This window comes from Lynx rufus, unplaced genomic scaffold, assembly GCF_022079265.1.
Source record: "Lynx rufus isolate CCGP_SWC_20201006 ecotype Redwood Valley unplaced genomic scaffold, mLynRuf1.p SCAF_9, whole genome shotgun sequence".
NCBI lineage: Eukaryota > Metazoa > Chordata > Mammalia > Carnivora > Felidae > Lynx > Lynx rufus.
Window position 1 is genome coordinate 106,191,820 of NW_025814897.1, and position 70,424 is coordinate 106,262,243.

Genomic DNA, 70,424 nt, shown 5'->3' on the forward strand with positions numbered 1-70,424 from the left:
AAGTGGAAAGGCCCTGGGGTCACTGATCAGTAAACATTATTTGAGCATCTCTACCAGCCAGACTCTGTTCTGGGCAGTGGGGACAGGGAAGTGGACAAGACCGACGAGGCCCCTCACCAGTCTTGGTCCAAAGTGGTTGAGGGTGCTTGGGGAGATAGTGAACAAGATGGGCTCGGGGGACCAAGCCCAATGTGTGGACTTGGCTATTGCTGTTGTCGTTACCTCTGTCAGACAACTTAAGGGCACAGACCTATCTGTGTCTTCTCTGCCAAGGCTGTGGGCAGCTCTGGGCTCACTTCCCTGGCTTCCCATGTCCCACAGTCAAGAAGAACCAAAAGGGCCTTTGAGGCCACCTCATCCCCCTCCCAGTGTCCAGACAGGAAAGCTGAGGCCCAGAGCAGGGAGGAGTCCTGGCTAAGATCACTCATGACGCCCAGACAGGCTCTGACCAAGACCCCTGCTCCTGCCAGGCCCTCATCGGTGTCCCTCCCCTGTCTGTCTACTAGCGTGCCCCCCCGTGCTCAGTCATGACCGTCACCTACTCAAGCCAAGTGGCTAATGCCCGCTTAGGCTCCTTCTCCCGCCTGCTCCTGTGCTGGCGCGGCAGCATCTACAAGCTGATCTATGGCGAGTTCCTCATCTTCTTGCTCAGCTACTACATCATCCGTTTCATTTACAGGTGCAGGGGGACAGGCTGGGGTGGGGCCTGGGAGGGGCGCAGCTGGCGCTTGGAACAACTAGGGGGACGCTCTTACAGGACCAGAGTCCTATAAGGCTGACCTGAGCTCCTAGCCAAGCCCTGGGGGCTGGGGGCTGGGGGCTGGGGGCTGGGGGTTGGGAGGACATAAAAGGAGTCAGAGTGGGAGGGCAGCTCACGGCAGGCCAGGAGTATCTTTCTCCCAACTCAGGGACAGGCCCGGGAACCCAGGCCTTACCTGGTCCCACTCAGCCAGCCTGTTATTCCTGAGTCCCACACAAGCTCAATCCCAGACCATACTTTTTCCCCCCTCCAATAAACATGTTTATTTAAACAATAAAATATAGGACAGATACGATCACAGAATATACGAAAGCATTTTGAGTGGAAAAAAGCACTTATGACCGAAATGGGTTGAAGGGCTCTTACGTAGGGAAAGTTCTTGGATTCGTAATTACAATGCCAATAACAAAGCACATTGATTTTCTTTGGTTGTTACTAGGCCATCAAGATCCTTTTTTAAGAAAAATTAGAGTTCATTTCTGAGAGTTTTAAGTTGATAGCAAAATTGAACGGAAGGTAGAGAGTTTCCATATTCTCCCTCCAACACACACAGCCTCCCCCGCTATCAACGTCCCACGGCAAAGTGGCCTATGTGTTGTAATGGATGAACCCACACGGTCACATCATTGTCACCCAAAGTTCATAGTTTACACCAAGGTCCACGCTCGGTGTTGTGCATTCTGTGGGTTTGGACAGATGCGCAATGATATGTATTCACCATTTTAGTATCATACACAGTAGTTTCACTGCCCTAAAAGTCCTCCAGGCTTCACCTATTCAACCCTCCCCCCCATACATATTTTTATCAAAAATATTTTTTTAATGTTTGTTTATTTTTGCGAGAGCACGCACACGCACACAAGAGGGGGAGGGGCAGAGAGAGAGAGGGAGACACAGAACCCGAAGCAGGCTCCAGGCTCTGAGCTGTCAGCACCGAGCCTGATGTGGGGCTGGAACCCACGGACTGTGAGATCATGACGCGAACGGAAGTCAGCCGCCCAACCGACTGAGCCACCCAGGCACCTCATACGCTTTTTAAACACCAAATGCTATTTGAACCTGCTTGGGACCCTTTAAAAGGGGGTCAGGGGTGCCTGAAACTAACTCCTGGCGAGACCTTCCTATAGCTCACAGAAAACCTCCTGAGGGGGCCTCTTCCAGCCATGGAGCAGAGGCCCCCTTGGGGTTTGGGGTTGCCAGAGAAGGACGGGTTGGGCCAGTGAAAGGGGCAGGGAAGTGGTGGGGGAGCAAAGCGGCAGTCACATTCCTACCCTAGGCCTGGCTGGACGTGGTACCTGTCTCAGCCATGTCTACACATCCCCCTCCCCCCCAGGATGGCCCTCACGGAGGAACAGCAGGTGATGTTTGAGAAACTGACTCTGTATTGCGACAGCTACATCCAGCTCATCCCCATTTCCTTCGTGCTGGGTGAGCTCCCCCTTCTGAACGTCGGGGTCCCAGGGGCTGCTCCAGGCTCCAGACGGGGGCACTACGAGGAACTAGCTGGTGAAGGCCACTGGAATGTCAGTGCCTCTTGGCAGTTCACAGAAATGGGGGGACTGCCCCCAGACGGAATGAAGTTAGACATTAGGAAGGACGTCCTGCTGTTGGCACTCAAGACCCCAGTTTCTGAGGGCAGCCCTGACAGGGTCCCTGGAGCCTCTGTGCAGGAGGGGGGGGGGGGTCTGGCAGATTTCTGGGTTAAGCGGGGGGCCTCTGGGAGCGAGAGCTTGGGGCTCTTGCGCCTTTCTGCGGCGATGGTCTTCCCCTGCTGAGTGCCTTCCAGGAGGGTTGGGGCTGGGCCCCGCTCCCATCACAAAGATGGAGAAACCAGGCGTCGCCCTTGTTTGGCTCTGGCCGCAGCCTGGGCCCTCGCCTCGCCCCCCTCCCCCTTCTCCTGCCCAGGCTTCTACGTGACGCTGGTCGTGACCCGCTGGTGGAACCAGTACGAGAACCTGCCATGGCCCGATCGCCTTATGAACCTGGTGTCGGGCTTGGTGGAGGGCAAGGACGAGCAAGGCCGGCTGCTGCGGCGCACGCTCATCCGCTACGCCAACCTGGGCAACGTACTGATCCTGCGCAGCGTCAGCGCCGCAGTCTACAAGCGCTTTCCCAGTTCCCAGCATCTGGTGAAAGCAGGTGGGCGGGGCCGGCGGGGCTGGCGGGGCGGGGGCAGGGACGGTGGGTGGAGCCAGAGGCCTGCCTGCTGATGATTCGGTGGGGATGGGGTCGACACCTGGGTCGAATTGGGCGGGGCGGAGTCAGGTGCGCGAAGGTGGGTGGGGCGAGGCCCGGGGAACCACGCGAGGAGAGGGTTTTGAGATATGGCTAAGGGACCCTTGAGGGATGAGAGAAGAGTGGGGACTGAGGGCCCGGAGTGGGGCTTTGGGAATCGGCAAGAAAGTACCGGACTGCCTGCCTCTGTCCTTCCCCGTCCAGCTCTGCGGGTTTTCAGTCTCTGGCCTTCCCTGGCCCTTACCTGAGCTGGTCCTCATTAAGAAGACAGACACTTCTCGCGTGCTCAGGCCAGAACAGCACATAGTAGGCACTCAGTAATTATTTGTTGAAAGAGGATGGCAAAGAAGCTCAAAGGTCCCAATGAACTTGGCCCTAAATCCTGGGCTTCGGCAAGGCCTGGCCTGGCCACCCCTGCCAGCCCGTCCCTTCTGCAGGTTCCCCCACCCGCTGCCTTCTTAACTCCACCCCGCAGGCTTTATGACCCCCGCGGAACGCAAGCACTTAGAAAAGCTGAGCTTGCCGCACAACACGTTCTGGGTGCCCTGGGTGTGGTTTGCCAACCTGTCAATGAAGGCGTGGATCGGAGGTCGAATCCGGGACCCTGTCCTGCTCCAGAGCCTGTTGAACGTGAGCTTCCCGACACAGATGGGGCTGTTGCAGAGTGGGGACGGCTGTGCCCGAGGTTGCACAAAGTTTCCTACAAAGAGGAGGCTTGAGGGTCTTCCCAGAACCTGCCTTGAGATCGTAGGATTTTGTCCAACAGCATTCCACAACCCACCGTGGCCCCTTGCCCCCGGTTCCCTTCCCACTTCCTCTCTAGAGTGAGCCTCGGAGATCCTGGTTCCTTTTTGATAGATGAGGAGGCTGAGGCACAGAGAGGTTAAGGGAGCCGCCCATGACCACACAGCCAGGGCTGGACCATGAGGGTTTGAGCTTGGGAGAGCACACTGTGGTCAGAACCCCAACCCTCCCTCCTGCTCCCCAGGAGATGAACGTCTTGCGTACTCAGTGTGGACTCCTGTTTGCCTATGACTGGATCAGTATCCCACTGGTGTACACACAGGTGAGGACTAGGCCAGTGAAGCTGCCCATTTGGAAAACGAGGTGGGGGGTGCTGGTAGGACTTGGGGAAACAGCCTGTCATAGGAAGGGCTCACTTAGGGGCCAAGAGGCTCCCCCTGGGAGTTAGATCTGGACTTTGCGGGTCCTCTCCAGTGCCAAGTTGGAAGAGTCCGGGCTCCTGCCTGGTTCAGCCCAGCAGAGGCAGTGTGATCATCCCTATTTTATTTTATTTTATTTTATTTTAAATTTTTTTTATTTATCTATTTTTTTAATACGAAATTTATGGTCAGATTGGTTTCCATACAACGCCCAGTGCTCATCCCAACAGGTGCCCTCCTCAGTACCCATCACCCACCCTCCCCTCCCTCCCACCCCGCCATGGACCCTCAGTTTGTCATCCCCGTTTTAGAGATCACAGAGACCCAGAGTCACTGGACTGCACAAGTCAGAGCAAGGTCTCGTTCTCCCAGCCTAGGGAGCTTCCTGACTTCAGGGCCTCCCCCAGCTCATTTCTGCTGCCACCTCCCTTTCCTCCCAGGTGGTGACCGTGGCGGTTTACAGCTTCTTCCTGGCTTGCTTGATCGGGCGGCAGTTTCTGAACCCGGCCAAGGCCTATCCTGGCCACGAGCTGGACCTCGTTGTGCCCGTTTTCACGTTCCTGCAGTTCTTTTTCTATGCTGGCTGGCTGAAGGTGAGATTCTCTGCCTCACAAGACCGGGTGAGGTCCCGGCCAGGAGGTCCATGCTCAGCCAGGAAAGGAGAGTCTCAAATGTGGAAAGTGGGCTGCTGGGCCCCGCCCACCACCCTCTGGTCTCCTCCTTCTCCGTGTCTTAACATAGGAAGAAACTGAGACCCAGAGAAGAGCAGGACCCGCCAGAGGCCTGTGTCTGATCCCAGCGCTTCACCCGAGGCCTAGGGCATAGCCGGCAGGAAAGAGACAGGGAAAGCTCAGTTGTCAAACCATTAGATGTCCCCTCAAGAGAACGTTCTCCAAACATCTGTCCGGAACAAGGGAAATGTATGGACTAAGATGGCAGTAGCTGACCCCACTGGCGAGGCAACTCCTCACCGTCCCCAGTGATGAGGCTCTGGTCCCAAATTTGTCCCCTCTGCTTCGTAAAGCAAAAGCCCTGATGTTAACTACCCTAGCCCCCATCCTTTCAAGGCAGATTAGCACCACCTCTCCTTACTCAAGAAATCTATCCAGGGCGGGATGGGGGAAGGTGTCTCATCCCCACCCCAAGTGGCTTTTCCAGGTTTTCCTCCCACTACATCCGGAGCTGTCCCTAACAGGAGTTCTGAACAGCACCATTTCCTCTCCATCTCTTTCCTCCGTTTCTTTTTTTTTTTTTTTTAATTTTTTAACATTTATTTTTGAGAGACAGAGCAAGACAGAGCATGAGTGGGGGAGGGGCAGAGAGAGGCAGGGGCACAGAATGCAAAGCAGGCTCCAGACTCCGAGCTGTCAGCACAGAGCCCAACGCGGGGCTCCAACCCACGGACCGCAAGATCATGACCTGAGTCAGACACTCAACCGACTGAGCCACCCAGGCGCCCCAGATCTTTCCTCCATTTCTCACCCACCCTCTGTCTCTTCCTTTTTTCCTTTATTTTTTGGTAGCGGTGGTGATGGCACGTTGCCTCCTCCCTCCCTCCTGTGCATGGTTTGCGCGCGCGCGCACGCACACACACACACACACACACACACACAGCTATTCCATCCCCATCCACACCCTCAGCCCCTCAGTCATCTTCGCTTCAAACCAGATCACACCCATTTTTCTGGCTGAAATTCCCCAGCGGCTTACGGGATGTCCCTTGAACCCTTAGTGCAGCTCACCCCTACTGCGGGGCTTTGTCAGGGGACTTCACAGGTTAGCGCCAGGATTCATCCTGCCTGGGCCACCCTTTATTTGATCACAGCCTCAACGTCTCTGTTGCATTGAAAATAATGAATAAATGAGTGTTTGAAGACTGGAATGAGTAAATGAACGAACGCACAGAATTCTGGAACTCCGGGGAGCATATAGGTTTGGGAGGTACCAGTGATGACTGGTACTGAGTGACACAATGAAGGACAGCTCTTCCCTGAAGAGCTTCCCTAAAGGGAAGGACATACTGGCTCTGGAGAAGGTGGTTAGGGAGGCCAGGCATCGAGGGGGGCGTGGAACTAGAAGGAACTGAAAGTTTAAGGCCAGGAAGCAGGCTGCAGGGAATCTACCTGAGGATTTCCAGAGCCTCACCTCTCCCCAAGGTGGCAGAGCAGCTCATCAACCCATTTGGAGAGGATGATGATGACTTTGAGACCAACTGGATTGTCGACAGGAGCCTGCAGGTATTTGGGGAGAGGGGGCGCCTATCCTGTGGTCCTTCCCTGAAAGGGCCAGGGAGGGGACCCCACGGGTCTGCAGGAAGGCCTCACCGTGAACTGCCCCCTCCCAGCCAACCATTCATTCACAGGATTCTCACCCCAACTTCCGAGGCTGAAGATGGGCATCAGTCTCTCCATTTCACAAGTAGGGAAACTGAGGCCCAGAGAGAGGGAAGTGACCTCTCCAAGTCATCTAGCAAATTCAAGGTCCTGCTTGGGCTGACCTTTCTGCTGGGTTTTCCTTCTGTGCCTGGCAACCAGGTGTCCCTGTTGGCTGTGGACGAGATGCACCAGGACCTGCCCCCAATGGAGCGGGATATGTACTGGAATGATCCAGAACCACAACCCCCCTATACAGCTGCTTCCGCCCAGTATCGTCGACCCTCCTTTTTAGGCTCTACCTTCAACATCAGGTGAGCAGTGCCCGGGACCACTTTGGTGAGTCGAAAAGCCCAAGTGCAAGGGCCTGCCTGAAAACTTAGAATAGCGCTGGTTAATACTACCGGATGTGTGCTAAGTGCTGGGAATTCTGCTAAGCTCTTTGTATAAACTCTCTTTTTCCTCCCAATGGTTTTTGGTACCTCCAGTTTTCAGGTGATTAAGTCCAAGTTCAGAGAGGTTAAGTGGGTTGTCCAGCCCAAGGTCACATAGTTAGCAAGTGGTACACGTGGACCAGGTGTGTCTGCTTCTATCTCCACATCCTTACCTTGTACTGTTTAGTAATTCCTAAAGCTGTAAGGGATTGTAGGTACAGCCAGTCTAAGCCCCCCACGTCCAGAGCTGGAAACAGGTCCTGAGAAAAGAAGGCACTTACTCAAGGGCAGTCAGTGGTCAGTGATGCAGTTGGGATGTCAGAGCCTGGTTCCCAGCTCTGGTCCGGAACTACGTTTCCTGATAAGCCAGGGTGTTTGGACGGGGAGTGAAAGCGGGGAGGGGGAGGAAGTGAGGGGAAGGACGGCAAGCATGTCCCCAGCAAGACGCTGGGTCATCACAGGTAACTTCTGGGTAGGCTCCGTGCTACAGAGCACAGGCCTCAGGTCACCCACCGCAGCCAGCCAGACTTCCCTGCACATGGGTCCTGTTTCCCTGATTCCGTCCGAATCCCTTCTAAGCTGCAGCAGGGTCACCGTGGGCTGAAGGGCCATCCCAGACAGCCCTCTCTCCCCAGTATGAGAGTGGGGAGGACTTTATAGAGTCATCTACATGTCAGGAACCATACCATCACGATTTTCTTCCACAGTATTAAGCATTGTTGTCTTTTTTTTTCCTTCGAGAGGCTTTTTAAAGTTTATTTTTGAGAGAGAGAGAAAGAGTAAGCACAAGCGAGACAGGGGCAGAGAGAGAGAGAGAGAGAGAGAGAGAGAATCCCGAGCAGGCTCTGCACAGATGGTGGGCCCCCGATGCGGGGCTCAAACTCACAAACCATGAGATCATGACCTGAGATGAAGTCGGGTGCTTAACCAGCTGAGCCACCCAGGTGCCCCAGCACTATTGTCTTTTAAAAACCATATATCTGGGGCGTCTGGGTGGCTCAGTCAGTTAAGCATCTGACTTCAGTTCAGGTCATGATCTCACGGTTTGCGAGTTTGAGCCCCGTGTCGGGCTCTGTGCTGACAGCTCAGAGCCTTGGAGCCTGCTTCGGATTCTGTGTCTCCCTCTCTCTCTCTGCCCCTCCCCTGCTCGTGCTCTCTCAAAAATAAATGTTAATAATTAATTAATTAATAACATAAAAATAAAAACCAAATATCCTCTTAAGCCATAATAAGAATTAGCGAGAGTCTCTAGTAGGTGTGAGGAAGGTTTGAAAAAGTGATCACATGAAGGCTGGAGGCTTGCTCGGGTCAGAAACATTTCTGGAAGTTGCTTTTGAATTCCATGTGGTCTGTACTCTGGCAGCTGAAGGTTGGGTGGAGGACAGAGAATAATAATACATAGACCTTGTCTGCAAGGAACACACAATTCAGTGAGGGGACTCAAACCCAAGGCCCCAACTCTGGATACAAGGTACAAAGTACCAGGTGCCTGGGGGAGACGGAACATAGAACAAGAGACTGCCTTTGGCCTGAGAGGTGGCCTCCAGCTGGACCCGGAGCTGGGCCTTGAAGCGTGGGGAGAATGTAGACACGAGTGAGGGCAGGCCACACTCTGGGATAGGCGGGCTCTTTCCTGCAGAGCAAAGGCCTTGGGCTTCCAGAAAGCCAGACTTCTTTGTGGATATGCTGCTCCGTAGTTACAACCGCAAACCCCCAGCCTGCCCAGAGTCACTCCTGGGCCTCATGTGACTGACCAGACCTGGGGAGCAGTATTCTGCTCGCCTGGAGTGAGGGATGCTCACGAGAAGACGGAGATGAAGACAGAGCCCTTAAGTGCCAGGCTGGGGGGGCAAGGAGGGGTTAGTCAACACGGGCAAGAGGGAGGCACACAACAGTGAGGGGAGCCGGGCCTGGAAGGATTCACAGGGCAGTAGAGGATGGGTCGGGAGAGAGGTGAGTCCAGGCATAGTGAGAAACACTGTGTCTTTGGCTTTGGGCCATAGAGAGGGAAAAGAGGGGGTGAAGGAGAAGTCAAGTCAGGCTTTGGTCCTTGTCCGCTGCTCAACCGAGTCTCCTTTACAGTCTGCATAAGGAAGACATGGGGTTTCAGGCAAATCCAGAAGAGGAGGACGACCCTCAAACTGGCATCATTGGCCGCTTCCTAGGGCTACAGTCCCATGACCACCATCCCCCCAGGACAAACTCAAAGACCAAACTACTGCGACCCAAGAAAGAAGGCCTTCTCCAAGAGGGCCAGCCCAAGAAACTCGGGAGTGCCAGACAGCACTCTAGGAACCAGGAAGGCGGCAAGCCTTGGAAGATTGAGGAGGAGGATGATGCTTTCGAGACTGCTGCACTATACGGGAGGTCAGGCTACCACAGTGCCCCCCAGACGCCCCTCAGCCACACCCCTATGGTCTTCCCACCTGGAAAGTCAGCACCCTCAGGCCTTCGCAGAGTCTCAGGCACAGACAGCGCTGTCAAAGACCAAAGCCTACAGCCTGTGACTCCTGACAGAGATAACAGTTTTGAACTGCTCTCAGATGGCGTCGGGTCCTCAACGGAGAACCCACAATTGGGTCACATGAAGAAGAAAACCGTTGAGTTTAACCTGACCGACATGTCGGAGACCTCGGAACATCTCAGAGAATCACATTTGGACCAGTCAAGCAACATAGAGATAATACTCAGAAGTCACGGAGATCCCTACTGGGCCTTGGAAGACAGGTCTGTTCTCTACCTTAACCAGGTCACTTCACCTCCTCCCCTCCCCACACTCCCACCCACATGGGGGGAAGCCCCACCAGCTTCCCTTGCTGTGAGCCTACCCTTCCTTCCGCCATTTTTCCTACGGTTCCCTCACTGCCAGAGCATGCTGGACTCACACCTTGCATTGCCTTGGGGCACACACCTGGCCACCTCAGCAAGGGCCCTAGTTAAGTGCTGGGGGCTTTTGCTCATTTCACCCAAGAGGCCGATACCACCAGGAAGAGTCCCACCAGGCCAGGCTTAGGTGGGCATGTTATCCCTGGAGCTCACTTTTGGAGGAGCAGACCCAAAACCATGAGGCAGAGCTAGGGACTCTAGGCGGTAACCTAAGAACTCCACTCACTACCTAGCCTCAGCTGGGTGACCGCATATGAACACTCCCCCACAACCCTCCAGTGATCCTGGAAAGTATTACACCCCTGGGAACTGGTAGATGGTCAAGGTGAGGGTGGCCAGGTCCCTTGGGGTATCTTACTGCTTTGGGGAACTCATCAGGACTTCTGAACTTCTATGTGCTCTTCATGCTGCCTCGGGGGTCCATCCAAAGCTGTCAAAACCCCAGCAGGTGTTTCCCTACATTCAGGATTTCACCCATTAGACCCACCCTACCCCACCCCCAATCATGATGTGGGAAGCGTAACTTCCTATTTCTAGATTCTCAAGCAGTTAACTTCCGGGTCAGAATGCACACTTTGTGATTAAAAGCCTGAAAAGGGCTATCATCGGTTTTGTTTCTAGCCAGACAGAAACTTACGAATCACCGTGGCTTGTCTGGGAAAGGACATTAATGTAGTTGTTAGCAAGGAGATGGTTCTGTGGTCTCCTGACCCTACTCACTGATGTTGTGTAGTTCAGATGTCCCAACCTTTGCCACACTACGCAACTAGTTTTAACACTGAAGTGGAGACCTTCCGTACTCACGTAAACTTTCTCCAATTTTCTCTAGGGATGAAGCACACTCTTAAGCCTGTTTCCCCGAAAGGGACACTTCACCGGCCTGGTCCTACCTGCATGTACACCAGCGGGACACTGATCCAGTCATAGCCATATAGCTGTCCACACTGAAGCATACGTTCGTATGACAGACCGAATTAAATGGTTAGCTTAATGGGTAACAGAATCAGTAGTTTCAGGACTACTACTTAAGCCTTTAAGTGCCTTTTGTACATACAAATTGTGAAAGCTAGACCGAATCACTGGAAACATGTAATTCAAAACATCAAATTCAGCATCCGGAGTCCTTACGTCCTGTCTGAATTCCACGCCCCCAACCTTGACATCTTTCCCAAACTAAAGAGTTTAGTAAATACAAATCCTCCTAGGCATTTCATTTGGTTACCGTGGTTGAACTGCAGCACTCACAGATTTTGCACAGAGGACCTAGATCCAATTCTAGCCCATCTCAACTACTCAAAAGACAACAGCTGGGTACCAAATTACTTTATTTGAAGGAATGGTACAAATGAAAGAAGTTAAGTAGATGTTTTGGTACAACTTCTAGAAAAGGGAAAGGTAACCCCAACACGCATGCACTGCCTCGGTGACCAGGGAAGTCACCCGTGTGGCGATGGGAAGACAGCCTAAGGCTTAGCTCTCATTATCACTGTTTCCCAAGGTGTGCTTGTCAAAGAGATACTCTGCCATGCCAGATTCGGGAGCCCCCATCTTGCGCAGGTTGGTTACGTGGTCACCCAGTTCTTTGATGGACTTCACCTGCTCATTCAGATAATGCGTCTCAATGAAGTCACACAACTAGAAAACAGAAATGGGGAAGAACGTTATTGGTAAGCTTTCCCAGGAGAGGCAAACGGTTCCCACCATGGGCTCCCCGGTTGTCAATACTCACATGGGGGTCGTTTTTGTCAGTGGCCAGTTTGTGCAGTTCCAGTAGTGACTGATTCACACTCTTTTCCAAGTGTAACGCACACTCCATCGCATTCAGCCCGTTCTCCCAATCGTCACGGTCTGGTTTCTGAACGAGAGGAGGTCAGGTCAACGCACCTGCAGCCTCTACCAGCCCACAAGTCAGCAAGCACCTCAAACGTGCGCTTCACAAGGGACATCCAAGTTTCTCCTGCAACAGCTTCCAACTTAACACCCTCGCCCACTACTCTTTGCCGCCTTTAGCTTAGATGGTTAAGCCTAAAAAAAGCACAAAATCCCGAAGTCGCCTCGTTTTACCAGGGCAACTGCTAGCTTCCGAGTGATTCCTGACACCTGAGGACTGCTAGGTAGCTTACTTAGGAGGCACGGCACCTCTAGGATCGTTCGTTCACCTTGATATCCTGAAGGAAGATTCGGCCACCTCGCTGGTTCTGCAGCTTCATCAGCTTCTCAGCATGTTCCCTCTCCTCATGAGATTGGTGAAGAAAATATTTGGCAAAGTTCTTCAAAGCCACATCATCACGGTCAAAATAGTAAGACTGAAAGGGGAACATCAATGTTAGGCTAAGGAGTCCCAAGAAAGGCACTCTGCTGGCCTAAGCCTTTCTTTCTCAAAGCGCAGCAAGAAAGGGATCTGTGCTGAAGGAGACTGGGGGCAGGTTGTGTTCCTGGAATGAACACAACAGTAATTATTGTGTCTTTATTTTGGTCCTTGAAATTGAAAATTTACTACAAGGAACCTTTAGAATACCATGGAATTGCCCCCAGCATGGAATTTCTTAAGGCTCTGTATTAGTGCAAAGTTCTTCCGCCCAACGTCCAATTTGATTGGAGAGGGTGTGGGAGTATTTACCCTGTACAAATAGTGCCTCCTCTCTCTACTCCCTGGTTAACCCCTGTCAGAACATGAACTTGCCAGCTTACAGCAGCCTGTAAAATTTCTAAATTTAACAAATTTCTAAAATTAACCCATTAGGGATGGTGAGCTGTGGGCAATGCTAATGTGTACAAATACATTGCCAGCAGAAAGCAAAAAAAAAAAAAAAAAAAAAAAAAAAAAGCAAAACAAAAACCCTGAATACAAATATGTTGCCAGCAGAAAACAAAACAAAAACAAAAAAAAACCTGATTCAGATTTAGACATTTGCTGTATTCAGGTATTCCTCAAATGGAACGGCAGTCATGGAAATCCAGGCCTGTTTTCAAATGCATCTGGAACATGTCTATTCTTGGATAATTTGCACAATCATAAGACAATTCTAAGTAAAACTCCCACCACCTCGCCTCAAAACCAGGATTTTGGAAAACGGAGCCCACTGATTGGCGCATGGAAAAATTCTTTGCCCAGTTACTGGTGGTGTACTTTATCCGAAAACCACGGGTTCAGTTAGAGGGCCACCACTCTCAGGCACCAAAAAGATAAGGAATTAAGTATCCAGGAAAAAGGACGGATGACTAAGACAACTGTGTCCTCGCAAGGGGAGATTTCCGCGCTTCGATTCAAGTGGGACCCAGAGATAAGCACAACAGAGGGGTGGCGACGGCTGCTCGAGAGTGGTCAGCCTACAGGAGATAAGCCACTTAGCACCAGACCACCCCCGCCCCTCCCGGCCGTTGCTATCCGACACCATTACCCAGCAGGCTCCGCCATACCCGAAAGGGGGGGGGGGGGCGGTGGGGGTGGGGAGAGGATGGGGGCTGGACCACTTCGCCTGTTACCCAAGCCAAGGGACGACCTCAGGATCACGTGATCGACGCAAGGGAAGGGATGGAAAGGCCAAAACCACCTTCCTCGCTGCAGGATCGTACTGGTCGCAACCGCGGCCGACTCCAGGGTTTCAGCAAACCAGGCTCTCTTTAAATATAGAGGGGGTGCGCAGAGGCAGCCCTGCCAGGGGACACTCGGAAAGGGCGAACTCGCCAGAATGTCTGCGCAAGTCCCGGGAGACCTCGAGCAACGTCCATTTTCTTGCAGGGCGCGCGCGGAGGCGGGAGAGGCCGCCCGTTAGCCACACCCCCGCCCCGCCCCGCCCCGCCGCCCGCGGCCCGGAGAAGCCGCGCCCGCGCTCACCATGGACAGGTAGACGTAGGAGGCGTAGAGCTCCAGGTTGATCTGGCGGTTGATGGCGGCCTCCGAGTCCTGGTGGTAGTTCTGGCGCACCTGCGAGGGGGACGCGGTCGTCATGGCGGCGGCTGAGGAGAGGCGGCGGCGGCGGGCGGTGGCGGCGCTGGAGCGGCGGCGGGAGCCTTGGGGCGGTCCGAGGGCGCTGTGAGGAGATGGCGGAGGGCTGGCTCTGGGCGGCCGGCCGGAGGGGGTGGTCGAGCGCCGGGTTCCGTCCAAGCACTGTTGAAGCAGGAAACCGCGGCGACTCTCGGCAGACTGTGGCGCAGATGGCCGCGGCCCCGCACTTATAGCGGGATCGGGCGTCAGGCCCGCTCGGGCCAATCAAGCCGCCCGCCCGCCGGGACAGGCCCCGCCTCTTCCGGTGGGCGCGCGGCCCCGCCCCTGGGGCCCTGGGGGAGGGCGGCGCCGCCGGGGGAGGCCGCGCGTGTCCCGCCGCGCGTGGGGCCGGAGGCGTACTTGCGCTGGGCCGCGCCTTTGGTGCAATTGTGGGGAAGACGTGCGGAAGGGCAGGAAGCCCAGCTCGGAGCCCGGGGCCCAAGGCGTCCCGGGTCCCGGAGCCGACGGAAAGCGCCCCTGGCTCCCGGGGCGTCGGGGCGATTCCTGAGGCCCTGGGCGGGCTCCCCGAGGCTCTTGGCCAAGGGCACGTTAAAAATCCGAGCGGTAGGGCAGCAGTTAACCACACTCGAGGCGACTTTCTCGTCATGCAAATTGGGAAACTGGAAACATAGGCCCTAGGCAGCTGTGTGAGTCAGAGATGTGGCTGGGATAAGGCTGGCTTTCTCTTCCTCAAGGTCTAGCAAGGAGCAAAATGCAGGCCTCGGCCCGTCCCTGGTTGTCCCCCGCCCTTCCGACCCCGTCCGCCTTTTGCCGAAAGCAAATATGGCTCCTCCTGCAGCTTCTACAACAAAGGCTGGGCGGGCTGTTTCCCGAGAGGCATGGACAGGGCCTTCCCTGAGGGAGTCCTGGCGGGGTGGGCCGCCTGGGCGTCCGAGAAAATCCAGAGGACGATTTTCTTTTCTAAAGAAAAGACAGGAGAAGCCACTTGGATCTGGAGACGAAGCCATGAGGCCATTTTGAGATGGCCTCTTTTATGGGCCCCACTTACAGGAGACTTCTCCTAGGGTTACCCTTGGAGAGAAGCCGGTGAATGACCTGCGTGACAGGTGCAAGGAACCCTGGAAGGGCAGGGCTACTGGGTGTGGCTTGCAGCTGTGTCCCAGGCACGAGTAGGTGTGGATTCGGGGATGGCAGAAATGGGGTTAGGCCCGGGCTCCTGTCTTCCAGATTCCCAGTCCGCTGGCTTCGAGGTTCACTGTTCTTAACCGGGTTCCTTCAACACAAGTGGGAGACCTATCCAAGACCCCTTTCGGGGTGCTCACAGACGTGAGACTGGAAACTGAACTCCCCAACCTTAAAAAGGGAAGGAGCTCTACTAAAAAAAGAAGTTGCTGATGGAATTACTGTGATTTCTCTTTCTTGGGTCTTTGCTACACTCCTTTCAAAATGAACGAGCACATGTTACTTTCAGGAAGAAAATTTTAGTGGGGCTAGAGCTACAAAAAATAATAAGCAGAAGGCTGCTGGGAGAGCATAGACAAGGGGTGCCTTAGCGTGTCTGGGATAGGAGGTCAGGGCAGGCTTCCCAAGGGAAGGGACAGTTGAGTTAAGTTTGAAGAAAAAGCTAGAAAGAAGGTGGAGTGGAGGGAGGGAGGGAGGGAGGGAGATGGGGAAGGGAATTCCAAGCTGGGAGAACAGCATATGCAAAGGTGTGGAAATGGATGGCCTAATCAAGGTACCTTAAGAAAGTGTTGGCCTGGAAAATAGAGTCTATGTTGGAGAATTCTGGAAGGCGGATAGAGGGTCAAGGTGGGGAAAGCCTGTGGGCCATAAAAAGGGGTTAAATTCTATCCCGGGCGATCTGGAGACACTAAAGATTTCTAAGCAGGGAGATACTACATTAGTTTTATTTTTGGAAATCTTACACTGAATCCATAGAAAAGCTCTCCTATATTAGCAGTAAACAGCAGTTAGAAAATGTTACAAGAAAAAAGTATTTTTAACTTACACTGGCAACAGAAGCTTAAAGTACCTAGGAATAAAGTGAACAGGAAGTATATGAAGAGAATTAGAAATGTTTGCTGCTGGCCAGAAAAGAAAACCTGCATAAAGGAAGAAACACCCTGGATAGCCAACCTCAGTTTTGTGAAGACGTCATTTGTCCCCCATGGAAACCTATAGATTCAATGCAATTTCTTTAAAACTCCACGGTACATTTTGGAACTTGACGAAATGATCCTAAATTTGGAAGAATGCATGTGTAGAATAGCTGATAAGCATTTGTCGGAAAAAAGGTTCTGAGGGTTTGCCCTCAGGGCCTGATTTGCCCTCTCTGATATTTAAAAAGTACTATATAAAGTCGTCTAAGCAGTTGGTACCGGCTCAGGAAGAGATGATCTATCAGTGTTAACAGTCCTATTCGGGTACTTATGGTAACTTCGTAGATGCCGAAGTGACCTTTCAAATTTGGGGAGAAAGAATGGGTTCAACAAATGATGTTGAAACAATGGAGAGTCATATGAAAAAAAAATGACTCATTGTATTTCAAAATGTGTTCCAGACAGATTAAAGATCCAAGCCTTTAAAAAACAAAAACACCCATGAAGTTACTAAACGAATATCTAGGAGATTATCTTTTAAAATTCTGGAGTAGGGAGTGTTCTTTTGAGGTTGTAAAAAGCCATAAAGGGGCAGTTGGCAGATTGACTACTTAAAAAAAATGAAAAGTTGGATGGCTGAGAGGTCCAGTGACACGGAGAGCAGGTGACAGACTCAGCCACGTGGGAGAGTGGCACCTGGCCGCCACGAGACAATGTGGAGGATGATCAACGATGGGATTGTGCCAAATAAAAACAGCCAGTGTCTTCAGAAGAGAAAGAATCTGCCAAAGAGAAAATCGATGACACTCCCAATTCCTGTAAGAGCTCCAAATTGTTGCAACAAGTTTGCAAACCTGAAAGTTACTACAACTACCTTGGTGATCAGCTGCACTTGATTACAGGAGGAAGGAATTTAGAACAGACTTGGCCTATTTGCAAGAGGAACAGAGAGAATCCAAAATTTCTGGGACTTGTGGTATTGAAGCTAGAACTGTTTGTCTTTTTCAACCAGTAAAAAAGAAAATGGAGAAATACTTTGAGTAGCAAATGCTGATTAAGGTGAATCCTCAGGACAGTGACCAAAATCAAGGACATGGCTCACACAGAGTTTGTGGAAATGAATTAAAATTGTTCCGGGCCACCTGGGTGGCTCAGTCGGTTAAGCGTCTGACTTCGGCTCACGTCATGATCTCAGGGCTCGTGGGTTTGAGCCCCACGTCGGGCTCTGTGCTGACAGCTCGGAGCCTGGAGCCTGCTTTGGATTCTGTGTCTCCCTCTCTCTCTGCCCCTCCCCCACTCACACTCTGTCTCTCTCTCAAAAATAAATATTAAAAAATTTAAAAATAATAAAATAAAATACAATTGTTCCTAGTAAGTCCTTTCAGTTGTACAGAGCACTCAAGGAAAAAGAACAGAGGGTATGGTCCTACAAAAACTTGGTAAGTCCAAAATACATGTAGTTACATCTTTGAGGGAGGCATACCTAGAAGAAAAATTGTGCGTACAGCTATAGGAATATGAAACAGACTGGAATCAAGTAGATAAAAAGCCAACAAAACTGTTTTTTCTTTGCAAAAATGAGTGATTTAATTTTTTAAATTACAATAAAATGCACAGAATCTTACATGCTTGATTAAGGGCCAGTGTTGACCCTTGAATCCAGCTGAAACAAGATACAGAAGATTTCCATTATCCTAGAAGTTCCTTTGTATCCCTTTCCAGAAGTTTTCCCCGTGCCCCCCAAGACAACCAGCTTCTGACATTCTTCAATATTGATTAACTTCGCACGTTCTAGAATTTCACATCAATGGAATCATAAAACAACAAGCTGTAAGACAAAAGATGCCATAAACCAAGTTAAAAATACAAATGACAGGGGCGCCTGGGTGGCTCGGTCAGTTAAACTTCCGACTTCGGCTCAGTTCATGATCTCACGGTTCTTGAGTTCAAGCCCCACGTTGGGCTCGATGCTGACATCTCAGAGCCTGGAGCCTGCTTCGTATTCTGTGTCTCCTTCTCTTTCTGTCCCTCCCCACTCGCACGCTGTCTCTCTCTGAAAAATAAATGTTAAAAAAAAATACAAATGACAAATTGAGTTGATATTTGTAGCTTGGTTAAGTAGTGACAACGAATAACTAAAGTATAGAATACTTGTGTGTATGATTATATAGCATGCACGCATAAGTCACTTTTTGCTTATCTTTCCTGCTGGATACTGTAAGCTCCTGGAGGGCAGGGTTGTTTCTGCCTTCTTTATCCTGCACTTCCAGCATTTTGCAAGACGCTTGTTATAGGTGCTCTGTATCTGTCGAGCAAACAGAAGACGGCTGCAGGATTGAATGTGGAGGGTGGATTACAGTCAGGCAAGAGGGCTGGTTACTGGTTGGGAGGGAACAGCCCTGGTTCTCAGCAGAGGAGACAGCAAGAAGATGTGAGATATGAGGGGGACAGAATAGACAGGACGAGGTGGCTGATTGGTAGTGCGAAGGGTGGAAGTAAGGAGTGGGGGGTGGGCAAGAGAGCTCCCAGCCCCTAGGAGCCGGGTGAGTGTGGGACGAAATGCAGGTTGGAGGGAAGGCAAGCTTGCTTTTGGACCCTGGGTGCTGACTTTCGGGGCCTCCAGGACATCCAGGCGGACAGACCCAGCATGACATCGGACCCACCTGAAGGAAGTCGGTCTATTGCAGAAAGTAGGTTTCAATAATGAGTATTGGCTCTGTGCTCAGATAAAAACACAGTTGCAGTCATGAGGGAGAGCTTTGACTGTGGTAAGCCATTGGGAGAGGCCGGCTGGGAAGAATGAAAGGGAAATCTTGTGCTGGGCTGAGTGTGTGTGTGTGTGTGTGTGTGTGTGTGTTTGCTTGCCATTCCCCACCTTCTGGGAACCCTGAGTGTTAGAACTGCCATTTCCAAGCCTCTAGATTCTTTCAAAGCTGTGACCTGCCCTCTGGACCTTTGCTGACCAGGATTTTGCCTCCCTGCCCCTCCAGCCCCAGCTCCTCGTGACTTGGACGAGGCGGGGAGGCGGGGCGTTTGGCTGGCCTCCCGGGACAGCCACCTCTTGGGGCTGGGAGCGGCGGGAGGGAGGGCAAGCCAGAGAAGAGCCGGGCTAGTTTTTTTTGTTGTTGTTGCTTTTGTTTTTGTTTTTTCTGGAAGACACTGGCTTATTCCAGAACTGGAGGGGGAAGAGGCGGGGCGAGGGGGTGGGGGTGCAGGGGGTGGGGTTGTGGTCGACAACTGCTGTCCCACCGTGACTCAGCACTCTGCTGGTCTGGAGGGTTTGAGCTTTGACTCCAAAAGTGCTTTGTCATCGAGGGGCGGGAAAGACTAGGAGGCTTGGAGGGCTGTAGCTTCACTATGAGGAGTGAGTGGGTGAACACCCCCATCTTCGCATGTGGCTGGTTGCCTAGGCTCGACTAATAACGAAGGGATCTGGATCACCCAGCCAAGGAAGGGGGCTAGTGGTAATCACTTTTCCTACCTATTTCTTCCTCAGCGTCGTCCCGCCCCACAGTGAGCCCTCTCCCTTCTAGGGACTGTCACCCTAGGGTTACAGTTTAGGACTCCACAGCTGGAAAGTCATAAGACACTTGCAACGTTAAGGCTGCGAAAAAAGACTTGGGAGTTTCCACATCACCATGTTTTACAAATAAAGAGGCGAGAGACCTGTAGGAGGCCAGGTTTGCCCAAGGCCATGGTCACTGGCAGAAACACGAGCTGAAAATGTAGACCAGGACACAAGGTGGAATCCAGCGTGGTCGTTAAAAACAACGATAAACTTGTTGCTAGAATGTGTATATCACGTGATGTGTATGTGACAAAGTGGAGCCCCAGGTAGTTGGTGCAAAGGTGAGGACGCTGAAGAAAAATCCCAGGGCTGGAAACCTTGGTGGGGACCGGGAGGGACTGGGTTGGTGTTTTAAGTGAACAGCTAACGTTTCAAGTGTCTGGGATTAACCCCGAGGTTCAGGAAAGCGAAGTGTGCAGAAAATTGGAGTTCGGAAACTTCAAAACTGGAAACAATGACACCGAGGCAGATTCTGGCACATTTCTAGACGATGCAGCCGCGATTCGGAGAACTTGGCTTTAACACACTTCTTGAAAACCCAGAGGCAATGTAGACTCAAAGTCTAGGGGCTCCGGATCCCCCCTTTCCAAGAGGTTAAGGCCAAAGCCATGACCTGGGACGTTGAGGATGATTGAGAGTGGAAGGCCCCCGTGTTTAAGGCAACTCAGGCCTTCCTGCCTCTGTGGGAGCTCCCGCTGGGAGAGCCCAGCACACCATATCTCTGCCGGGGACCTTATCCCTCGGGCCCTGGCTGTTGTTTGCTTGTCCACCTTCCCACTGGACTTTGAGCTGCCTGTTACATTGTGTCCCCAGACCCCAGCACAGCCCAGGAGCCCTTCCATTTCTAGCAGCTTGCAGCCCTGGAGATCTCTTCTAGAATCATCATGCCCAGTGGAGAGCTGGCCTCTGCCTTTGGACTGGAGGCCTTTGGAGGTCAAGGATCTTGCCTTTGATGATGTCCTTCTAAAAGACCCCATGACTATCTGCCCTTGGAGATACCTTGGAGAGGTCACCTGGCCTTTCTGGACTTTATTGCCTGTATTTATTTACGGTATCTGGAGCCAGCCCTCCCCCGTGCTACCCTGGCTGCCCCCTCCCCCACTGTGGGTGTCCTCATCGTCACAATTCATGCTACGCCCCATGGCCTGGTACCCAGCTCCGTGGCGTTCCCATGTTACCCAGTCTGGGCTCAGTCACGCCCCTGCCCCCACACTGCCTCCACCAGTAGGAGAGGTGGCAGGTGGGGAGCAGTGCTAGTGGGCTTAGAAGGAGGGAGAGAGAAGGGTGAGGCACTCGCTTTGGCAGGGGCCGGGCAGAGAGGGCTGGGAGCACCTCCATTGGGAAAACCGACACTTGTGACGTCCTCGGTCTTTCACGGTGTCCACGCTTTGCCTATAGCTGGAGGTGTCTTCTGATGCCGGTTGGGGAGAGGAGGCCCCAGTCATCTGTGGCTGTTCCTGGCGTCCCAGGCTCCTTGTTTCCTGCCTGTGTGTGCTCCCACCTGTGGCCTTGCCCTCTTGTCTCTTTTCTGCCCCTCCCAACTTTATGAAAGGCTCCCCAAGGGTTCTCCACTGCCCTGGGGGCTGGGGGGTGGGGGAGAAGTGTGACTTTTCCACCCAAAACTAACATAACATTGTGGGTCAACTATACCTCAATTAAAAACAAGGAAAGAGTGGGGGTGCCTGGGTGGCTCAGTCGGTTAGGCATCCGACTCTTGATCTCAACTTAGGTCGTGATCTCAGGGTCATGAGTTAAAGCCCCCGCATTGGGCTCTGTGCTGGGCTCGAAGCCTACTTTAAAAGAAGAACAAGGGGCGCCTGGGTGGCGCAGTCGGTTGAGCGTCCGACTTCAGCCAGGTCACGATCTCGCGGTCCGTGAGTTCGAGCCCCGCGTCGGGCTCTGGGCCGATGGCTCAGAGCCTGGAGCCTGTTTCCAATTCTGTGTCTCCCTCTCTCTCTGCCCCTCCCCCGTTCATGCTCTGTCTCTCTCTGTCCCCAAAATAAATAAACGTTGAAAAAAAAAAAAAAAAAAAGAAGAACAAAAGTGTGACTCTTCTGTGTGTCCTGAGGCCCTGCCCGCTGCCCAACACTCCCCTCCGGGACCTCCTCTCCAGCCCTTCCCCGCGGCCCAGCAGCGATGCCCTCATACCTGGAGAACTTGGCACAGCCGGTCCCTTTGCCCTGAACTTTCTGCCTGAAAAACGACCCAGTCTTCAGAAGCCAGCTCACATATCCTCTGAGAGGCTTCCCTCCCTCCCCTCTGCAGAGTGGAGAATGTCCATTCTCGGACAACTACGTGCTGGATTTCATTTCAGATCTCAGCTCCTACTCACGTTCCCTGTTGTTGAGGGACAGGCCTCCCGCCCAGCCCTTGTCTCACAGTTGGCTCTTTCCACCTCTTTCTACCTCGCTCACAGAGCATACAGATGAGTCTGTCTGGGGGTGTGAGGCTTATTCTGCAGGAGAGACCTGGGGACACTACGAGGCATTGGGGGCTGTGACCACCAGCTGGGGACAGTGATGCCAAGGTCACGGGCTCCCTGCTCTGAGGACTGGTCCCCTTTGTCTGCGTCTGTGGCCACAGAATGTGTCCTCAACTGGAGGAATCCGTGGGAGGCCACAAGGGGCCTGGGTAGACATGTCAAAGGATTGGTTCTCTCTACTAGAGAATGGGCCGTGTGCTTCCTGGAGATGGGACCAGAGCATTCTTGGAGTCGTTATCATCCTGTAAACATAACATGCCACAGAGTTTACACAAACTGAGTTGACACCTTATGGTGGCTGGAACCAATGAGGCCTCTAAGGAGGAAGTGGGGCAGGTAGCCAGGCGGTAAGCAGAGGGGGAGACCGCAGGTCAGAGAGGTTCAGCGACCGCCTCACTTGAGGTAGCACAGCTGGCCGGAGACAGGCTGTGACCGGAACCCGGAGCCTAGCTGTGCAGCAGTTTTCCAGATCAGGGGCCCTGAGGCCTCGACTGCAATTCTGAAAATTCGAGGCATGCAAGTGGGCGGTCGGCGCTTTTAAAGGAGTCGCTATGATCGCACCAGCAGCAAATGGGTGATTTTCAACATCAGCAGTTTGATTTGATTAGTAGCTGGAGTCTGCTTGGTGGGAGCTGGCGATTCTTCAGAAGACGCTACTGGGGGTCCTGCAAGGCTCAGTTTGTGGGCTTGGTCTTGAGTTCTATCTCCTGAGCCTGATGCTTGTGGCTGGCAGGCTTCGGAGATGACCGGGAAGCCTGGGGACCCACAGTTATTCAGTGGCATCGCTGAGCAGGGCAGCTGGGTCCAGACCCACTCTTGAGACCTGAGGATATTTCTAGAACATACTTTTAATAGGGACCGAGGCTGGTTCCTCAGACCTACAGTGCTCCCCATGGGCCCGGAGACCTCTGCTTAGCCACTGGTGGACGCCCCAGGGTTGGGATTTGTGGGTAACGCCTCCTCCAAGGGCTCACAACCCCTCATTCCAAACATAGGATCTGAGCATCAAGTAAACTCTTCCCAAAAAGCCTCTGGGTACCTGGAGCTGAAGCTGACTACTTATCAGGGCACTTAACATGACCCCCTTCCCAACTGGGGCAATCCCACCTCCCCAGCAGGGCCCTGAGTGCCCCCTCAGCTTTCTCGGTAGAGGACTTTCTAACAAAGCTTGTGGTCTAGGACAGACGCTTAGAAGAAGCCTGTCTGCCTAAGTCAGACCCAGGACAGCTTTCCCAAGGGAGGGGAGACTGCCTGCCCTTTCCTTTCCTACCTTTTTAGTTCTAGCTGCACGGAACCCCCTTTCAAAAACATCCCTGCCTTTTTTAATTTTCCGGAACGATTAGTCAGAATTAAGTATCTAGTTTGTTGTTTTTTTTTTTTTTTTTCCTACTCGCTTACCTGTTCTGTTCTTTCAACATTTTGGGTGTGCATGTGGTAACAGTGGGAGGAACCCGGATGCCCTGCTTTTTTCTGGAGTTGGTGATTTTTTCCCCAAGATTCACACCTACTTCCCCAACATTCACCACCCCCTTCCGGTTATACTAGATCCGGATTCTCCTCTGGGGAACCATTCTCTCCCTCCAGCCATTGCTATGTGCGATGATTAAAATGGCCTGTATCCCCAGATGCAGGAATAGACATGTTTTCTGTCATTTGCAATCAATTCTCCAGTCCATTTGCCTTTTTAAAAAAATGTTTTAGTTATTTTCTGAGAGCGTGCACAGAGGGGAGGAGCAGAGAGAGGGGGACAGGGGATCTGAAATGGGCTCTGTGCTGATAGCAGTGAACCCGATGTGGGACTTGAACTCACGAACCCCGAGATATGACCTGAGCCGAAATTGGACGCTCAGCTGAGCCACCCGGGTGTCCCCCGTTCAATTTGTCTTTAACATCATCTGAATGGCAACAGATTCCTTCATGGGGCAGAGTTTTCAAGCCAGGAATGTGCCTTTGAGGCTACCTGATCTCATACTTTCGTTCAGTCACTCAGCTAACAAAGCATGGCTCATAACTGGTCAGCACACATTCCAAATGCCCGAACTTTCCAATCAGGAGTCAGACAGAAGGAAACGAGAGTTGGAATCAAACCAATGAGGAAATCTGTTGAGGGGCCATCCAAGTTCCTGACACTTCCCTTGGCTTTTCCTTGTCCTTCTGAGCAATACTCACGTTTCGGGGCAATTGCTTCCAGAAGCCGCCCCTGCGTGCCGGACACACTTGCCTGACAGGTGGCGGAGCAGGCTGGGGCCGCATGAGGTCTCATTCCCTCCCGTTGTCCCTCCTGCCTGTCCATTAGCGCTGTGTCCTGTGTGAGCTGCACCCCCGTCCCTGCGCTTAAGTCTTTCCTCCCCAAAGCTGTCCCCTTTGACATATCAGACCTACCCTTCTCCCAAACTCCAGTCCAAACCCTGCCTCTGCCAGGAAGCTTCCCAGATGGGAGCTAATCTCCTTCCTCCTCTAACGGGGGTCCCTTCAGCCTTTCCCGAGTGACAGTAGGCACTTGTGTGCCACAGCACTATCATTCCTCTGTTGCCAAGGGGAGACTGAGGACTCAGTGGACACAGGAAGCTCTCTGTCATCTCTGTTCCTGGCCCCGGCCCATGACAGCGCCTCTGAGCAAACTCTGGGTGGCTGAATGGAGTTGTGGAAAGGTGGAATCCTTGCCCCAGAAGGGTTCTTCCCTCTTCGAGATACGGTTCTCTGCACTTAACTGGGACTAAGGGAGGGCCCCTCCTCCATTCTTCCTCTTAGGAATCTCACGAGTTGGAATTGGTCTTTGGCGTTTGCCTTAAGCCCCATCAGCCTAGTCACCCCTTCAGCCCTGAACTCCTGCATTCCAAGGGAGGGGGTCCTCAGGCCCAAGCTATCCAGCTGAGTGGGGTTTACTCAGTCCCTTTTCTTAAAAAAGAATCTGATCATAATAAAAATTACTGATGAATGATAAAAGCTAATGCTTGTTGAGTCTTTACTAAGTATATATCAAACATGCCACTTGACGGATGAGGAAACTGAGGCAGGGGACTACAGAGTAACCTGCCCAAGAACACCCGCGGTTTGAATTCAGGGCCCACACTCCTAGCCGTTCCTCACCCCCTGCCCCCTGCCCAGATCACTCGGCCCTCCGCTCCAGCTCGCCCTTGGCTCCTCACCCCTCTCTATTTGCCCAGGACCCCTGATGGGGCAGCCCACACAGGGGTTTAGTAAATGCTTATGAAACAAGTGAATGGAATCAGGGAATTCTGTCTATCAGGTTATCCCTAGGAGGGCCTCGAAGGCATGAGAAGGAACAACGAAAGTGCCGAAAGCCCAGCTTCCAGGACCTTCTGTCACTCTCCACCACATCTAGGAAGGGGCATGTTTCCGAAAAGTTCCTGGATTTCAGATTGACTCTCTTCACTGTTGACGTAAGATGGAGGGCATGGGTGCGGTTGCCTCTTGGCCAGACCCCGTGAGACACCTCCAGGGAAAAACCACCGCGGAGGGCCGTGGCTTCTGAGGTTGTGGCTGAGGTGGATGGATGAGAGAGCAGGGAGGTCTGCCTGGGTCAGGAGGGTTTTGATTTCCAGCAACAAAACCCAACCCACACTAGCTTAGCAACGAGGGAGATTTATTGGCTCATGTGGCTGAGAAATCAGGAAGTGGACTTGAGGCACGGTTTCATCAAGGCTCTGGCCCCATGCCTCTGCAATTCCCTCTCAGGTCTGCTCCTACCCATGGAGCTTCATCCCCAGGCTATCTTCCAGCAGCATTGAGGGTGGCAGACCTCCTTCTTCTTCCGGGGGAATGTTAGACACCGCCCCACCCCCATCTCACAAGCGTTGTCTGATTGGGTCTCACTTGACCCAGGACTGCCTCTCCGAGTGTCTGCTTCTAATTTTTTTTTTAATGTTTTTATTTTATTTTTGAGAGACAGAGAGAGTGAGACCGGGGGAGGGGCAGAGAGAGAGAGGGAGACACGGAATCCGAAGCAGGCTCCAGGCTCCGAGCTGTCAGCGCAGAGCCCGACGCGGGGCTCGAACTCACGAGCCGTGAGGTTATGATCTGAGCCGAAGTTGGACGCTCAACCGACTGAGCCACCCAGGTGCCAGCGATATTTTCAAACGATAATTCTGTTTTTAATCTTTTGGGGGAAACTTCCTCATTCTTCTTACGGCTACGGAGTACTCTGCTGTGTGGATGTACTCTCGTTTATTGGTTATTAAAAACAGAGCTGCAACCAAGAGCCACATCCCTCCGTCTTTTTGTATTATTTGCAGTGGATCCGTAGGATAGATTCCTAGAATCCTAGAAGTGGGATTGCAGGATCAACGGATCATGCAGTTTATTGGCAAACTCCCTTCCGTAGGGACCGTCCCATTTCGCATTCACATCGGCAAAGTGTGAGACTGTTTGTTTTCTCAGGCCGGGACAAAAGAGGATTTTGTTAAACTTTTGGATTTTGGCCCACCTGATCAGCCAGCAATAGTTCCTCGGGACAATTTGCGTTTCTTTCACTAAGTGAGGTTGACCATCTTTCCCCGTGGTTTGGAAACACTTGCCTTGCCTCTTCCGAAAACCGGTTATATTTTTAGTACATTTTTCTCCCCGGTGGTTGGGCTTTTAACTTACACGAGGGGCTCTTTCTACGCTAATAATATTAACGCGTTCTCTGTGATGCAAGTTGTGAATCTTTTTTTTTTTTTTAACTAGTTGATCATTTGTCTTTTTCATTTTACTTCCGTATTTATTTCAATCTAATTTCCCTTTTTTTGCCACGCAAAACTTCAATTCCTTGCAACTTATTAATCTTCCCTTGTATTGCTTCTGGGCGTTGAGTCAGGATTAAGAAAGCTTTGCTCGCTCCCAAGTTATAGAAGAATTTCCCGATTGCCCCTTGTACTTGGATGGTGTCCTTTTACACTGAAATGGCCAATCCCTTTGGAAGGTATTCTGGTAAAGGACAGGAACACCTCCAATTGTTCCTGGTTCCCCAGGGCTCTCCAGTTACCCGAGCACTAACTGAAATCACCCATTCTTTTCCCCCCACCCCAGATTCCTGACCCTGCCTTTATCTCACACAAGCTCTCCACAGGTAACGGGGGCCATTTCTGGATTTTTGCGTTCTGCCGTCCGGAAGAACACTTCCCGCTGCTCTGGGGTTGGTGAGAGCACAAGTTCAAAGAGCTAAAAGCATCAGAAAAAGAGGCTTGGGCCTTGTTGTCTGAGCAACGGTCAACACTTCGGCCTTGGGGAAGCGAGGTCTCTTGCCGAAAATCTCTTGGCTAGAAACACAAGCTCGGGGAGGCGGAGCAGATGGGGGAGAGGGATGGCGGGGACCAGCCTTCAATGATGTGATAAGCCGTCTTTCTGCAAGACAGGCTTGAAGTTTAGAGGGGGGAGAGATCATTTCTAGCTTGGGCGCTCCAGGGGGGAATAAGCTGAATTGATTTTGCTCTATGAAGTAGAAGTTAAGTAAATATCGATGAGTTGGGGGGGGAAATCGATTCAATTTGCAAATCAATCTGCCGATTGATTTTTGGCGGGTCTGCCTCCAGCGAGTGCTGTGAGTGAGTCTGGAGGGGTCTTTTGGGAGGATTGCAGCTTTCAGCTTCCTTCCAGCACCTAAAAGGGAGACCCTGAAGGTCGCGGGCAGGGTGACAGGCACAGGAAGTGGAGGCCCGTCCTGCTCGCCTCTCTGGAGGGACACCTGAATGATGTCGTACCAGCTCTGCTCGCCGGACAACGTCACTGAGAGGATCGACGCTGTGGAATGTGACTTACAGTCAAGTATCCCACCATATTATTATTGTTCATGTGGCCCGGATTTTGCAAACACTGCCCCCACCACCAAACAGCCACTCACAGCTTAGCCGCTCTGACCCCTGCACCTCCCTTATTACCCTGAGGTGACCCTGACGCCCCAGTCTCGTAGAACCAGACGTTGTTTAAGAGTTAAAGGGAGTCTAGAAGTCACGGTGTCCCTCTCGGTGTTGGCTGTGTCGGTTTAGGTGGAGAAGGGTGGCAGGTGTGGACCCCAGCTCTGTTAGGACTTAGCTTCGTGGGAAGCCGGGGATCCCAAGGGAGCATGTCCTGCCCCTCAGCTGCGTGCAGAGGGAGGAGTTGCCCGGGTTGTGTGGCTCTAATCCAGTCTGCCCCACGTGCAGGCCTCGTCCAGATCCAGGACCGGCTCTTCTGGAGGCTCGGCACGGGTGGGGTGGGGGCGCCCACCACGAGAGGTACCCCCCTTTCTCTGCTGGGCTGCCTCAGAACTGAGCCGTGCCTTCTTTGAATGAAGTGACCTCTGCCTGTTCCTCAGCCCCACGTCCTCTGAGTACCCCCTGCTCTGACGCCTGCCCACCCCCCACTCTGTCCGTCTGTCTTCAGACTGGCCACCCATTTCCTTTGCCTTTGCCCCATCTGGCCTGCCTTCCCGCCTCCTCTCTGTCGGTCCCCTCCCCAGCCTCTCACTCTCCTCCCTGCCACAGTGGTGGTCAGGGCAGAGGCAGAGGGACAGTCATCTCCCTCGTGCAGGGTCTGGGTCTCTCTTTGTGTTGCCCACAGTGGCTGGTGGAGAATGGCTTTTGAAGGGCCTGAAAGAGAAACCCTCCAGGACCTCCCTGAAATGACAAAAGCAAGTAGACGCCCCCCTGTGCCTTGGGATAGGGGTCGAATCATCTGACCTATCACTGAGGCCCTTGGACGTCTTCCTGACCAAGTAAGTAAACTAGACCGTCGTGAGCCACGCTGGTGCCCAGACGGCTCGGAGGCTGGAGGAAGGAAGCCAGCTTTGGGGCTGAGCTGAGCCACTTGGTGAGGATGCCTGGGGGAGAAGGCCTCGGCAGGGAGCCTGCTGGGACATTAACCGGTAACCTTGCCTGGCTCCGCGTCTCCTGGGAGAAGAGCGCAAGGCCCCTGCTCGCTGGGCTCGAAGCAGCATGTGGGGCCCACGCTGCCAAAAAGGACCGTCTTGGTTGGTCAGTTTCCAAGGCATTTGCATCCAGAGGGAAGTGAGAGGGAGCATTGCGCACGGTCAGGAAGCTTTGTCACCCCCTACCCCTGGCACGCGGGAGCCAGCAGTCTGTACCAGTGCTCCCTGAGGCCCTGAAAAGAGAACACGAGGCTGTCCTCTGTCCTTCTCAAGGACCTAGCTCGCCGTCCGGAAGAGGAGAGGCTACCCCAACAAAGAGCTCTCTCCCTTGTCACGATGAGCCTCGATGTGAACGTGTACAAAGGTCAGGCAGATATAGGCAAGTTCTTGCTTTCATCACGATCCCTGCGAGGAACCAGACGGAAGGGAAAACAATCTCGAGAGGCTCCCCAGAGATCTCCCTGGATCTCCCAGTCTGGACATATTTGATGTCCCTCAGGACATGCTGCTCCCTCTGCCTGGATGCCCTTGCCCCAAATCTTTGCTGGACTGGCCTCTTGGTGCTGATGGCTCTGCTCAAGGGTCAGCTCCTAGCGGCCTTCTCTGACCCCTATCCAAAGTGGCCTATCGCCCTAGGACTCAGTCTCTCTCTAAATAACTGCTGTTTCTTCCTTACAGTAGTCAATATTTCTGTTTAATAGACTTACGTCCCTTTTCCAGCCTCCACTGACAGGAACGCGAACTCTCGGGGAGCCAGGCCGCTCCGTGGTGATCATCGCCATATCCCGATGCCTGGAGGGGTGCCTGGCACCTGGTGGGTGTTTGGGCGGCAGCTGCAGAAGTGGTGGGTGGTCTTGGGGGTGATGGAGAAAGGAAGAAGGTGGTTTGGAGAAGAGCGGAGATGCAGGGAGGAGATACCTTTTCCTTTCCATCGGCTTTCCTCCTCGTGTGCCTCTTGAGGGGCTGATCATGTGAAGAAAGAGACACCCCACGGACCCTGTCCCTTTGAGTGCCTTCACCAGGGGTCAGGTAGAGGGCAATTTTTCTCTGTGTGACGCTGGAACCCGGGAGCCCCATGCTGGAGAAAGTGGGGTGGGCCCCTATGACCTGCTGAACTTTATTTTTTATTTATTTACTTTTTTAATGTTTATTTATTTTTTGAGACAGAGAGAGACAGAGCATGAATGGGGGAGGGGCAGAGAGAGAGGGAGACACAGAATCGGAAGCAGGCTCCGGGCTCTGAGCTGTCAGCACAGAGCCCGACACAGGGTTCGAACTCACGGACCGCGAGATCATGACCTGAGCCGGAGTCAGACGCTTAACCGACTGAGCCACCCAGGCGCCCCTAACCTGCTGTACTTTAAACGTCAGTTACCCAGCTGGGAACAGGTTGAAGGAATCTGGTTTCTTTCCAGTTGGTCTGTCCACAAGCTCCAAGCTCTTCTGGCAAACGAGGTCCCCTTAACTTTGCCTCGTGCTGGTCCCACTTGCTAGTTTGGTTGAGTTCCTTAGATGCGGAATCTGAGACGGAGGTTTTTGTGCACAGGGCACGGGAAGGGAGAGCTCTCGGGATGACAGCCGGTCAGAGAGGGGAAGCAGGAGGCGCCGGGGTGGCTCTGTCGGTTAAGCATCCGATTTTGGCTCAGGTCACGATCTCGAGATTCGCGGGTTCAAGCCCCGCGTCGGGCTCTGGGCTGACAGCTCGGAGCCTGGAGCCTGCTTCGGAGTCTGGGTCTCCCTCTCTCTCTGCCCCTCTCCTACTCCCATTCTGTCTCTCTGTCTCTCTCTAGAAAGAAAGAAAGAAAGAAAGGAAGAAGAGGGGAAGCAGGAAGGGGCAGATGGAGAGGCCAGGCCAGGCTGTTTTCAGCCGAGGTCTGACCGCAGCCAGATCCTCTGGGAATTCTGGAGTCAGTGGCACCACAGGGCTGTTCCATCTCGACACAAGGGGATGGGATTTTGTAGCCCTGTGTCATAAAGTCTTTGCGGCAAATCGCCCGCAACAGGGTGTCATGACTAGATGGCTCCTGTCCACCAAGGCAATTCTCCGGATTGCCGGAGAACTGCTCTGTGGGCCAGCAGCAGACAACACTCACAGCCAGGATTAGAACCCGTGAAGCCGCTCGAATGCCCTGTTGCCACGTCTAGGGGACGGGACGTGTTTTCTAACTCACTTGTCTGATGTCAATGCTTTCGTGTTTCTGGGTGTTGGCCTTGTTTCCATTACCGGTCGGAAAGCTCTAACCCTGTCGTCTTACCCAGGCTGCTCAGAAGAGCCATGAACCACAATCCCCTGGGGGAAACACACACACACACACACACACACACACACACACACACACACATATGGCAGCAGCCTCTGAGGTCAGGTGCGTGGGACTTCCAGAGGAAGTGAAAACGACAGCAGCAGCCGGACCACCCAGGCCAGCTGGCCAGAGCCCAACCCCATGGCTCGCTTTGCCCTGTGACCCAGAACAAGCCTGTTCTCCCTGAACCGAAGTTCACTAGCCCCACAGTGAACGGCAGAACTAAGCCACTTATTAATGCCACTGCCACCAAGGGTCCCCTCGGGGCCCGAGGCAGGTCAGAAAGACCCTGAGGCCTGGCCACCAGACTTTGCTCTTACGAAGCAAGGAGGTTCAAACTCTCTCCTTCTCCCCCTCCTTCCCTCACTCCCTGTCTCTCCTTAATGTGCGTTTGCCCTAAGACCCAGCCCTGGGACACCCAGGAATGGACAGAAGGACACACAAAAGGCAAAAAAGACGTTCCTAGGACAACTCGGAGGCCAGGGTCACTTCTGTTCTCTAACAGTGCTGAGAAAGGACGTGCGCATAGACCAGAATTCTGAGCAGGAGCCAAGGCGGCAGCTGGGCCGGGCCCCCAAACCAATCTGGAGGAGGAAAACAGTGCAAAGAAAGATGTTATTCAGGCCACAAGCAGTCCGTCTCTCCTGCTCAACCTCTCCCTCGCCCTCTGAAATTCTTCTTCCTACTCACGGGCTCCAGCCTTTTCTGTCCTGTGACCAGTATGTTGGAGGGGGGGGGGGTGTGTGTGTCAGGAAAACAGGTTGCCCTGACGTTGCCTGGCCAGATGACTGCAAATGGCGAGTCACGGACCACGCAGATATCCAGGATCAGTGCTGTCCCCCAGACACCAGCTGTCAGCCCCTTGGTGTCTTCCATTTACCATCACGGAGGGGACCAAGGGTTTTTCTCTCCCTCAAACCGTACGGTTAGACTTGGAGCCTCTTCTTTTTTTTTTTTTTTTTAATTTTTTAAAAAATCTTCTTTCCAATGTTTACTTCCTTTTGAGACACAGACAGAGCGTGAGCGGGGGAGGAGCAGACAGAGAGGGAGACCCAGAATCCGAAGCAGGCTCCAGGCTCCAAGATGTCAGCCCAGAGCCCGACGCGGGGCTCGAGCCCACAAACCGTGAGATCGTGACCTGAGCCGAAGTCAGATGTTTAACCGACTGAGCCACCAGGTGCCCCTCGGAGCCTCTTCTTTTTGGAAGGCTTGTGGGGGACTGAGAGGAAGGGCAGCTGAGGTAAAGTATGGGGGCCACCAGCTTCCCCAGGGAAAGGGATTTCTAGGCCAAGACCTTGTGGAGTCCGTTTGTGTCCATCTGGCGTGGTGAAAAGAAAGGAAGCAATTCTCAGCGTGTGTCTACCCCTGCACGATAAAAGGAAGGAACTATTGATACACAGCACCTCGGATGAATCACAGAGGCCTCAGGCGGAGTGAAAGCAGCCAGTCTCCAAAGGTTAGATACGGCCAGGTTCTATTTCTATGACGTTCTTGGGGGCAAAACTGTATGGAGGGAGAACAGGTGAGTGGTTGCCAGAGGTCACAAGTGGGGAATGGAAAGGCCCAGCAGGAGGGAGTTTTGGCAGGATTGTTGTGTATTCTGTCATGGGGACAGTTACACGAATCTGGGGATGTGCTAAAATTCAAAGAATTGAGGGGCACCTGGGTGGCTCTGCTCTCGCTCCCTCTCAAAATAAATAAACATTAAGAAAGTAAAAAATAAATAAAATTCAAAGAATTGTACACCCCCGAAGAGGTCAATTGTATTGTAGTGACAATTTTTCAAATAAGAACTTTAAAAGTTAATGATGACTGGGGCACCGGGGTGGCTTAGTCGGTTAAGCATCCGGCTCTTGATTTCAGCTCGGGTCACGATCTCATGGTTCCTGAGTTCTAGCCCCGTGTCAGGCTCTGGGCAGACAGCACACAGAGCTTGCGTAGAATTCTCTCTCTTTCCCTCTCTCTCTGCCCTTCCACCCACACGCGCTGCCCCTCGAGCTCCCTCTCTCTCTCTCTCTCTCTCTCTGAAAATAAATAGATAAAACTTAAAAAAAAGTTAATGATGATAGTAATGGCTGACATTAGCTTTCTATGTACCCAACTCTGCTGAGTGCGGTGCCTCCATTATCTCATTTATTCCTCTCAATAAGTCCATTTGGCACTCAGATGATGATGCACCTTGTTCAAGGTCAGGTAGTGGTAAGTGGCAGAGCAGGAACTTGGACCCCTGTTCTGCCTGACTCAAGAGCCTGAGATCTAATCACTGTGCCTCATTTGGAAGAGGTGGGGTCGAGAGCAGAAGTTTGCTTGTGGAAACGTTCTATTTTAGGTCCCCCTGGATCATTGAAGTGGAGACGTCCCGTTGGTGGTTGATTTCGCCATTCTGGAACTCAGAGAAGGCTGACTTAGCAGTGCAGGCGTGGGGGTCACCGGCATACGAATGGGGCTGAAGAGTCTGGGAGATGGACACATCTGGCCGGGAAGAGCTAGGAGACTCAGAGAAGGACCAAGGCAGAAGCCCAGAGCCCTCACACCTAAACGCAGTCACTCACACACCGCCCTCACTATTTATTTGCCACATCAGTACACGCCCCCTCTTGTTTTCTAGTAAATAGAAAGTTCTTGAAGTTCTCCTACTTTTTAATGTAATGAGTTTATTTCAAAAGGAAATTTGTACATAATGGGTGAAAAAAAATCAACGTCAGAGCCGTGAAGGGCATTGACGATATAAACACAGCGAAAACAAAACAATACCACACAATTCTAGCTAGGTAAAGGACATCTGCAAATGTTAGTCCTGTGTTCAAGACGGAGCCGCCCCCAATTGAGCCCTGGTCCCAGAAGAAGCGAGGATTGAGAGAGAGTCAAAAAGGAAGTAACTTTGTTAGTGACACTTAAAATCAGCTCTCTGGACACCGGCGGGAGTCACGCTCTTTGTTTAAAGCAGAGGCCCTCAATCTTTCTCCGTGAAGGGCCAAATAATAAATATTTAGACTTCGAGGGCCACTTGAATGCCTGCTACATACCCCCCCTGCCACTGCCCTTGTCTTGAAATCTTTTAGAACCATTCTTAGACCTGGTTGGATTAAAAACAGGCCCAGGGCTGGGTCTGGCCCACGGGCTGTAGTTTGCCACCTCCTGATTTAAAGGATGGTGAGAAGAAGGCCAGACCCCCAACGAGACAGGTGTTTATGGTGTCACACGGGGTTCCTAGGCACTCAACTCCGGACCGCGCAGTAGCGTCCCCACCCCAGCCATCAAAGGCCCTTCTCTGCCTCTGTTTTTAGGCTCCCACGCAGGCAATTCCTTGTCCCCCAGGAGCCTCGTGGGAGATTTGGCCACACCTCCCTTGTGGACGGTTTCACAAGATCAGAGCCTCTCAGAACTGGTTGTTCAGGGAGCCGCTTTGGGGCTAGGTCAGCATTTCGTTACCAATACTTCCCTCCGGACTCTGTGGGTCCCTCTTCTGACGTCACTCCTTGCATATTTCCTTCCCTCGGGGCCTCTCTGTGCCTCGGATGAAGGCCTCACTGTTCCTTCCTCACTGAAGGTTAGCCACACTGAGGTCACCTATGACCTCAGATCACCGCGGCCGCCATCAAGTCCTTCCCTCCCTCATGTCAGGACGTGGAGTTCAACGACCCCTCCCCCACCTCAGGTTCCGGTGGGTCTTCCTTCCATTCAAGGTGGAAGGGATGTTCTAGGTCTTCCAGGGCAAGGCCTTAAGAAGTCCTGCAAGGCTCTCATGGAAACTGTCTTTGGACATTTGTTTAGGGTGGAGCCAGCTGCCCTGAAAGAAGTTTGACAATCCCAAGACCGCCATGTTGTGAGGACATCCAGGCTAGTCAAGTGGAGAGAACACGTGGAAAGAGCAATGCTTGGGGTCCCCAGCTGTCCCAGCCCAGGAGCCACACATTGAAGCAGAGAAACCTTCAGATGGGCTCCAGCCCCCACTGCGACCTCATGAGACCCCAAGTGAGAATTGCCCCACTGAGCCCAGCTGACTCCTAGACCATGAGAGATAATAAATTATCCTGTTTAAGCCATTACGTCTTGGGATTTTTTTTCTTCAAATGTTTTTTTATTTTTGAGAGAGGTGGGGGAGGGGCAGAGAGAGAGAGAGAGAGAGAGAGAGAGAGAGGATCCGAAGCAGGCTCTGCGCTGATGGCAGAGAGCCCGATGTGGGGCTCGAACTCACGCGCTGTGAGATCGTGACCCGAGATGAAGTCGGACACTCACCAGACTGAGCCACCCAGGCGCCCCTGGGGTGTTTGTTTACACCTCGATAAACATTTGGAACACCACCCGAAAGTGAAGTCTCATCCAGGGAGTTGTCTGTCACGCTCAGGCACAAGTTTTAAAACTCTCTTTTCCAGTCCAAACCAGAAGAATTTTCCTCAGCTTTGCAGGTCAGTCTCTGGTCCCTTCATCAGAAAATCTTATACAATTTGCACCTGAGTCTAGTTGTCCAAAATCAGGGGTCCTTGGGCTGGTCAGTTGTGGCAGGTACTTGGGGTCAATTGACTCAAACTCATCCCCTAAACCTTTCTTCCTGTCTTCCTCTCACTGCGAAGCTTGGGAAGGCCAGATACACCCTTTCTGGCTTTGCTGTGGAAGACTTTATAACCCCTCTGGCCAATGATGTGAAGAAAGGGTTGGGTTCTTGAAAATAGTCTTCGCTTGCTGATAAGGAAGAAAGTCTGCCTGGTATCACCCCCTGTTTCCTGCTTCTGAACATGGTGTAAAAATGTGATGTATGGGGCTGCTGCAACCATCTTGACACCATGAGGGGGAGGCTAAGAGAATGAGAAAGACCACAGCCCAGAGCCCTGTCATTTTATATGAGAAAAATAAACAACTATTTCTTTAAGATGTGGTTGGTCAGGGTTTCTTTTATTATTGTTGTTGTTTTTCTTACTATTATTATTATTACTATTTGTGGCTGAATATATTTCTAGCTATGGCATCAGTCGTGTCCACTTTAGGGACAAAAGGTCTCATTTTTCCCTATAAAGGGAAAATTTATTTTCCGGTCTTTCACAATAAGCCAGATTTTGATCTGCAGCCAGAGATTCAGGTGGAGGGAGAAGGAAGGTCCCTTTACCTGGGGCTTGAGCTGGGGTTGGGGGGGCACAGGGGTTCTGACAGTGAGGTCTTGGGGTACAGTTTGTGTGTGCTCTCCCCACTACAGAGCCTGAGGAGCTTCTCCAGCTTCAGCCCTGGGTCTTGGTCACATGAGGCATCAAAGATGTCCCCCCTGAACCAGGGAGCTCGCCCTGATACTGATGGTGGGCAGGGACAGGGGCAGGGGTAGGAGATGGCCCAGCCACAGATACTGAGTCAGATAAACAGACTGGGCTGCAACCCCAGCTCTGCCACTGTCTGTGTGTCGCTGTATCTTGCCCAACTTCCTGAGGGCAAGTGCTCTGAGCCTTCATCCATGAATAGGACACTCTGTGTTCATGGGGAACAGGCTTTCCCCGGGCCCCTGGCCTCTGAGCTTCTTCTCAGAAACATGAGCAATTCTGGGCAGCCAGGGGCCCTCCCTCAACTGGCAGTCAGCAGTGCCGTGCTGGGAGCCTCCATTGTAACAGGTCCCTGGAAATGGGAACCTGAGATCCCGGAGGGCCGACAGCAGCTCAAAGTCATGTAGCTTCCCGAGCACCAGGTATGGGGGGGCGGCAGGGAGGGGGCAGGAGGAAGACAAAGATGAATCAGAGGAAATCTCACCTTGAGCAATGCGGAATAGGGAAAGGATCCAGGTTCCTGAGCCCACCCACCTGCTGTCAGCCCCCTCCAGCTTGCTTCCTGCTGCTGGGGCAGAGAGGTGGGTGGGCTCCAGGCTACACCACCACCACCGTGTGTGTGTGTGTGTGTGTGTGTGTGTGTGTTGGGGGGGGGTGGGTGGGGGGAGGGCAGCGGATCCCAGAAAGCTGGCAGTCCTGGCCTCTGGAAAGTTCAGTTTTTCTCCCTGGCTCCCCGGGAGGCAGAGCTACTGGGAAGTTCCCACCACCCACCGTGCCTCGGGCTTTCCTGGAACCTTCTGTACAGCCAGCCAAGAAAGGATCTGCCCACAGTCCCCTGGAGCTACAAATCTTCTCCCTGTGCTCAGGGAGGACTGTCTTACCTCTGCCCTGGGGAACGCCTTCAATTACAACAGTAACCAACAAAAATATGATTCTGGCCATGGGAACGCTGTTTGTGTTCTACGTGATGTTTTCATACCTTATCCCATTCAGTTCTCTGAACAAGTCTGACAAGTATTCTGTTGGTTTTACAGATGAGGAAACGGGAGCAAAGACGCTGAGTAACCTCCAAGGGGTCACGCCAGCCACGAAGTAACATGACCACAATTCTCACTCAGGCTTATTGACCTTACCCTCTGCTTCAGGCTGGCTTCCTTGTTACACCTCCGATCTCAACCCCCCAGTCATCCCCCGCCCACCCCACCCGGTACTCTTTGAGTGGGATAGTGGCCTGCGTTGGGAGGGTGGGGCCAAGGAAGCTTCCAGCAGCTGACTCCCATGGTGTCACATCCAATGAGCATGCAACTCATTCGATTTCAGTGATTTGAGCTCAGCAAAAAGACACTAAAAATAGAGAGCCATGAACACAGATGCCAAATTTAAGAAAATGCTTGAATTCTCTCGAACGGAGGAGACGTTTGGGGAGAGTTACACTGGGGCTTCTACTGAATCTGCTACATTTTTAAAAAATATTTTCTTACTGAGAAAACAAGAGCCACACACGGTACAGTGTTGAGATTGGCGGTAGGTACACAGATCTCTGTTACGTTATCGTCTGTACCTTTTCCTGTAAGCTTAAAATATTTCGTAATGAAAACTATTTGCCATGTTTGTCCTTCTGTGGGGCACTGTGGTAGGGTGAATAATGCACCCCCCACAGGCCCTGTGAACATGTCAAGGCAAAAGGGATCTTGCAGATATGATTAAGTTGGGGATTTTGAGACAGGATTATATTGGGTGGGTCTGAGGTAATCATAAAGATCATTACAAGAGAGGGGCAGTTGCAGAAGAGTCTGGAGACGTGAAAACAGAAGCGTAAATTGGAATGATGTGGTTATGGGTGGAGGAACGTGGGGAGCCCCTATGAACTAGAAAAGTCAAGGAGTTGATTCTCCCTGAGAGTCTCCAGAAGGAACATGACCCTGGCCACAACTTTCCAGCTCCTGAAGGACTCATTTTATTTTATTTTATTATTTTTATTTTTTTAACGTTTATTTATTTTTGAGACAGAGAGAGACAGAGCATGAGCGGGGGAGGGTCAGAGAGAGAGGGAGACACAGAATCCGAAACAGGCTCCAGGCTCTGAGCGGTCAGCACAGAGCCCGACGTGGGGCTCGAACTCACGGACCGCGAGATCATGACCTGAGCTGAAGTCGGACGCTTAGCCGACTGAGCCACCCAGGTGCCCCCTGAAGGACTCATTTTAGACTTGACCCCTGTAAGATAATGAACCTGTGTTGTTTCAAGCCACCAAGTTTGTGGCCATTTGTCACAACCACTATAGAACATGCATGCGTATAGCATGGTCTACAACTACACCGGTCGATGGTGATACAATTTCTCAAAGTAAGGACAAGAGGCCCAGGGAGGGCACCCCTCCTACCCAGGATGGCTCAACCAGGGTTCCTGAGTCCTGAGTCCCCAGCCCTGTACTTTCGATAGAGTCTGGTCAGCTCTAACTTCAGCGGGAGAGCAAGGATGCAAAAGGCTCATGGAACCAAGAGCCCTGACCTGCTTGGCCAACCATCAACACTCTATCCTGGCCTCAAATCCCAGTTTCTTCTGGGGTCTGGGTACCAAGACACAAGATGCCCCTGGTCCAAGATTTAACTGCCTAGGTCTTCTCTTCTGAGTCTTGCAAATGAAAAGACTGATTTTCCAACAGGTGGGTACCCAAGCGCTTCTAATCCCTTGTCCCATCCCCTTGACTTGCTTGTTTTTCTGCTGCCCTAGAGGTCACTGGGCAGGTGGCTTCTGACCTCCAAGCCAACTCAACAATTCTTTGTGAGCACCCAGTCTGCAATGGTGCTGAGTTCTGGTGGGGGGGGGCAGGGATGGTGCTCTGCCCCACTCACCTCAGGAGCTTACGAACCAGCAGGGGTAACTGTGGCACATACCTGGAAAGTCGCAGAACAAGGCGCATGTGACTAGCAGGAGGGAGGGCTCTGAGATTCCACACTTAGCGATTCACCTAGTTGTTAGGGCTCCAAACTCCTTTCCCATCTGCCACCTAGACTCTAAACTCTGAAAATGCGATCCTTTGTCTTGAGGGAGCAAAGAGTCTTACTAGAGAACCAAAACCACAGCAAAATTAAACATTCACTAGCAATGCCCGGTAGTATTGGTAAGGATGTGAGTGCCCCGGCATTGTCTCAGGCCACTACGGGGATTCAGAGAGGAGAGAGTACAGAATGCTCTTCAGCAGAGGTGGGACTCCAGATGGGTCCTGAAGACCCTCAGAACTTGTGCTGAGAAAGGCGTGGGCATTCTCAGCGATAGGAGGTTGTAGTCAGAGATTTGAAGAGAAGGCCACAGGATGAGCCAAAGGTATGAGGGTGCCGGCAAAAAAAGGTATTCCCAGTTAGGAGTGGGCTGTCAGGAGGGGCTGGCGTTAGCCCAGGTCAAGTTTTGTGTGGGCGAGAGAATCTATGCTCATTAAATCAAACCGATGTTAAACCCAAGTGCCCCTTGAGTGGCTTATCAGTGCCTCCTTAGTACCTGTTCAACCTTCCGTGGGGAGTCTGTCCGGGCGGCACCGAGCAGGAACTCAGGTAGTCCAGAGAATCTGACGGGGCAGGTGGCCTGAACAAACAGGATACGGAGGAAATATCTGAGGGGGAGGGATAGTCTTATAATTAAATGGGCTCAAAGGCATGGCGGAGGGTATGAAGGTCAAAGAGTATGTGTTGAAGTGGTAAGGGTTAACAGGAAGCATTGAGTAAAGGAGATTGTTTGCAGGAATAATGAAAAACACACCAACAAGGATTTAGGGCCACTTTCCTGGGAGAAGGGAAATCAATCAGAACTTCCGCAGGAAGCGGCCAGAGTATTTTGTCGTTCACATTCAAATAGGACCAAAGGACAATTTAAAGCCACTGTCGTACAGCCAGAGGGGGTCCTCCGGACCGAGGAAGAAGGTAGAGGAGGGGGACTGTCCCACAGTGGCTGAGCCTGTATTGAGGACGGGGGACTTGGCAGCCAGTGGGGACCAGGAAGGACATTGCGCAGAGCCCGCTCCAATAGGGTTAAGATGAAATGTTAGAGAGAAAACAAGGGCAAAGAGAGGACTGGTGGATACCGTGCCATTCGAACACAAGAGAGGAAGAGGGGGAGAGGAGATAAAAGCTGGAGGCCAGCGAGAAGGATGGTGGGGAGCCATGTTCTGAGGGTCTTCATGGACATGTCTATGTCTATGTCTCATGTCTACGGCCATACCACCTTGAACGTGCCCGATCTCATCTGATCTCGGAAGCTAAGCAGGGTCGGGCCTGGTTAGAACTTGAATGGGAGAATAACGTACAGTAACCAAGACGGGGCAAAAACAAGATGATAATGCAGAAAGCCAAGTCCCTGAGAACAATAGGTCATGGGAGAGAAGAACAAAGGCCCCAGAGCAGTCACGCTGTGGTCCCCAGGATTCGGTAACACAAAGGGGGCTAAGAGCATCTGCCAAACACAGGGACAAGTGCCCTGCTGTCTGGCTGGTCTGGGAAACTGGGCTCTACAGTCAACTGAGTGTTTACTCCGTGACAAGCGTTGACCTACAGCGAGCTTTCGTGAATCAGATGGGCTTTCCTTGTGGAGTAAGCTGTTCGGGGTCTTGTACTCCAGCGGGGCCGGGGTGGGGGGTGCAGCATCACGGCCGCCAAGGTGACCACAAGTCCTCGTCCAGGCCATTCAGGGCCCTGGGACGTCAGATGGGGGCAGCGTGCCTCCGATGGCGCTCCAAATAAAAGTCAGAGCCCGGCTCCGTTGCCAGCGTTTGGTAATTTCTGATAGTTCTGTCTGATCTGGACGGGAGTGTAGGGCACGTCATAAGGGTCAGTATGACACCGCGGTTGCAATGCAGGCTCCATGTTGGGGCGGCCCGGGTTCACACCCCTGCTTTGCTCCTTCCTATCAGTGAGGACGTTGGCCTTGATTTTATGACCTGTGTATCACGACGATACCGGCCTCACAGGGTTGTTGCCAACATTGAATGGGTACACACATGTTAAGTGCTTGGAACAGTGCCACGTTAGTAATTAGGACTTGTTGGCATTCACAAGCACAAAACACTGGGACAGGAAGTAGAAGGAAGATAGCCTGAGGGAGGAGAAGCTACTTTTGGGTAGGCTGTGTGCCTGGCTTACATAGCGGGGGGTCAGAGAGATGGAAAGGGGGTTCCATGGGGGTCTGGGTGGGGCCTTTCTTGGGTCCACTGGCATTTCTTATTTGCACTAAGTCTAAGAGACGGAACCAAAGGCCTCATCCATTCACCAAGTAATCACTAATGCTCGTCCTGGCTAAGTTGGGTGCCGGGTCCTCGGCTTTATTGCTCCCTGCCCTGGAGATCTGTCCCACGGTCCGGCTCTTTGACATCTGAAGAAACCAAATCTCTGCCACTTGCTGGTGGTTCGGCCTTCTATGCCTTTGGTTTCCTGCTGTACCTCAGAGACCTCTGGTAAAGATCCAGTAGGTAAGTAAAGACAAACGAAGCGGGATCCCCGATGAACGCTGTTTTCGAAGCTCACGTGCGGATGGGTTACAGGCCTAACTGAAGCATAAACTATGAAAGACTAGAGACTATCTGTAAGGTAATGTCTTTATAGACTACAGGCGAGGAAGGACTCTTCTTAAAAACTTCAAAAGCGCCATCGTAAGACTCAAAATTAGTGGGATCCCTTGAAATAAAGGATTTCTATAAGACAAAGGACACAGCAGGTCAAAGATAACAAGCAGATAACAGACTGGGAACGGATAGTGAATATCTAAAGCCAAAAGGAGACAGTATCTAGAAGAAACAAGACCTGCTCATCAAGGAGACAGAGGAGCTGAATGGAAAAATGGGCAGAGTATAAGGGGTCATTTTCAGAATATGAAACTGGAGATCGCAACAAACACGTGGAGAGGAGTTTATTGCATACAAGGTAACTGCTGATTAAACCAACGAGACGTCACTTTCTGCCTATTTGGCAAAAATGTCAAAGCTGAGTGATACCAGCTGGGTTAGGGACGTGGCACTGTATAAGCTCCCTGTGTGACTGGTGGTGATGTGTCCAAGGTGTAGCTGCTCTGTAGAATAACCCGCCCTACTTAGCTGGACTACGTGTGTGCCACATAACCAGTAACCAATAATCCACTCCTGGGAGTGCGTGTGTGTGTGTATGTGTGTGTGTGTATCCTGAACCTTCTCGTGCAGGGGCCTAAGGACACATATATGAGGTGCTCATCATAGCAGAGGGTTCTTGTGGGGACAGGGAACTGGGCACAATCGAGGGCCCTTCAGTGGGGGAATGGACAGGTAAGAACTGGGGACAGCATTCTATGGATTATCACACAGCCGTGGGGGCTGGGGGGGGAGGTGCAGGGGGTGGGGGTGGAGTGGGTGCTGAGGGTGGGGTAGATGCACAGGGAGCAGCACAGGTGGATCATACTAACACTGTGCCCGAAGCAAACGTGCATCCTCATTTACGTGAACACAGCTGACAGCAATAGAAATTAAAATATGTGTGTAGAAGATGAACCGAAATCCCAACAACACAAACAGGGACACATGTGACACATGTCAGGACGGTTGTCTTTGGGGGAAAAGAGCATGGGAATTGAGACAAAAGGCAGTAGCTGTTTAAAAAAGGGTTTAGCGCAGGGGCACCTGGGAGGCTCAGTCGATCGAGCATCTGACTCTCGGTTTTAGCTCAGGTCATGATTTCACGGTTCGTGAGTTTGTGTCCTGCGTCGGGCTCTGAGCTGACGGTGGGGAGCCTGCTTGGGATTCTCTCTCCCTCTCTCTCTGCCCCTGCCCCCCGCTCGCTCGCTCTCTCTTCATCAAAATAAATAAATAACCTTAAAAAAGTTTTTTTTAAAGGGGTGATAGGGGCTCAGTTGGTTAAGCATCTGACTTCAGCTCAGGTCATGATCTCACGGTTCATGGGTTTGAGCTCCACGTCGGGCTCTGTGCTGATGGCTCAGAGCCTGGAGACTGATTCGATTCTGTCTCCCTCTCCCTGCCCCTCCCCTGCTCGTGCCCTGCCTCTCAAGAATAAATAAACATTAAAAAACTTGTTTTGAATAAAAAAGGGTTTAGCACAGCAACTGGCATGCAGTAAGCACTCCCCAAGTGTTAGTTATTATCGATTAACCAAAAAGAATAGTCCAACAATACGCGTAGGTCAAATTATTATACTGTCGACTGTATCTTTTTTTTTTCAACGTTTTTTTTTTGTTTGTTTGTTTTTATTTTTGGGACAGAGAGAGACAGAGCATGAACGGGGGAGGGGCAGAGAGAGAGGGAGACACAGAATCGGAAACAGGCTCCAGGCTCTGAGCCATCAGCCCAGAGCCTGACGCGGGGCTCGAACTCACGGACCGCGAGATCATGACCTGAGCCGAAGTCAGACGCTTAACCGACTGAGCCACCCAGGCCCCCCCCACCCCACGCCCATGTCGACTGTATCTTAATAAAACTGGAGAGAAGACAAAGAAAAGGCAGTGGGTGCTAGTCCCCAAGCACCCATTTTGGTAAGCTCCAGGAGGAGACAGGACCCGATTAAAATTTAAAACCTCAAAACGCATACGTACATAAAACAAAATAAAATGTAAAGCTTCTGCTCTGAAGAACACAGGATCAAAAGAATTAGAAGACAAGCCACTGACTCAGAGAAAATATTTGCAAAAGACCCATCAGATAAGGACTGTTATCTAAAACATACAAAGGACTCTTAAAACTCAACCACAAGGAAACAACCTGATTTTTAAAAATGAGCCATAGAGGGGCGCCTGCGTGGCGCAGTCGGTTAAGCGTCCGACTTCAGCCAGGTCACGATCTCGCGGTCCAGGAGTTCGAGCCCCGCGTCGGGCTCTGGGCTGATGGCTCAGAGCCTGGAGCCTGTTTCCGATTCTGTGTCTCCCTCTCTCTCTGCTCCTCCCCCGTTCATGCTCTGTCTCTCTCTGTCCCAAAAATAAATAAAACGTTGAAAAAGAAAAAAAAAAATTAAAAAAAAAATGAGCCATAGACATTATAAGACATTTCACCAAAGAAGGCATAAGAGAACAAATATATGAAAAGAGGCTCTACATTATGTCACAGGGAAGTGAGAATTAAAACAATAGTGAGAGGGGCGTCTGGGTGGCTCAGTCTGTTAAGCACCTGACTCTGGCTCAGGTCATGATCTCACGGCTCGTGAGTTCAAGCCCGCATGGGGCTCTGTGCCGACAGCTGGAAACCTGGAGCCTGGTTCAGATTCTGTGTCACCCTCTGTCTCTGTCCCTCCCCCACTCACACTTTGTCTCTCTAAAAAATAAATAAGAATTTTAAAAAATTAAAAAAAAAATAAAACAACAGTGAGATACCACTACGCCCGTCTTAAAATGGTCAAAACCCAGAACACCGACAACGCCAAATGCTGTTGACAATGTGGAGCAACAGAAACTCTCCTTTAGTGCCAGTGGGAATGGAAAACGGCAGCACCACTTTGGAAGACAGTTTGGAAGTTTCTTACACAGCGAAACCTCCTCTTACCATATGATCCAGCAATCTGCTCGTTGGCGTTTTACCCAAGGAAGCTGCAAGCATGTTCACAAAAAAACCTGCACACGATGTTCATAGCACTCTGATTCATAATTACGTAAACTTGGAAGCAATCCAGATGTAGGTGAATGGATAAATAAACTATGGTGCATCCAGACAAGGGAATAGTGTTCAGTGCTATTAAGCCAAGAAAAGATATGGAGGAAACCTAAGTCCACGTTACTTACTGAAAGAAGCCAATCTGAAAAAGTTACGTACTGTGTGATTTCAGTTATGTGACGTTCCAGAAAAGGCGAAACTGTGGAGACGGTAAAAACATCAGCGGTTGCCCGGGGTTGAGGAGGGGGCATTAATTGCCAGGGCACAGAGAATCATTAGGGCAATGAAGGTACTCTGCATGGTTTTGTAATGACGGGTATATTTGTACAAACCCACTCCCCTAGAGTGAACCCTAAGGTAAACTGTGGACGTTGGGTGATCACAATGTGTCAATCAATGTAGGTTCCTTGGTTTAAAAACAAAACAAAACAAAAAGTGCCATTCTGGTGAGTGATGTTGATAATGGGGAAGACTATGCATGGGGAGGGAGCAGGGTATGTGTGGGAAATCTCTGTACCTTCTTCTCAATCTTGTGGGAAACCTAAAACTGCTTTTTAAAAAATGAGCCCGCGTCGGGCTCTGTGCTGACAGCTCAGAGCCTGGAGCCTGCTTCTGATTCTCTGTCTCCCTCTCTTTCTGCCCCTTCCTCTCTCTCTCTCTCTCTCTCTCAAAAATAAACATTAAAAAAATTTTTTTAGTGAAAAAAATAAGACATAAAAAGTGCTAACCACAAAGGAAGACTGATAACTCCAACTACATTAAAACTGAGAACTTCTTTTCATCAACTGACACCATAAAGTAAATAAAAAGATGAGCCACGGGGCACCTGGGAGGCTCAGTCGGTTGAGCGTCCGACTTCAGCTCAGGTCAGGATCTCGAAGTTCGTGAGTTCGAGCCCCGCGTCGGGCTCTGTGCTGATGGCTCCGAGCCTGGAGCCTGCTTCCGATTCTGTGTCTCCCTCTCTTTCTGCCCCTCCCCTGCTCCCGCTCTCTCTCTCTCTCAAAAATAAATAAACAGGGGCGCCTGGGTGGCGCAGTCGGTTAAGCGTCCGACTTCAGCCAGGTCACGATCTCGCAGTCCGTGAGTTCGAGCCCCGCGTCAGGCTCTGGGCTGATGGCTCGGAGCCTGGAGCCTGTTTCCGATTCTGTGTCTCCCTCTCTCTCTGCCCCTCCCCCGTTCATGCTCTGTCTCTCTCTGTCCCAAAAATAAATAAACGTTAAAAAAAATTTTTTTTTAAATAAATAAACATTAAGCAAATCAATAAAATAAAATAAATGAAGTCTTTAAAAGAAAGAAAAAAGAGGCTGGATCTGCCTCAGTCATTTTTCAGGAGCCTAGAACAGTCAGTGTCTGGCAACGGGTATGCCTTGAATGAACAAAAACTGGTTAGCGTCAGAGTTGCTCAGCAGAACGGTCAAGTCTTGTACACAACCCAGAGGAACGTTCCGGTCCTCTCCTCAAAGGTCTGAGTTCAAGTCAGCCACGTGTTGTATTTATACATTTCTTCTATCCCGATCTCAGCGCCCAGGAATGTCCGATAGCTGTCCACACAAAACCCACCTCCCCTGAGTTAGAACTCAAGGTCCTTGCGGTTAACTCCGGTGGCTTCCACACCTTTCCGTGAACTCTGGTGGAGGAGCCGCCCCCAGGGTTTGTTGATCCGTAACCCTGCCGCCGGAGCTGAGGGAAGTGAGTCAGCCAGCCTCTTGCCACACACACAGGGATCCACACAGAAGGGACAGCAGACTTCAGGGCATGAGGAAACACATCTGACAAGTTGGTTGTTACATCGAGAGAGCTGATGTCAGCGGGAGCACTCCGCGGTCAGCAGACACCCGCAGGACGGGACGGGGTCTGTTTTGACCACACCCCTCTCAGCACTTCCAGGGCAAGCCAAAGGGGAAAAGCCCAGACACCATGACTGGCAGAAAGGTGGCCATTTGGGCAACCAGTGTATATGTTATGAAATCACGTTTTCAACAGATAAGGCAGGGCCTTCGCGTGGCTGTGTGTGCCTAGACCAAAATGCCTCAGGATAATGGCTCCTGACCGCAAGAACAGCAGGGTATCAGCTAGTCTGCGATCCTCCCATGTGAAACCATCGCCTTGAGGCGCCTGGCTTCCTTAGCAACTCTTTTTTTTTTAATGTTTATTTATTTTTGAGAGAGAGTAAGTGGGGGAGGAGCAGAAAGAGAGGGAGACACAGAATCGGAAGTAGGCTCCGGGCTCTGAGCCATCAGCACAGAGCCCGATGCAGCTTGAACCTACGAACCGTGAGATCGTGACCTGAGCCGAAGTCGGACGCTTAACCGACGGAGCCACTCAGGCGCCCCCTTCCTTAACAACTTGTAACGTACATCTGCCGCTGCCCCCCACTTTGCTCACGGAGGCCGTCGGCTTCCTCCGTGAACCCCAGAGCAGCGGTGTGCAATGCTGGCCTGCACATTGGACTTCTGCAGAGAGCTTTGTAAAATCCCAGCACTCAGGCCGCACCCGGACCAATTAAGCTGGAATCTGTGGGCGCTGGGTGTGGGCATTGGTGTTACCTAAACTCCTCAAGGTGGTCCCGGCTCACTGCCAGGGCTGAGCGGCATCGCTTTTGAGTCCTGCTTATAGGGCACTTTCAGTACAGATCTATTAAATAAAGAGTGAAGACCGATTCTGTCTGCGAGGCCCAGTGCCAGGGCTTTAGTCCTGGGCATTCACTGGGCCAGGCTGTGAGTGAGAATCACCCACCCCAGGCACAGCCTGCTGGCCTTCACTCTGTGGCTCCCAGGGGACATGGCTTTGCTGAGACCCTTCGAGGTCACCGGGCCCTTAGCATGGCTCCTCTCAGATCTGCCGTTTGCCTGGTGCTAATCGGAGGGGACACCACGAGAACCCACTTCCAGCTTCTGGAGAAACTCCCAGCATGGTCGCAGACAGGGTGAGGGTGACAAGGGCGGGGCTCTCTGGGGCCCCGATCCTTATCCTCAGCTTTCCTCCACTAACCTCGGGGCTCTCTGTTCCGTACTTGTCCCGGCCTGAAACAAAGATGGGATTGGATGTAATGGGGTAAGATAACAGACCGTACCTGAGAAGGTATGAGAAGATTTGACTCTGTCCTGACCCTGTCCGCCAGAGGGAGGGGCAGGCAGTGACTGTGATAACCGCTTGGGCTCTCCTCTGTAGAGAAACCCTCTGGACAGCTGAGACTAGAGATGACAATAGCTAATACTTTCTTTTTATTTTAAGTTTATTCATTTACTTTGAAAGAGAGAGAGAGAGAGGGAGAAAGAGACAGAATTCCAAGCAGGCTCCTTGCCGTCAGCACAGAGCCCGACGGGGGGGCTTGAACCCATGAAACCATGAGATCGTGACCTGAGCCGAAACCCGGAGGCGGACGCCTAACGGGTTGAGCCGCCCGGGGCACCCCAGAAGTTCCTTCCTTTTGAAGGCTGAATAACACTCCATTGTTTGGATAGACTACATTTTGTTCATCCATTCATCAGTGATAGGCATGTGGTCTGTTTACCTTTTGGTTACACAATGATTAATATTTTGAGCACCTCCTACATGCCAGATACTCTTTCTTCTAAGCTCTTCGCCCGTGCACCCTGTTCCTGCCTGGAACTGACCTAGGGCAGCACAGAACCACAAATAACCTGAAAGAACAACCCTGTTTTGTCTCCTATTGTCTCAGCCCATCACAGGTGGGATGGGGTCCCTACAGATCCCCCAAGAGCAAAGGTCCAACACACTCTACTTTAGGCCGCCAGTAGCATTTGCCTTGTTCAGTGTCAAGCTCCTTCCTTAGTCCTCTCCTCTCGTCCTGCTGGTCCCTGTCTCAATCCTCCAGACCGGATTGTCCTCTTGGGAACCACTCCCATTAACGAGGCTCTTGCTTCGCGTGGGTTTACTGCCCCCAGACTATGCGGTCACTTGCAGGGCATTGGCTGTTACTTAACTGCAGAAGAGTCAAACCTTGCTCTACGTTCAAGAGCTTTCTTTTTTTTTTTTTTCCCTTTTAATTTTTTTAATGTTGATTTGTTTTTGAGAGAGAGTGACAGAGCGTGAGCGGGGAGGGGCAGAGAGAGAGGGAGACACAGAATCCGAAGCAGGCTCCGGGCTCCGAGCTGTCAGCACAGAGCCCGACGCGGGACTCAAACCCACGAACCGGGACGGGAGATCATGACCTGAGCTGAAGCCGGACGCTTAACCGACTGGGCCACCCAGGCGCCCCGAGAGATCTTTCGGAGCTCCAGATCAAAATTTCTGACTCCTAACTGGATGCCCCAAAGCAACCTCAATTTCCCTCCTAATCAGCTAATGCTTTCACTGGGAGGGATAAACTTGCATTATTGACCTTATTTCCTCATGGTGGGCAGAATATATTCCCCTACCCCTTGATTTTGGCCTTGGCCATATGACTTCCTTTGGCTAATAGAGGTCACACTGTGCCCTAGATGAGCGTCTGGCATTGCCACGAGAGGACCTTTCTCTGGGTGGCTGCTGTCTCCTGAGTCTGGGCCAGAATGAACACACGTGGGACAAAGCTGCCCCAGTCCATGTGCAAACCCATTGTAAGGAGCACATCTGCCCCCACCCCTGTGGACAGATCAGAGCCATGGGCCCTGCCGAACCCAGAGCTGTGAGAATAAAGGACAGTGGTTTTAAGCCCCTGAATGTTGGCTGTTTTGTTACACAGCATTGCTGTAGCAATAGCTAACCAATACAATCTTACATAGAGATGAATGTGTAAAATATAGATACACAAGTTAAGATTCATTTTGTAGGGAAAATCTACGTAACCGCCACCAAGGTCAGAAAGCGAAACATCCCTCAATACATCAGAAATCTCTATGTACCTCTTCCTGATCCCCACCCCCTCCCTCAGCCCTTGAGGTAATCACAGTTTTGACTTTTTTAAAAAATACAATTTCGGAACACCAGGGTGACCCGGTCAGTTAAGAGTCTGACTTCGGCTCAGGTCATGATCTCACGGTTCGTGAGTTTGAGCCCCGCGTCGGGCTCTGTGCTGACAGCTCAGAGCCTGGAGCCTGCTTCGGATTCTGCGTCTCCCTCTCTCTCTGCCCCACCCCCATTCATGCCCCTGTCTCTCTCTGTCTCAAAAAATACATAAACATTGAAAAAAAAATTTTTTTAATAAAAAACGTAAAAATAACCTACAGGGATGCAAAGCTAAGAGATTAGGAGCAGGCTCTGGCCCATGGGCTAGAGTTTGCTGACCTCTGCTATTTGAGCTCTGTGGTACACATGCACAAATGTTTCTCCAGGAGTGTAATGATTGGCCAGAGGACTCACACTTGTTCGGCCTCTCTAGGTTAATGCCCACTCTTAAATTCGGCATGTGGAAGATGGAACTTTCATCTTCTCGAGCAAATGAGCCTGTGGATACACCTGCTTCGTGATAAACGTGAGAGTCCTGTGGTCCCGATGGGACCTGAGCCCTCTGCTACTCCCATGTCTTCTCCCTTCTGTTCCAGATGGCGGTGAATAGCCCACTGTCAAGCTGGACGCTCTTCACAATGGGCCAGGGAGGCTGGCACCAGGCAGGCCAGAACAAGGGAGTCACGCCCGGCATGGAGGCTAGGCTTGGATGTAATTCTACCTGTAACAGAAAACCAGTGGAGGAGGTGAAGCGGGGTGGTGACACGGCTGAGCTATGTTTTAAAAGGATCTGGGGCACCTGGGGGTGGCTCAGTCTGTTAAACGTCCGACTTTGGCTCAGGTCACGATCTGGTGGTTGGTGAGTTTGAGCCGCGTGTTGGGCTCTGTGCGGACCGCTCGCAGCCTGGACGGAGCCTGCTTTGGATTCTGTGTCTCCCTCTCTCTCTGCTCACTGTCTCTCTCTCTCTCTCTGTCTCTCAAAAATAAATAAATGTTAAAAAAATTTTTTAGGGGCACCTCGGTGGCTCAGTCGGTGTAGCGTCCGACTTCAGCTCTCAGGTCATGATCTCGCGGTCTATGAGTTTGAGGCCCACGTCGGGCTTGTGCTAACAGCTCAGAGCCTGGGGCCTGCTTCGGATTCTGTGTCTCCCTCTCCCTGCCCCTCCCCCGCTCATGCCTCTGTCTCTCTCTCTCTTTCGCTCAAAAGTAAATAAACATTAAAAAAAATTTTTTTTTTTTAATTTGTTTTAGAGGATCGCTATGGCTGTGTCAGTGGATTTTGGGAGAACAAGAAAGGAGGTAGGGAGACCTAACAGAAGGTTGCTGTAGGGGGTCTCCTGAGAGTGTTAGGAGCTCAGGCCAGGCTGCCTAAGCTAGGCCTCGGCCTCCTTCTCCAGCAGCACCTGCACCGCCCCCTTAGGCACCCACAGGTCGAGCCACCCTGACCGGAGAGGGTCTCTGGGTCACCCTGTTGTGCCACATACCCCATTTCTGCAATCCCTCTCCCCTAACCCAGAGAGCACTGTTCAGATACCCTGCCCACTGTGGATCCTTCCCTGGCTGACCCCTCCCCCCCAACTAGACTTCTCCAGCAGGCAATTGGGTGGCCCCAGGCCACAAGATGCAATGATAGATGTGATACATGCCATAAGTCTATTTCTCACTGGACTTTAGACAACTCTAATCTTGGGGTTTTATCTCTATATTTGCCATTGAGTGGGCATTAAAGGCAATAATGGAACCGATCCATTATCTGGACGACCAGGCAGATATGAGCCCGACTACGGTGATTAGGAAACAGGGCCACACAATGAGCCCGCAGGCTGGGTCACAAGGGAAGAGACAGTTTGGTAAAAGCGGTCGAGCCAGAACTGGAATTCACGGGGTATGTGGACTTCTTGAAAGAATCGAGGAAGGTGGAAATGCCATAGCTTGGCTTCCAGAACAACGCGGCACTCACGCTGTGCTGTAGGGAGCAAAGCTAGAGGCGCCCAGGGCCAGAACCTCCTTAAAATAGAAGCTGAGAACACATCTTACCGTTGCTTAACAACGGATAAGTCTCTTATCTCTCCTCCTACTAGTTAGCAAGTGGTTACAGCCAGCCCTGTTTCAAGATGCGACCCCGGGCACTGTTTCTGTTCATTGTGAGTTCTTGGCTCTGTTCCCATCTGTTCTCTGGAGAAGTTGCAACACAGGGGTAAATTAAGTTGTAAAAACAAGTCAAACCCTCCAGTTAGTTGGCTATTGGGATTCTGGATAAAGAAAATGGGAGGACAGAGGGAGATAGGAAGGAGGTAGAACTGGGGGCGGGGGGGAGGGGCAGGGGGGAAAGAAAACTGGGGAAGGGATGAATACTGGTTTTTATTATAAACTAATTATAATACTTACAATGGTGTAGTAAAGAATGTGGCTTTCAAAATGTTTGTTTATTTTGGAGAGAGAAGGACAGAGGATCTGAAGCATAGAGCCTGACATGGGGCTTGAACCCGCGAGCCATGAGATCATGACCTGAGCCTAAGGTAGACGTTCAACCAACTGAGCCACCCAGGCGCCCCGAGAGTGTGTTTTATTAAAACATGGCAAATTATTTCAAGATGGGCTAGACCATTGCTTCACAAACTGTCCAGGAACAGGGCTGATCTGTGTGTTACTGGTTAAGAAGTAAATACAGGGGAGTTGAGCGAAATTTTTTAGAATGTTTCACGGTGGTTTGACAGAATAATTTTCTGATTATTGAATCTAATAATGACAATAGGATTTATATTTTGTCTTTTTTAAAATTTTATTTCCCTAGTGCAGAGGAGGCAAATATGCCCCCTTCCCTTGTAGGGAAGCATTTTTTTAAACGTTTATTTATTTTTGAGAGAGACAGAGACAGAATGTGAGCAGGGGAGGGGCAGAGAGAGAGGGAGACACAGAATCCAAAGCAGGCTCCAGGCTCTGAGCTGTCAGCCCTGATGCGGGGCTCGAACTCACAAGCCGTGAGATCATGACGCGAGCCAAAGTTGGACGCTTAACCGACTGAGCCACCCAGGCGCCCAAAACCTCCATGTTTTTAAACTGGGTTGACTAGAGATGCAATCATAGAAAAGTAACTAAAACATAGGGGAGGCTAAACGAAGAGAATTATTTTAACAAAGTCTGTTCTCCCAGAACTTCCTCAACTTCAACTCCCTGCCCTTGATGATAAGAGATATTATCAAAAGTCTTAGTAACCAAAATGCACCTGTCAGAACCCAGTTCGCCCTGGAGCCACAACTACCCCAGGCAGCACATGCCCTCCGGACCACTCTCAAGATCTCCACAGGTGCCAGAGCTGTCGAAGACAATTCAGAATGTTCTAGATCGTGCTGAGGAAATGCTGCTGCCTTTGGCTTCTATCGCAATATTTTGGGCAAGAGCCTGCCTAAACTGAAACTCTGGCTAAGTATAGCTCTGCGTGAATCAAATCTGGTGACCCCTAGGCATCCGTCTCCAGAGGGGAGGAAAAGGAGAAGGTCTTCGAGGAACGCTGTGTCCTTGGGAAGGTGACACAGCACTGAACGTGCCAAATGGCAACGTGGCTATGGGTACAAATACGGCATAACAGATCTCTCAAAGCAGCACACACTCTGAGTTCAAATTAATGAGAGAAATTACTGTGTGAAGAGAGGCGTCTTTGCGGATGGTGACCTGGGTCTAAAAGGCTGGTAGAAGTTTAATAGAGAGGGAGCGATTCGTTTGCTTTTTGGCTAACAGACAAAGGAAAGAATGCGGCAACGTAGGAGTGGCCAGGGGCCACCTTAAGTGACTCAGGGCTGTATCTCAGGATTATTTGCACCCCAGAGGGTTATAAAACCAGAGGCATGGAGGGGGGTGGAGGGCGCCTGGGTGGTTCAGTCGGTTGAGCGTCCGACCTTGGCTCGGGTGATGATCCCGCGGTTTGTGGGTTCGAGCCCCGCTTCGTTGGGCTCTGTGCGGACTGCTCGGAGCCTGGGGCCTGCTTCGGATTCTGTGTCTCCCTCTCTCTCTGCCCCTCCCCTGCCCACGCTCTTTCTCTCCCTGTCTCTGAAAAATGAAGAAATGTTAAAAAGAAAAAAAAAATTAAAGTAAGTAAATAAACAAAGAGCGGAGGAGAAGCAGGAAACTCCGAATAGGCGAGGAGCACGGTCAGTGTCACCCTGACGTGAAATGAATGTGAGCACGAACGTCTGGGGTGTGAGCAGGGGTCTACTGCTCCCATCCCAGCCCCTCCATACGTCAGTGTGGTCTGCCGCGGGTACCTCTCCTCTCCGGCACCGTGTGCCCTAGGGTGTGCTCCCAGACCCATGGCAGAGAAGGGGGTGGGCTGCGAGGTCGAGCCTGATCCTTGTGCCCAGCAGAGACATCCCTGGAGCACCGCTTGGGCAGCTTCTGGCAAGGTGGGACCATCACATGTCATACCACCTGGTCTCTTTCCAGAACATTCTCTCTCGTCCTTCTGCTCCTAAGCGAAACCTCTCTTTTTCTGGGGAAAAGGCAAGCTGGTTGTTTTGCATTTTCAGAAATCCTCAAGAGGCAAAACCAACGTATAAGGACCAGCGGGGAAACTAACCAGATGATCCACCGGCTCCCGCTTGCGAAGCACTCAGACCGGGCCAATCCTGCAGGAGGCTTGGGAGCCCCTGCCGGACCCCACTATCCACTATCCTTTGCCTATTCATTTGTGCAAGGATCTGGGAGGTGGGGGTGCAAATAGCACAGCCCCCACACTCCAGAGAGCCTCTGCTCACCCGGCCTGTCGGGTTCCTCCACTCCGGCCTGGCTCCTCGATTCTCTGCTCAACTGAGGCCAGAGGCCTGGGGTCCTCTTGGATTCTTCTTTCTCTTTTGCTCTCCCTCTCCTCGTCACCGTCCCCCATCCCTCACCATCTAGCCAATCACCGTGCCCTCTCCATCTCACCGTCTCCACCTGTCAAATGCGAAACATGACAACTGATGGGTACTGTTCTCCATGCGTGCGTGTGTGAGTCTGGAGGTCTCCAAACAGAAAGTCACGTTTAACATTGAAAGTCACGTTGAAATTTCTCGAATTGGTCCCTTCCGCTCCGTTATTTCAGAGCCCAGATGCTCATCACCCCTTGACTATCTCCACGCCTCCTGCCTTTGCCCAGCTCAGCCCCCAGCCCCCCTCCCCCATCCCAGTCAACCTCCGATTGAGTGACTGTCCTTCCCTCTTCCCTCAACACCGAAGGAAGAAGGCGGCAGGGGCTCCTCCTTCTAGACAATGGTTTAAACTGCTCTCAGTTGAAGGAGTTCCAAGACACGGGATGCGCAGTCAAGCCCTCTGCCCGGCACGCTTTCCCCCAGGGCTGGGGGTCAGGACCCGGGTTCTGGTCCCAGCACTGCCGCCAGTGAGCTGTAAGGATGAACCACTGCCTGTCTCCAGGTCTGTAAGAGGGAAATTCATAAAAACTCCACTAGCCCTTGCCAGCGCGCTCGCTTTCAAAGGGATTTGAAGACCGTTATCGTCTCGTTTGACCATCCACACAGACCCATGGGGAAGTCGGGGCACGTTTTATGGTTATTTCACTCAGCGTGTTCTTGGCAGAATGTGAAATGAGCACCTCCCTGCCAGAGGAAGGCTGACACACGTCTGGTTCAAGCAAATCAACAACCTCCTCTCAACTGGCCGACTTGTCTGAAACACGTTCAAATGCCAAAGCAAATAGAGAAGAAGTCTTGAAGGAAGAAGGAAAGCAGACACGTATTTCGACTTACTGGGATGTCTTTTTAAAGGCATGTAATTTTAACCATGCAACAAGAAAACACTGATTCTTGGCGTGTCTGGGTGGCTCAGTCAGTCAAGCGTCCGACTCTTGCTTTGGGCTCGGGTCATGATTCCACAGTTTGCTAGATGGAGCCCCACATCAGGCTCTGTGCTAACAGCACAGAGCCTGCTTGGGATTCTCTCTCTCCCTCTCTCTCTGCCCCTCCCTTGCTCAATCGAGCGCATTCTCTCTCTCTCTCTCTCTCTCTCTCTCTCTCAAAATTTTTGAGAGAGAAGGAGTGAGCAAGCAAGCATGAGTGGGGGAAATGGGCTGCAGAAGGGGAACAGTCTACGGAAGAGGGAAGTTATGAGTTAGGACGTTCCTACTATGGTAGTCAAAGCTGGGCAAAGGTAACTTGGACCAGGGCATGGTTGTGGAGATGGAGAGGAAGGTTCCAGAAGTCTCCTGGAGGTACAGGTGACCAGACTTCCCACAGATTGGTCATGTGGGGTGAGGAAAGGAGAGAATCAACAATGTGCCTTGGGTTTTAGAAGGAAACAGCTCACTGTTTTGTGTGTCAGTAAAATATGCATAACATAAAAGTTCCCACTCAATCCATTTTTTCAATGTTTTATTTATTTTTTTTGAGAGAGAGAGAGTGAGCTGGAGAGGTGCAGAGAGAAAGGGGGACAAAGGATCTGAAGCGGGCTCTGTGCTGACAGCAGAGAGCCCGTTATGGGGCTCGAACTCACGAACCGTGAGATCACGACCTGAGCTGAAGTTAGACACTCAGCTGACTGAGCCACCCAGGCGCCCCACCACTTAATCCAGTTTTAAATGTATGATCAGAGGCATTAGGTACATGCACGATGTTGTGTAACTATCACCATTATCTGCTTCTAGAATTTTCTTGGGTTTATTTTTGTGGCCCGAACAATCTGGGTACTCATCAGATTCTATGGCAAGTGGAGAGCCAGGGAGTTTCTTGGCACTCAGTCCTACTGCATACAAAGACCCGTCTCTGATATTTCCTCTGATTGTGTCTAGTGGGCCCCTGGGCACCAGGAACATGATGTCATGTTTTATTTTTCTCCTGATTTTGCCTCAGCAAATCCTAGAAACAACCCTGGGCATGGTGCTGAGTAAGAACTTCCTCTTAACCTTGATGAGGACGGACTCCCCGGTATTCTATCCTTCCTGCCTCCCAGACACACACAGGAGGGTGCTGAGTGGAGTGTGGGTTAAAGTCCTTTTGACCTTAACCTAAAGCGTTGGTCCCTCTTGTCCACAGCAGGGGCGGGGCGGGGGGGGGGGGGGTCGGGGGGGATCGGTTACAGAAAGGTAGGCCGAAGGACAAAGAGGGCAGATGTCTCCAACTGAAACCCTAGAGGAGGGAAAACAGGACTGCTGCAGAGAGGGAGGGAGAGGTGGGGAGCTGAGGTCCTGGTTTGCAAAGACACCTTGGCCTCTAACCCCTGACTTTAGAGAGGTCTCCAACAATTAAAAAAGCTAAGACCACCTATGGAGAACCCTCGCTTGGGAATGTGCAATGAGACTGCCCCCCTCCCCTGCCACCCCCGCCACCCCCACCACCCCCACCCCCCCATCCCCAGGACCGAGCTCCACAGAGTTATGTCTGCGAAGCAGTAACGATTTCCTCTAGAGTTTAACTCAGGATTAAGACCGTGCAGATCTCTTATTTCCTAAATGGCAGCATTCTTATGACGCTCTGGAAAGGAGCCTAATGGGGTATCTTAGAGCTACGCCTGGAGAGAAGCATCACGTAGGTAAGTTGGCAAACTAGTTAAGAGACTGGCACAGGGGAAAGTCAACTAACCTTACCACCCTTCTGCCCTAAGGAGCTTAAATGATTTAATTTCTATATCAGGTTCCTTTGACTGCTGTAACAAATTACCACATACTTGGTGGCTTAAAACAGTACAAAAAAATGTGTATATAAATATATATATCTATATCTATCTATCTATATATACCTATATATATACTTTGTGTGTGTGTGTGTATATATATATATATATATATATAGTGCAGATAAAGGTATATATATATAGTTCTGGAGGTCAGAAGTGTCATTGGGTGTCACCAAGGCTGTGTTCCTTTCTGGAGGCCCCAGAGGAGAATCTATTTCCTTGCCTTTTCCAGCTTCCAGAGGCCGCCCACGTTCCTTGGTTCGTGCTGTTCCATGCCAGCAATAGCGGGTTGAGTCCTGGAACTCCTACTTCCTCTTCTGCCTCCCTTTTCCAAATTTAATAACCCCCGTGATTACCGTGGGCCCACTGGAGACTCCAGGATAATCTTCCCGTTTTAAGGTCAGCTGAGGAACAACCTCAATTTCATCTGTAGCCTTAATCCTCCCTTGCCATGTAAGGCAACGCATTGACAGGTCCCAGGGATTGGGACAGAAACATCTTTAGGGGTGGGGAAACAATTCTGCCATAATTCCTATCAGAAGAGCAGAAATTGGAAGAGTGTTTTCAATGCAGTAAATGAATTTGGTAAAGTCACAGGATATAAAATGAATAGACAGACATTTTTCTAGATATGTCTCCTCAGGCAAGGGAAACAAAGGCAAAAAGAAACTATTGGGACTACACCAAAAGAAAAAGCTTCTGTGCAGCCCAGGAAACCATCAACAAAATAAAAAGACAACTTATGGAATGGGAGAAGATATTCGCCAATGACATATCTGATAAGGGGTTAATATCCAAAGTATATAAAGAACTTCTACAACTCGACACCAAAAAATCAAATAGCCCAAAGAGAAAATGGGCAGAGGAGCTGAATAGGCATTTTTCTTTTTTCGTTTTTTTAGATATGGGATTTGTGAAGACATCCAGATGGCCAACAGACACATGAAAACGTGCTCAACATCACTCATCATCAGGGGAATGTAAATGAAAATCACAATGAGAGATCACTTTATACCAGTCAGAATGCAAAAAAAAAAAAAAAAAAAACAACAACAACAAAAAAAAAACCACAAGAAACAAGTGTTGACGAGGATATGGAGAAAAAGAAACACTTGTGCACTGTTGGTGGGAATGCAAACTGGTGCAGCCACTGTGGAAAACAGTATGGACATTCCTCAAAACATTTTATTTTTTTAATATTAAATTTATCGTCAAATTGGTTTCCATACAACACCCAGTGCTCATCCCAACAGGTGCCCTCCTCAATGCCCATCACCCACCCTCCCCTCCAAAAAATTTTAAATAGAATTACCACACGATCCGATAATCACACTCCTGGGTATTTACCCAAAGAAAGCAAAAACACTATTGAGAAGATATATGCACCCCTATATTTTATTGCAGCACTATTTACAACAGCAAAAAGTGAAATAAAATAAAAAGCAGAAATCAGAAGAGTGTTTTCAATTGCACCGAGCTGGCAACTTCTGAGAGTTTTGCCATAAACCCAGCCCTGAGCACGTCTGCAGAATCATTTGTTGACATTCAGGTTTTATCTACTGTACTGCTCCTTTGTCCCCTAAGCAGAAGAAAAAAATAATAGACTCAAAAGAGCAGTTCTTCAGTTGGAAGAACCACTGAAAACCTCCCCAAACCAAAAATATCTAACACTTATTGAATGCTTACTGGATTATAGGCAGTTTTCTATTCCCGCAACCCTCTTCATCATCTCTCTACCCAGACAGGTAGGTACTATGATCTCTGTTCTACAGATGAGAAAACTCACTCAGCTCTTCAAGTAGAAGCAGAATTTGTACCCTGTTCATAACAGCCACTAAGTACAGAAATTCAGATTTAGTCTGTGTTTCAAATAAATTTTTAAAATTTTTTTAAATGTTTATTTATTTTTGAGAGAGAGAGAGAGAGAGAGAGAGACAGTGCAAGCAGGGGAAGGGCAGAGAGAGAAGGAGACACAGACTCCGAAGCAGGCTCCAGGCTCTGAGCTGTCAGAACAGAACCCCACATGGGGCTCAAAGCGACTAACTGCGAGATCATGACCTGAGCCGAAGTCGGATGTTTAACCTACTGAGCCACCCAGACACCCTTCAATGCCCGGTGAGATCAGGCCTGGGGGCTGTCCCCAAGAGAATGACATCAAGTCTGTCCTGGGCATCCTCCTTGTGCATATTCCTGGGTAAAGACTTTTGCAAAACAGGTGAGAGTTTCTGCTTTGAAAAGTGAACAAAGATGCAGACTGACCTTGTGTATGGTGCATCATCTTGTCTCCCATGATGATCAAAAAGGTGAAACCACAAGGACAACGGCAGGGAGAAGGGAGGACATCTGCCCGCAACAGACCCGGAGTGGGTTTTTAACTAAACCTCACAGGAGACCCTTCTCTTAGAGAAGTCTTTTCCATGTTGGCAAACCACTGACTCATGTGTTCGTCAGGCATCAACCCACCTACGTGTAATTTGCCTTATAATATTTGGGTGACAACTTTGATCGTCCCTTTTTTTCTTTCAAATTATTTTTTTAATCAATAGTTTTGATTTTTAAATATAATTTATTGTCAAATTGGCTTAGATATAACACCCAGTGCTCATCCCAACAAATGCCCTCCTCAATGCCCATCACCCATTTTCCCCTCTCCCCCACCCCCCCATCAACCCTCAGATTGTTTTCTGTATTTAAGATTTTCTTGTGGTTTGCCTCCCTCCCACTCTGTAACTATCTTTTCCCCCTTCCCTTCCCCCATGGTCTTCTGTTAAGTTTCTCAGGATCCACATATGAGTGAAAACATATGACATCCGTCCTTCTCTGATGGACTTATTTCACTCAGCATAATACCCTCCAGTTCCATCCACATTGCTGCAAATGGCATGGTTTCATTCTTTCTCATTGCCAAGTAGTATTCCATTGTATATATAAACCACATCTTCTTTATCCATTTGTCAGTTGATGGACATTGAGGCTCTTTCCATAATTTGGCTATTGTTGAAAGTGCTGCTATAAACATTGGGGTACAAGTGCCCGTATGCATCAGCACTCCTGTATCCCTCGGGTAAATTCCTAGCAGTGCTATTGTTGGTCATAGGATAGTTCTATTTTTAATTTTTTGAGGAACCTCCACATTTGTTTTCCAGAGCGGCTGCACCAGTTTGCATTCCCACCAACAGTGCAAGAGGGTTCCCGTTTCTCCACATCCTCGCCAGCATCTATAGTCTCCTGATCTGTTCATTTTAGCCACTCTGACTGGCGTGAGGTGGTATCTCAGTGTGGTTTTGATTTGTATTTCCCCGATGAGGAGTGATGTTGAGCATCGTTTCATGTGCCTGTTGGCCATCTGGATGTCTTCTTTAGAAAAGTGTCTATTCATGTTTTCTGCCTATTTCTTCACTAGATTGTTTTTTGGGTGTGGAATTTGGTGAGTTCTTTAGAGATTTTGGATACTAGCCCTTTGTCCGATATGTCATTCGCAAATATCTTTTCCCATTCTGTCGGTTGCCTTTTAGTTTTGTTCAAATTATTTTTTAATAGATGACAGATGGAAAAAAAAAACCCATTTAATCAAGCAGCCTCATTTCATGCTAATGAGGATCTGGGGTTGTCAGAAAGAACAACAGCTCAGCCAGATTAATTTTCCATAACCCTCCACTACCGTGAGAACTATCGCACCCAAGACAGTTCTCAAAGCTCTGTGTAATCAGATCCAAAATAGGCTGCATTCCAGGGGCTCTGCAAACCCTTACTATATCGAGCCAAGGGCAATAAAGACAACACATGTCACCCCAGGAGGCAAGAACCCACTGGTGGTTTGATTACTTATTAACCAGTGTGGAGCGGGTGAACGCAGCCTGCTGTGTTTCCAGGGAGAACCAGGGCTCCCCGTTGCCTGTGCTGTTCTCTGGCGCCCCCTACTGGGTGCTTAGGGTTAATCGCAGACAGGAAGTTACAACGACGCTTACTGCTTAGAATAAACTAAATAAGACTTTCTGCCTTGGTTTCTCTACAAGTTCATTTGCCCTCTCTTTAAAGTGACAGTTCACAAAACCAGGATACTCTCAGAAAAATTTCATACAGAGGAGCCGACTGTGATTCTAGAAGATTAGTCCCCAAAAGATGCTAGAGCTAATTTTTAGATATTTCAGCAATTCTTACACTAATTCAAAGCATACAAGAAAAGTATAGATAATGATACAAGACTTATGTACTGATGACTCCGCTAAACACCTAAAATATTACAGATTTATTTGTAGCCCCAATTCAGTTTCCCTTTCTTCTCGGTGGTAAAATAAAACTCAGGATAGCCATTTGCGATCCACGTGTATATTCATATTTGTACAACCCATATGGGTACAAATCGTATTGATTTGTGTTTTGAATTTTTCAAAAAATTGGTGTCATATTATATCATCCTGAAGATTTTGCTGTTATAGATCGACATCGTGTTTAAGAATTATTCATGTCGGGGTGCCTGGGTGGCTCAGTCAGTGAAGCGTCAGACTCTCAGTTTCTGCTCAGGTCATGATCTCACAGTTCGTGGGTTACAGCCCGGCGTAGCTGACAGCACAGAGCCCGCCTGGGATTCTCTCTCCTCTCTCTCTGGCCCTCCCCTGATCCCTCCCTCTCTCTGTCTCTCTCTAAAAATCAATAAGCAAACATTAAACAAAAAACAATTATTCATGTCAATGCATACACATATGTCTCAACATGTGTATGTACATTAATACATAGTTGATCCATTTTTTACTGCTAAAAAGTTCCTTGTGTACCTAAGCCCATGTTATTTATCTATTCTCCTTATAAAGAAGTCATGGTAAGTAGATCTTTTTCTTATTAACACGTTGAATCTTTTAATGTTTATTTTTGGGAGAGAGAGAGAGAGAGACAGAGCACTAGTGGGGGAAAGGCAGAGAGAGAGAGATGGAGACATAGAATCCGAAGCAGACTCTAGGCTCTGAGCTGTCAGCACAGAGCCCGATGTGGAGCTTGAACCCAGGTGCCAAGCCGTGAGATCATGACCTGGCCTGAAGTCAGTTAGAGGCTTACCTGACTGAGCCACCCAGGTGTTCCCGAATTCTTTTTATATTCCGAGCACTAATCCTTTGTTTGATGATACGATTCACAAATTACTTCTTTCAGTCTGTGGCTTATCTTTTCTCTTCCTGTATGGTGCCTTTTCAAATACAAGATTTTTACACTTCAAAGCCAAACGTATCAATCTGATCGTTTATGGCTTATGCATCTTGAACCTTTGGAAATCTGTCTCTCTCTTGAGGTTAGAAGGTAGTTTTCTGTATTTTCAAAGAATCTTAAAGATTCGCTTTTTACATGCAGATGCTTAATTCCCCTTGATTCTATTTATGGAATTGGTTCAAGGTGGATGTCTCTTTGTCTGTGTGTGTAAATTTCTGGCAGGGTGCACGTTAGAGTAGCCTTGGGAACTTTTTAAAAAACCAATTTCTGGGCCTCGTCCCAGAACCGACGAAGTCTTCGTCTCTGAGGGTGGTGTTGAGGCGTTAGGATTTAAAAAACACCAAGTCCCCCAGGTGGCTCTAACATGCGACTGGGACTGAGAACCCCCGCTTGAAGGTCACATCAAGAATAGAATTGCTCCTGTGTATATTATGGGGAGCATATTATATCACCAGTTATATGGATATTACCAGCACTCTGTAAAGTGACTATACTTATTTATGGTCCTTCCAGTAGGAGAGTTCTGGTTCGTTCACACCCATTTTTATTTTTGAGAGACAGAGCACAAGTGGGGGAGGGCCAGGGAGAGAGGGAGATAGGGAGATGCAGACTCCGAAGCAGGCCCCAGGCTCCGAGCTGTCAGCATAGAGCCTGACACGGGGCTCGAACCCGCCAACCATGAGATCGTGACCTGAGCCGAAGTCAGACGTTTAACCGACCGAGCCACCCAGGTGCCCCAGTTCTTTCACACCTTTGAAAACACGTGGACATTATTATCCCTGTTAAGTGATCGGGAAACAGGTGCTCAGAGAGTTTAGGTGACCGGGGACTTGCCTAAACTCACATAGATCGCTCCTGTGTTCTCCACATCTCTGCCATCCTGCCTCTCCGTTTACACATATCACTCCTGCTGAACATGCTTCACTCACTAGCGTCACTGGACTAGGACCCCGGTGATATTTTTGGTTCCATGTACCCCGGTTTGGCTCCTGTTCAGATTCTAAATTCAGCCTCAGCTTGAAGAGAGAGAGTCACCATACAACTGACCTCTCCCCAAATTCTGGAGTCAAGCCACTCCCCAAAGCCCAGGCTTTCAAAACACACAGAAACACCAACTTAGGGGAGGCTGGATATCACCAATGAGTTAATCTTCAAATGCCAAATGACAACCAGGGATTTGTCAAGTTTACAAAAATGTATGCATTCCTAACCATGGGCCAAGAAGCAGGCAACATGTCCTAAGCATTTCTAGAAACATGAGGCACATTCTGCTCTTTGGAGATATTGAGATTTTAATGTAAGTGAGACAAAGTTTACACAACTCAGTTTTGTTTATTTTTTAAATGCTTATTTATTTTTGGGAGAGAGGGCGTGCGTGTGAGTGGAGAGGGATGCGGGTGGGAGGGGGTGGGGGACAGATGATCCAAAGAGGGCTCTGCTCTGACAGCCGAAAGCCAGACGTGGGGCTTGAAACTCACGAACCTGTGAGATCATGACCTGAGCCAAAGTCAGACGCTTCACCGACTGACCCACCCGGGTGCCCCTACACGACTCAGTTTTAAATTCTCAGTAGAGGGGCGCTTGGGTGGCTCAGTTGGTTAAGCATCCGATTTCACTGAGGTCATGATGTCGAGGTTTGTGGGTTCCAGCCTCGCATGGGGCTCTGTGCTGACAGCTCAGAGCCTGGAGCCTGCTTCGGATTCTGGGTCTCCCTCTCTCTCTGCCCCTCCCCTGCTCACACTCTGTCTCTCTCTCTCTCTCAAAAACAAAAGATAATAATAAGACAAACAGGTCTTCCTGAGCTAAAAACCAAGGTGTCATCAGGCCTGCATCCATTCTGAAGGCCCGAGGGGAGACTGTCACCTTGCGGCAGCTAGAGGCTGCCTGCCCGCCTTGGCTCAGGCCTGGCCTCTCGCTCTGTCTTCAAAGCCAGCAGGGCGCCATCTTCAGATTTCTGGCTCTGACTCTCTCGTCTCCCTTACAACGCCCCCCTGTGGTCACATCGGCCCACCCAGAGAATCCAAGGCAATCTCCTCACCCCCCAGTCCTGAACCCATCCCCTCTGCAAGCTGCCTTCTGCTCTGTAAGGTAACTAGAGGTCCTTATTCTTCCTACACCAGGCGGCCTCAGAACCACCATGAGAAGCAGAAGGGAAACGCGCTGTGGTAAGTGGGCCGCGGAGATCCGGCCCCAGAGGGTCCGCGGAAGCCCCCATTTTCATTCCCGGGTGGCCATGGGAATGGAAGGTCCCACAGTAGACGAGGGACGGAGCTGGATCCCTGCTTGAAGTTGTGCACTGGGCCGGGCCGGGCGAGGAATGAACTTCATTGCCACCGGACACTGTCGGGGCTAAGGCGTATCACAAGCTACGAGCCCAGGGCGGTGTGAGGGCCAGCGTTCACCTTGCTGGCTCAGTGCCCGGATCTGCCATCATCCTGGGTCACTGGGGGGGGGGGGAGGGGACGGGGGCAGCAGTGTCCAACTGTCGTAATGAGAGCCTGTTCTGGACTGGAGCCCTCGAGGTCGGAAAGGAGGCAAATGCAAAACCATAAGCCGGAGAGAGGTGAGCACAGAACGAGAGAGACCAGGAGAATCCAACATACAGAAAACTCTGAATCTAACCTCTAAACCTTAAGGTTTAGAAGCCATGTTACCCACAGAGAGGACCCCGATGTGTCAGGCCCAGATAGGGCAACAGTTCTGAGTCCAGAAGACGCACATCATTTCCCATTACATAGCTAATCCACCGCCTGCCAGCTTTTCAGTAATAAAGAGTCTTTCAGATCAACAATACTAATGTCATTCAGGTCATTCCAAAGATTAAACAAAATTTTTTTAATGTTTATTTATTTTTGAGAGAGAGACAGAGAGAGAGAGAGAGAGAGAGAGAGAGACAGAGCACGAGTGGGGGAGGGGCAGAGAGAGGGAGACACAGAATCCGAAGCAGGCTCCGGGCTCCGAGCTGTCAGCACAGAGCCCGACCCGGGACACGAACCCACAAGCTGCGAGATCACAACCTGAGCCCAAGTCGTACTCTGACTGACTGAGCCACCCAGGTGTCTCTAGGTCATTCCAAAGATTTTTTAAGTGCTCGAACCCATCGCAGCCCCAAGAAATGTTCCTAGAAATTCTTGGCTAAGGGTGCTTATCGTTTGTAGAGAGGCAGAGAAACAGCCTCATTTGGAGACATAAGATCTTACATAAGTAACCCCCTTTTTGGTCAGTGGGGTTTCTAATGAGCCTCTACTATGTACAAATGTGAAGCCATCTTGCTTGACAGAGTAGAGTGCTTTTTTTCATAGCCTCTGGGGTTAAACTAGAAGTTTGAGGTGACATATCGTAGTGGTTCTGGAATCAGAAGGGCATGAGTTCACGTCCCTGCTACTACTCCTCGGACTCCTCTGCTGGGTCCAGAGCAAGCCGGCTTTTGTCTTTGGGACTCAATGCCCACATGTGTAAAATGGGGATCATTAACAATAATACCAGATAGGGTGTTGTAAGGATTCAATATGAGGAATGCCACAATATATCGCATAGGTGTTGGCGCTATAAAACAAAGGTAGATGATCTGAAAAAGGATTTACGGTGCTAATAACTGGAAAGGTGCAAAGACAGGGGACAATGTGGCAAAACAGTGAAAGTGTCAGGCAGCCTTCTAACTGGAGGCAGGACATCTCAACAGTGGTAGGAACAGACCTAAGCTTACACATTTGCAGTCTTTGACTATGTGAATCCTTTATTCCAAGGGTCCCTTGACCAATAACGTTGTATAAAACGGCTTTCCGGTCTTCACTGACCATAGGAGGAATTAGATAAAAACAACTGAGCTGTTCTATTCACACGTAGATGTGCTGACTGTCAAATACGTGAGCTGAACCCTGAGAACCAAGAGGAAGAAGTTCTAGGCTCTCATTTTAAGAGGACATTGCATCTACTTGTAATTATATGTACAATAGAGTATTTGATAATCACAATGGAGTATGTTAACTCTATCACCCCCATTCTCTGTGGTACACTCTCCCTTTGAACATTTACTGCTAATCTCTAAATGGTCCTGGATGGGAAACATCATTCTAACTGGTGCTGCTCCAAGGACTTAACCAGGATGTCACCAAAGTAGAACGTACAATGAAAGAATAAGTGAGAGTGTTGGACTTCACTGTAATTAAAAGAAATAGATATAAAGATGAGTTATTTGTATCCATTCGATTGATTAGAGATTTTGAAACATAACAATGACTCACATAGGCAAGGGCTTGGCAAAATGGACACTTTCGTAGATTTCCAATTGGTAACAACGAAACAAAAACTCATTGTCCCCCAAACTCATCAAAGAGAATATTTAACTAAAATGTGACACCCTCAAGAAGAAATTTCATAGCCCATAAAAGTGAGACTCATGGGACACCAGAGTGGCTCAATTGGTTAAGCGTCTGACTCTTGATTTCAGCTCAGGCCATGATCTCACAGTTCGTGAGTTCAAGCCCCGCATCAGGCTTTGCGCTGACAGTGCAGAGCCTGCTTGGGATTCTCTCTCTCTCTCCTTCCCTGTCTGTTTCTCTCCCACTTGTGCTTTCTCTCTCTCTCAAAATAAATAAACTTAAAAAAAAATAGTGAGACTCATGAAGTGGTTGCATGATAAAACACACACGCATAAGAGTAACAAAAAGATGGGGTGCCTGGGAGGCTCAGTCAGTTAAGTGTGGCTCAGGTTATGATCTCATGTTCGTGGGTTCGAGCCCCGTGTAGGACTCTGTGCTGATGGCTCAGAGTCTGGAGTCTGCTTCGGATTCTGTGTCTCCCTCTCTCTCTGCCTCTCCCCTGTGCATTCTCTCTCTCTCTCTCTCTCTCTCTCTCTCTCTCTCTCTCTCTCAAATAAGTAAGCATTAACATTTTTTTAAAAAAGAAAGTAACAAAAATAACACGAGGTTGTTAGGACACCATGATTACACAAGAAGAGTAACAGGAAGAAATATAGCCATGGTGCCATCAGGTGGTAACAGTCTGCTGATCACTCTCTAATTTCTATATTTCTCCAAGTTTCCATAATGGAGATATATTGTTTTGACATTTTCTTTTACATTGTACTTTATTTATCAAAAAAAAATTTTTTTGAGAGACAGGCAGAGGGAAAGAGAGGGAGAGAGAGAGAGAGAGAGAGAGAGAGAGAGAATCTTAAGCAGTCTCCACACCTGACTCAGGGCTAGATCTCAGAACCCCAGGATCATGATCTGAGCTGAAATCAGGAGTCAGATGCTCAACCCACTGAGCCACCCAGGCACCCCTCTATTTTATTTTGAAGTTTATTTATTATTATTATTATTATTATTATTATTATTTTAGTAATCTCTATACCTAATGTGAGGCTTGAACTCACCACCCTGAGATCAGGAGTTGCACACTGCTCTGACTGAGCCAGCCAGGCGCCCCTATTTTATTTGGAAAACTCTTTTAATTATGGAAACATCTGGTGATGAAACATCACAGCTCTTATGGTGATGAAAGCCTGAATTGCAGGGGTGGTGGAACTATCCATAACATTCTGAAGGATTCTAGAACATCGTTAAGAGCCTCAGAGCTTACCCTGGTGAAAAAGGCTTTGCCAGTAATCTATACTCACCTTTGGGGAAAAAAACTGTACTAACCCACCAGAGCTTAATATAACAGCAGAAACTTTACATTTCTAAACCATGTTTCTTCGTAAATACGAAGAATACGTAAATACGTAAATACGTAAATACCTTGTTCGGCCTGCCTGTAGCGAAACCAAACAAGTGTTCATCCACCTGATGCAAACACAGCAAGTCGATGGAAACTGACACCAAGCTTTTGCAGTGAGGAAAGACAGGTTATTTACTGGTGAGGCACAACCCAGGAAAATAGGGAGCTGATGCCCCCAAGTCCCAAACTCCTCAATGGCTTACAAGCAGGGATTTTGAAAGGGGGGAAATTCAGGGTAAGACTCGAAGAGTCTTGGGTCAGCCAATTGATTAGGGATTGAGTCATCTTGTCCCCTCTGACAGCTCCCTGCTGGTTTTGGTGTGATGATGGAGAGAGGTGGTCGTTCTGCTTCGGGGGCCTGGAAACCTGCAAAACATTCTGGGCGGGTTGCATTCGTGATGTCTTCTCTAAGAGTTCCAAGACACAAATTCTCCATCCTGTGGCTATTACTAAGCTGTAAATTACTTTTTCTTTTTCTTTTTTTTTTCACGCAAACACCGCACATTATGTTTGCTAGCTCAGGCAGAACAGCATCCCACGGACTTTCGGACTTTCGGGGGAGGCAACTTCATGTGATTTCCTGAGGCAAGTTTGCAGGTTTGTTTGACAGTGACTAAGGGCTAACCCCCTGGCCAGAGGCAGCCAGGAGCCCTATGTTTAATTGTATAGATAGTTCTATCGTTCCTTTTGGTCACAAGACTGTGCCCATGTTCTATCAGTAATGCTGCATTTTGCTATCTCTTACTACACTCTGCCTCTCCTCTTCTAATAGGAGAAAATCAATCTAGAACTCTTCGTGAATGGTCAGGGCATTCAGGGCGCCCGCCGGGCACTGTGTGTTTCTGAGAAAACTAGGAACTCTGGAGGCTCTCTGCCTATGGGAAACCAGGAAACTCTAACTGCTTTGGAAGGTAGAGGGGTTCTTGCCATGACATTTCTCCTGGCCTTAAATTATGCCCAAAGATCTCCTTTTCCTCAGAAAAGCTGAAAGAAGAGTGCTGGGTGGCTCAGTTGGTTAAGCGTCTGACTTCAGCTCAGGTCATGATCTCGCAGTTCCTGGGTTCGAGCCCCGCATCAGGCTCTGTGCTGACAGCTCAGAGCCTGGAGCCTGCTTCGGATTCTGTGTCGCGCTCTCTCTCTGCCCCTCCCCTGCCCACGCTCTGTCTCTTTCTTTCTCTCAAAAGTGAATAAACGTTAAAAACATTAGACAAATAAAAGAAAGAAAAGCTGAAAGAAAACATTCTGTGTGTGAAACCGGGGATACAAGCCCCGCAGACCCCAGAGTTTCGACGCAGGGAGCCTCGATGCCTCTGGCTAGCCAGCTATGTACCTAGTTAATCCCAAAGGGGATAAAGTTGTTGTTGTTGTTGTTTTTAAGTATATCTTTTCTCAGACAATATGATGTAAGAGACAGAGACGGTGGAGTGCGCACATTGCTGTGAGGAAAGTGTGTTTTGCAAAACCGGACCATTGTTTAAACAGTTCTAGCATTATCCAAGTGGGCCTTGCTAACAATCCTATGGTACCGTGGACTGGGATTAGACAGTGTGCCAAAGCCACTGAGGCAATAAAAGCAGGAATTCTGTTTTCCCAATTTATTGCTGAAGTGAGCATGAAGGGCCCACACCGCGGCCGTCTATACCTTCGTTCAGCCCACATCTTATTGGTCCAATGTGTTTGCATCGACAATTGTTTTCTCCACCCCCTCCCCATTCTACATTTAGGCTTCAAGGGCGTTGATCATATAGATATAGAATTCACAACTCTTCTCCCAGAAAGTTCTCTGTAAGTTCAGCTTTAAAAGACATACTTTCCAGGTGGCTCCGTTGGTTGAGCGTCCAACTCTTGATTTCGGTTCAGGTCATGATTCCAGGATCGTGTTGGGCTCTGTGCTGAACTTGGAGCCTGCTTAGGATTCTCTCTCTCTCTCTCTCTCTCTCTCTCTCTCTTTCTCCCTCTGTACCTCTCCCCCTTCTTGGGGGAGAAAAGGAAGAAAGGAAGAA

The 70,424-nt window shown here is 50.4% G+C and overlaps 2 protein-coding genes and 1 long non-coding RNA gene across 3 annotated transcripts; 1 reads left to right on the plus strand and 2 right to left on the minus strand.

The window, feature by feature from the left end:
* Positions 1 to 527: 527 nt before the first annotated feature.
* On the plus strand, positions 528 to 10,698 carry BEST1 (bestrophin 1). The gene is made up of 10 exons (XM_047071047.1): positions 528 to 679; positions 2,094 to 2,188; positions 2,666 to 2,899; positions 3,471 to 3,625; positions 3,984 to 4,061; positions 4,599 to 4,751; positions 6,315 to 6,395; positions 6,693 to 6,844; positions 9,047 to 9,691; positions 10,680 to 10,698. Exons 1-10 carry the CDS (start codon positions 528 to 530, stop codon positions 10,696 to 10,698), a joined length of 1,764 nt encoding a protein of 587 aa, XP_046927003.1.
* A 460-nt stretch (positions 10,699 to 11,158) lies between these two features.
* FTH1 (ferritin heavy chain 1) lies at positions 11,159 to 14,063 on the minus strand (the record flags this gene model as incomplete). Its single annotated transcript, XM_047072089.1, has 4 exons — positions 11,159 to 11,485; positions 11,580 to 11,705; positions 12,010 to 12,156; positions 13,689 to 14,063. Coding segments are annotated over 4 exons (813 nt in total), but the record flags the coding sequence as incomplete, so codon positions are not given.
* A 3,848-nt stretch (positions 14,064 to 17,911) lies between these two features.
* On the minus strand, positions 17,912 to 18,884 carry LOC124504557 (uncharacterized). The gene is made up of 3 exons (XR_006960490.1): positions 18,562 to 18,884; positions 18,050 to 18,203; positions 17,912 to 17,951 (listed from the first exon to the last, which is right to left on the minus strand). It is a non-coding gene; the product is annotated as an uncharacterized LOC124504557 (long non-coding RNA).
* Positions 18,885 to 70,424: the final 51,540 nt, after the last annotated feature.

Excerpts from the sequence above, each read along its gene's own strand:
- BEST1 (XM_047071047.1), top strand. The coding sequence starts at position 528 with ATGACCGTCACCTACTCAAGCCAAGTGGCTAATGCCCGCTTAGGCTCC. Across the intron at positions 2,900-3,470 it reads CCAGCATCTGGTGAAAGCAG|GCTTTATGACCCCCGCGGAA; the intron begins GTGGGCGGGGCC and ends TCCACCCCGCAG. Across the intron at positions 4,752-6,314 it reads TCTATGCTGGCTGGCTGAAG|GTGGCAGAGCAGCTCATCAA; the intron begins GTGAGATTCTCT and ends CCTCTCCCCAAG.